The sequence below is a fragment of the Oncorhynchus keta genome, chromosome 12 (genome assembly GCF_023373465.1).
Source record: "Oncorhynchus keta strain PuntledgeMale-10-30-2019 chromosome 12, Oket_V2, whole genome shotgun sequence".
Taxonomy (NCBI): Eukaryota; Metazoa; Chordata; class Actinopteri; order Salmoniformes; family Salmonidae; genus Oncorhynchus; species Oncorhynchus keta.
In genome coordinates, this window is record NC_068432.1 from 48193257 (window position 1) to 48261671 (window position 68415).

Consider the following 68415-nt stretch of genomic DNA (forward strand, 5'->3'; position numbering starts at 1 on the left):
GTTCCTTGTTCTTCATGATGCTCTCTGCGCTTTTAACGGACCTCTGAGACTATCACAGTGCAGGTGCATTTATACGGAGACTTGATTACACACAGGTGGATTGTATTTATCATCATTAGTCATTTAGGTCAACATTGGATCATTCAGAGATCCTCACTGAACTTCTGGAGAGAGTTTGCTGCACTGAAAGTAAAGGGGCTGAATAATTTAGCACGCCCAATTTTTCAGTTTTTGATTTGTTAAAAAAGTTTGAAATATCCAATAAATGTCGTTCCACTTCCTGATTGTGTCCCACTTGTTGTTGATTCTTCACAAAAAAATACAGTTTTATATCTTTATGTTTGAAGCCTGAAATGTTGAAAAAGGTCGCAAAGTTCAAGGGGGCCGAATACTTTCGCAAGGCACTGTATCACCCTTGAGGAATATATGTATTTGTAAATAGAAGGCTTTGGATCTGTGAACAGCTATAAGAGAAATAATGTCAAATAGTCAGCCATTTTATACAAGTCAGTCGTTTTATTTGTCATTGGCTTCTGCATGAACATGTATAATTCTAACAGCACAACATAACTTTACATTTAATATACATATATTTTAGAGTAATCCAATATCCTTAACATTAGTACTCCAGTGTGTCAGTCAATGTTAATGTACAGTTTGTTTAATTATGGAATAAAGACTATATATTTTTATTTAAATGATGGATTGTGCAAAACTGCAAGTATTTATCTCTTACAGGCGTGTTTTATGCTTGTTGTTTTGGATAAACATGTGATTGTCAAAGATTTACTATTGTGTGTGTGGAGGAGGATATGCAACAGAATGCATTTTGCAATATTGTCAGTTGCAAAAAGTGTAAAAGAAGTGCCATCATTTCCTAATTAACAGATGAAACATGGAGAATAACACACATTGGGGAGAAACAATCTAAAACAGCATTCATTCACACACATACAAAAAAATACGTACTTTTACAAGTTAAACAAACAGCAAATTACAGGGAGACTTCAAAACATAAACCGATTCACACAAGAAGTTGTTTGGGAAATTAACTTCCATTTCAGCGAAAGACCTGCTACCATTGGATGTCGCCAAGCAGATTTCACAGATTTGATCATTGATAGGGGGAGATAGAGGACTCTCTTAGACCTGGGTTCAAATAGTATCTGTTTTCTTTCAGCTGAGCTTGATTGAGCTTACCTGGCGCAATTATGGAGCCAATGGAATGGTAAAAGTGCAAACCAACTCGGCCCGTCCATCTGGCACTCCCCAGACAGGCTCAATCAAAACACACAAAGGAGACTTTAAAACAGGGGTACTCAAGTACTAGTTGAGAAGGTCCGGTCAAACAAATGTTCTATGTGGCTAAGGTCCAGATGGATAATGTCATTTATCGGCATAGTAACAAACCCTACCTCACAACCCAATTGGACCCCAAACTGTTCACACCCCTCTTGTTGGCGGAGAGAAAATGTTGCAGTTTTAAAGCTAATTTCCTGCAGTTCTACACATTTTACATGGGACAGAGAATTGTGTTGCTGTTTCAAAGCTAATTTCCTGCAATTCTACACGTCTGATGTGTGTTTAAATGATACCAGGGGTCGAAGCCCGATCGAGTTCCATTTTTTTAACAATAAATAGATGTGGTCCACCAGTTGAGTATAGGAGCTTTAAAATAGATACTTATTGTAAACCCAGGTCTGCTCGGTGGAGAGTGGAGACCGTTATAGGATCGGTTTGTTTACAGTCGGTCCTAAATCACTCCCTTTCCCTCCCCCTTGTTCCCTTACACCTCTATGTTAGCATGTCTAATGGTCTTAATAAGTATAGGCAGTGTTGTGGTACAGCTTCCACCATATTTTTCCACCTTCAGATCTGCAAACATTGAAGGGTTAGGGCCAAGGGATCGAATCGGGCTAGAATTGGGACCGGCTGTTCATGAAGTGAAATCTTCCATTTTATTTTATTTTACATGACAGAGCATTTCTCCTCTGCCTTGGCTTTCATCTCCGTCACGGTGGCCGAGGCCTTCTCCTTGAGCTGGTCCATGTCCATGTTCTGGAGGTTCTGGATGCCACCCAAGATGGAGTCCTTGTCCTCCTCCTCCGTGGCATCCTCGTCCACCATCTTGAGCAGCTCCTCGGGTACGTCCACGTCGTCTCCAGCCATGGCCAGCATGTTATCGTCCTGCTCGCTCTGGAGAGAGTAGAGACCGATACAGACATTATATTTATTTTATAGCTTGTAATATTATTATTAGGTCAGGACATCAGCTAGTAAGACAGACAGAGATGATGTTCTCGTCCTGCTCGCTCTGTTAGAGAAACAATAGAGATGTTACAATAGCTAGCATCGTTAGTTACTGCTCGCTGCCCTTCTCCCACTAAAAGACCAATGCAGACATTAGATTTGCAAGTGAGACAGACAGACAGCCTGAACCTACTACTCGGCCCTTAAAGGGAGAGACCGATACAGATATAAACAACCTCCTACAGGGGCAAGAAAAAAGTATGTGAACCCTTTGGAATTACCTGGACTCCTGCATAAATTTGTCATAAAATTGTATCTGATCTTCATCTCAGTCACAACAATAGACAAACACAGTCTGCTTAAACTAATAACACACAAACAATGATATGTTTTCATGTCTTTATTGAACACACCGTGTAAACATTCACAGTGCAGGGTGGGAAAAGTATGTGAACCACTGGATTTAATAACTTCCTTTGGAAGCAATAACCTCAACCAAACGTTTTCTGTAGCTGCGGATCAGACCTGCACAACGGTCAGGAGGAATTTTGGACCATTCCTCTTTACAAAACTGTTTCAGTTTAGCAATGTTCTTGTGATGTCTGGTGTGAACTGCTCTCTTGAGGTCATGCCACAGCATCTCAATCGGGTTGAGGTCAGGACACAGCATCTCAATTGGGTTGAGGTCAGGACACTCTAGAAGGTGTATTTTCTTCTCTTGGAGCCATTCTGTTGTTGATTTACTTGTGTGTTTTGGGTCGTTGTCCTGTTGCATCACCCAACTTCTGTTGACCTATAGTTAGCGGACAGATAGCCTTACATTCTCCAGCAAAATGTCTTGATAAACATGGGAATTCATTTTTCCACCAATGATAGCAAGCTGTCCAGTCCCTGAGGCAGCAAAGCAGCCCCAAACCATGATGCTCCCTCCACTATACTTTACAGTTGGGATGAGGTTTTGATGTCGGTGTGCTGTGTCTTTTTTTCTCCACACATAGTGTTCATTCCAAATAATCTGTCAACATAATATTTTGCCAGTAGAGCTGTGGAACATCCAGGTGCTCTTTTGCAATCTTCAGACGTGCAGAAATGGGTTTTTTTGGACAGCAGTGGCTTCTTCTGTGATGTCCTCCCATGAACACCGTTCTTGTTTAGTGTTTTATGTATCGTAGACTCATCAACAGAGATGTTAGCGTGTTTAGTGTTTTATGTATCGTAGACTCGTCAACAGAGATGTTAGCGTGTTTAGTGTTTTACGTATCGTAGACTCATCAACAGAGATGTTAGCGTGTTTAGTGTTTTATGTATCGTAGACTCATCAACAGAGATGTTAGCGTGTTTAGTGTTTTACGTATCGTAGACTCATCAACAGAGATGTTAGCATGTTTAGTGTTTTATGTATCGTAGACTCGTCAACAGAGATGTTAGCATGTTTAGTGTTTTATGTATCGTAGACTCATCAACAGAGATGTTAGCATGTTTAATGTTTTACGTATCGTAGACTCGTCAACAGAGATGTTAGCATGTTTAGTGTTTTACTCATCAACAGAGATCGTGTTTAGACTCATCAACAGAGATGTTAGCGTGTTTAGTGTTTTATGTATCGTAGACTCATCAACAGAGATGTTAGCATGTTTAATGTTTTACGTATCGTAGACTCGTCAACAGAGATGTTAGCATGTTTAATGTTTTATGTATCGTAGACTCGTCAACAGAGATGTTAGCATGTTTAATGTTTTATGTATCGTAGACTCGTCAACAGAGATGTTAGCATGTTTAATGTTTTACGTATCGTAGACTCGTCAACAGAGATGTTAGCATGTTTAATGTTTTACGTATCGTAGACTCGTCAACAGAGATGTTAGCATGTTTAATGTTTTATGTATCGTAGACTCATCAACAGAGATGTTAGCATGTTTAATGTTTTACGTATCGTAGACTCGTCAACAGAGATGTTAGCGTGTTTAGTGTTTTATGTATCGTAGACTCATCAACAGAGATGTTAGCGTGTTTCGTGTTTTACGTATCGTAGACTCGTCAACAGAGATGTTAGCATGTTTAATGTTTTACGTATCGTAGACTCGTCAACAGAGATGTTAGCATGTTTAATGTTTTCCGTATCGTAGACTCGTCAACAGAGATGTTAGCATGTTTAATGTTTTACGTATTGTAGACTCGTCAACAGAGATGTTAGCGTGTTTAGTGTTTTACGTATCGTAGACTCGTCAACAGAGATGTTAGCATGTTCCAGAGATTTCTGTAAGTCTTTATAGCTGACACTCTAGGATTCTTCTTAACCTCATTGAGCATTCTGCGCTGTGCGCTTGCAGTCATCTTTGCAGGACGGCCAGTCCTAGAGAGAGGAGCAACACTGCTGAACTCTCTCCATGTATAGACTATTTGTTTTACAGTGGACTGATGAACATCAAGGCTTTTAGAGATACTTTTGTGACCTTTTCCAGCTTCATGCAAGTCAACAATTCTTAATCAGGTCTTCTGAGATCTCTTTTGTTCGAGGCATGGTTCACATCAGGCAATGCTTCTTGTGAATAGCAAACTCAAATTTGTGAGTGTTTTTTTATAGGTCAAGGCAGCTCTAACCAATATCTCCAATCTCGTCTCATTGATTGGACTCCAGGTTAGCTGACTCCCGTCTCCAGTTAGCTTTTGGAGAAGTCAGCCTAGGGGTTCACATACTTTTTCCAACCTACACTGTGAATGTCTAAACGATATATTCAATATAGACAAGAAAAATATAATAATTTGTGTGTTATTAGTTTAAACACACTGTGTTAGTCTAGTGTTGTGACTTAGATGATCAGATGAAATTTGATGACCAATTTATGCAGAAATCCAGGTAATTCAAAAGGGTTCACATACTTGTTCTTGCCATTGTACTCGTGTGTTCATGTAGAGGCCAACACAGGCGTCAGATTAACTAGTGAGACAGACAGCCTACTGCAGCTATACTCCTGCCTCATGCTGGATCTGTAGAAACAAGACATCAACAACACAGCGTCCGCGTGTGAGACAGAGATATCTTCTACAGTTCCACTCTGGTCTCTGTAGACCAGACATCAGATTAGCTAGTGTGATAGAAAGATACCATACTACAGCTAGACCAACACAGACAATCAACCAATAAATCAGTCTACATTTACATTTAGGTCATTTAGCAGACGATCTTATCCAGAGCGACTTACAAATTGGTGCATTCACCTTATGACATCCAGTAGAACAGTCAGACAATCAACTAAATAAAGGGGGGAGTCTATCAATGAAATCAATACAAATAAATCAAATTCATTCATAACTGATGTTTTTATGTCAGCAGTTGTCACAAAGTGCTTTGCAGTACATTGGATTAGCTACCGAGACAGACAGACAACCTCTATCATCCTGTCTCGCTCTGTAGAGACAGATGTTAGATTAGCTAGTAAAACATGGAGAGACATCAAATAAATGAGACGAATACAACAAGTGTAGACTTCACTGTGAAATGTTTACTTACGACCCCTTTCCCAACAATGCAGAGTTAAAAAGTAGGAACATTTACAAATAGATGTCATTTATTTGTATTTTTTATAAATAGTAACACGATAAAATAACAATGACGAGGGTATATAAAGGCTATAAAGTACCGGTACTGAGTCAGTGTACTGAGGTATGAGGGTGTTGGGGTGATTGATTGAGGTAATTTGTACATGTAGGTTTGGTTAGGTGATTGATTGAGGTAATATGTAGATATAAGTAGGGGGTGAGGTATGAGGCTGTTGGGGTGATTGATTGAGGTAATTTGTACATGTAGGTTTGGTTAGGTGATTGATTGAGGTAATATGTAGATATAAGTAGGGGGTGAGGTATGAGGCTGTTGGGGTGATTGATTGAGGTAATATGTAGATATAAGTAGGGGGTGAAAAGCAGAATGTCCGGGTAGCCATTTGATTAACTGTTCAGCAGTCTTTTAACTTTGGGGTAGAAGCTGTTCAGGAGCTTTCAGGTCCCAGGTATGGCGCTCCGGTACCGCTTGCTGTGTGGCAGCAGAGAGTACAGACAGTGGGGGGAGTCTTTGATCATTTTTAGGGTGTTCCTCTGACACAACCTGGTATCCTGCAAAACTACACACAACCACACGCAAGGCACGGGATGAGCCTCGTTTTAATACCTCACTGGTGAAAACAAATGGTCACTTAGGGATCCTTAGTTTGAGCACACTTAATGCAATAAAGAGGAAGAAGGAACAGATTGACTGAAGAAACTGCAGCAACCTCAAACCTACATTCTAGAACCGGTTGAAACCTCCATTCTAGAACCTATTGGAACCTACGTTCTAAACTAAAGGAAGGCTGATCTGAAACCTGCGTTAGCCTTTCCGTTGTAAACCATGACGACGGCCAGGTGTGAGGATTCTAAAGATGTCCGCCACAGTCTTACACAAGAGACTAATTCCATTAGTTAAACATGCCAGATTTTGCAGTTACTATATACAATCACATTATTCCACCATTCATTGTGTTCATCAGTTGTGATGACTGTCTTGTACAATGCCTTTAATCAAATTTAAAATAATCTTTATGTTGGGTTGTCTGTTATGGTGAAACTAAACTTGCTGGACTCAATAGTCGTTGTATAGGTTGTATAGCCTTTGTCATGAACATTTCTATTTAAACTAACACGCAAACAAAACAACTGAATCAGTACCTATTCATGATATATGAATATGTTGTCTAATGTTTTGAAGTGTCGTTCCACATATAGAAATGAAAATAACTAACAAGAAGATTGAATATTGACCTGAATGACTTGTGAGAGGCATTCTGCAAAAAGCAAACACAGAAGCCATTTACGTTCACCTCAGTCAGGATGATTTATTTTCAATACTTAAATAATATTAATATATATTCTGCTTTTTTGATACTGTAAGCACAGTTTTATACATGGTAGTGGTAATATAGCTATACAAATCAAATTGTTAGAACATTGAAATATCGCCATTTCTTTCAGTAATGACATGTATAAAATCAGAAATCCAACTGTACCTTATTTTCGCTCGTCATAACAACTGGTTAAAAAATATCTTCCTTATCAAGCAGCTTTCAATAGATCCAAACAGATTCAGTAGATTATTCCACAGAATCTAACCTAGATGTGGTCGTTGTGGCTGTCAACGTCGCTCAACCAACACTGTCTTCACTCCCCAGAGCCACATTAACACCTAGCAGAGCAGATGGCTTCTGGTCTTGTTTTAAGCCGCACGGCACAATATAGGACATTCACGTCAAGTCTCCAGGCCTTTTATGGAACATCTTGCCTTCACCGTAATCTGCTGGCAGTTAGCCACCTCCACCTCCCGCTGTACGGCCTAAGGTAAACTGCCCATGTACTAGGCCAAGGGATAAAACCAGCGTCTAGCCTGTAAACATCAACCACTGCACGTCAGGCTCAACCATTGAGGTGTTCACCACAGCGCTAGAGGCGTCAATACAGACACCCTGGTTCGAATCCAGGCTGTGTCACAACCGGCCGTGTTTGCGAGTCCCATAGGGCGGCACACAATTGGCCCAGTGTCGTCCGGGGTTGGCCGTCATTGTAAATAAGAATTTGTTCTTAACTGACTTTCCTAGTTAAATACATGTTAAATGTAAAATTACATAACCTCAATGTTCCATCCAAAGGTCTCTGCATCTGAGCAATGAACGTGTTTGCTATTTTAACATTTGCTCTACAGTATGTAAACATAAAACAGTGCAGAATTCAGGAAGCAAAGTAAAGTTGAAATCATCTACTCTAGAGAGTGACTAGTGACAGGGGGCTGAAAAGATTGTCATTCAGGAGAAATGTGTTCTCACAGGGGGCTGAACAGGTTGTAATTCAGGAGGAATGGGTTGTCACAGGGGGCTGAACAGGTTGTAATTCAGGAGGAATGGGTTGTCACAGGGGGCTGAACAGGTTGTAATTCAGGAGGAATGGGTTGTCACAGGGGGCTGAACAGGTTGTAATTCAGGAGGAATGGGTTGTCACAGGGGGCTGAACAGGTTGTAATTCAGGAGGAATGGGTTGTCACAGGGGGCTGAACAGGTTGTAATTCAGGAGGAATGGGTTGTCACAGGGGGCTGAACAGGTTGTAATTCAGGAGGAATGGGTTGTCACAGGGGGCTGAACAGGTTGTAATTCAGGAGGAATGGGTTGTCACCTTTGGGAGTCTGTACTTGTCTCGTAGGCACACCCGCAGAGTTGCCCTCTCAGCTTTCTTGTGTAAGAAGTCGGCATCTCTCTCCATCCTGAACAACAGAGAAAATAAATGATTGATTCATTGATTGATTAATTAATTTATATATAGTGTGACCACATAATGGATAACTTTATATGCATGCATACCGTATACTTGTTTCATTTGTATTCATACAACAATAACGGCATGAGTATGATCTTGTTTCAACCAAAGGGACAGTCAATATACCATACTAATGCAACACATGATACTGTGAAGCTAAGAGGATGCAGCTCTTACGGAGGTTGACCTTAACGACATGCTACATGTCTCATGGGTAAACCATCAGATGGGTTTAGGTAAAGAGGTAAGGAGGTTCACACTACATATTCTCACTGTTCAGTCATATGATTCTTCTGGAATTTGACAAGAGAACATGGAGGATGTCTGGGCTGGCTGCTATAATAAATAGTTACTATTTATGTCTTTATCATCTAATGTGCTGCTTGCTTTCCTCCTATTTGGAAACATCAAAGGCTGTAAAGTCTATGGCTCCAATGATAGTAATTGATTAAACCAACGTTTCAACTGCTTTCCACCTGTGTCATTATTATGGCTTTACACAACCCGTAGCATGTCATCACAACCCATAGCATGTCATCACAACCCGTAACATGTCATCACAACCTGTAGCATGTCATCACAACCTGTAGCATGTCATCACAACCCGTAGCATGTCATCACAACCCGTAGCATGTCATCACAACCCGTATCATGTCATCACAACCCGTAGCATGTTCTCACAACCCGTAGCATTTTCTCACAACCCGTAGCATTTTCTCACAACCCGTAGCATGACATCACAACCCGTAGCTGGTCATGACATGTCATCACAACCCGTAGCATGTCATCACAACCCATGTAACATGTCATCACAACCCGTAGCATGTCACACAACCCGTAGCATTCTCTCACAACCCATAGCATGTCATCACAACCCGTAGCATGACATCACAACCCATAGTCTGTGATCATGACAACCTGTAGCATTCTCTCACAACCCGTAGCATGTCATAACAACCCGTAGCATGTCATCGCAACCCGTAGCATGTCATCAACACGTAGCATTCTCTCACAACCCGTAGCATGTCCTCACAACCCGTAGCATGTCACACAACCCATAGTCTGTGATACAACCCGCAGCATGTCACACAACCTGTAGCATTCTCTCACAACCCGTAGCATGTCATCACAACCCGCAGCATGTCACACAACCTGTAGCATGTCATTCACAACCCATAGCTTGTCATTACAACCCGTAGCATGTCATCACAACCCGTGGCATGTCAACACAACCCGTAGCATGTCATCACAACCCATAGCATATCATCACAACCTGTAGCATGTCATTCACAACCCATAGCTTGTCATTACAACCCGTAGCATGTCATCACAACCCGTAGCATGTCATCACAACCCGTAGCATGTCATCACAACCCATAGCATATCATCACAGCACGTAGCATGTCATCACAACCCATAGCATGTCAACACAACCTGTAGCATGTCATACAACCCGTAGCATGTCACACAACCCATAGCATGTCATCACAACCCATAGCCTGTGATACAACCCGCAGCATGTCATCCAACCCGCAGCATGTCTTCCAACCCGTAGCATGTCAACACAACCCGTAGCCTGTGATACAACCCGCAGCATGTCATCACAACCCATAGCACGTCATCACAACCCATAGCATGTCATCACAACCCATAGCATGTCATCACAACCCGTAGCATTTTCTCACAACCCGTAGCATTTTCTCACAACCCGTAGCATGACATCACAACCCGTAGCTGGTCATGACAACCCGTAGCATTCTCTCACAACCCGTAGCATGTCATCGCAACCCGTAGCATGTCATCAACACGTAGCATTCTCTCACAACCCGTAGCATGTCATCGCAACCCGTAGCATTCTCTCACAACCCGTAGCATGTCCTCACAACCCGTAGCATGTCACACAACCCATAGTCTGTGATACAACCCGCAGCATGTCACACAACCTGTAGCATTCTCTCACAACCCGTAGCATGTCATAACAACCCGTAGCATGTCATCGCAACCCGTAGCATGTCATCAACACGTAGCATTCTCTCACAACCCGTAGCATTCCTCACAACCCGTAGCATGTCACACAACCCATAGTCTGTGATACAACCCGTAGCATGTCTCACAACCCGTAGCATTCCTCACAACCCGTAGCATGTCATCACAACCCATAGTCTGCATGTCATACAACCCATAGCATGTCACACAACCTGTAGCATGTCATCACAACCCGTGGCATGTCATCACAACCCGTAGCATGTCATCACAACCTGCATATCATCACAACCTGTCATTCACAACCCATAGCTTGTCATTACAACCCGTAGCATGTCATCACAACCCGTGGCATGTCATCACAACCTGTAGCATGTCAACACAACCCATAGCATGTCATAGCATGTCATCACAACCCATAGCATGTCAACACAACCTGCAGCATGTCATCCAACCCGCAGCATGTAACACAACCCGTAGCATGTCATCACAACCCGTAGCCTGATGCATGTCACAACCCGCAGCATGTCATCACAACCCGTAGCCTGTGATAGCAGCATGTCATCACAACCCATAGCACGTCATCACAACCCATAGCATGTCATCACAACCCATAGCATGTCAATAGGCAGATTATACAACGCATGGTCAACTCATTAGTGTATTGACTTTAGGATAATCATTATGAGAATCCTTGGCTGCGATCCAAGTGGCTCCCTATTCTCTATATAATTTACTACCCTAGCGGTTATAGCCCTATTTTCTCTATAATGCACGAGCCTGGCGGTTAGAGCCCTATTCTCTATATAATGCACTAGGTGGTTAGAGCCCAATTCTCTATATAAAATGCACTAGCCTAGCGGTTATAACCCTATTCTCTATATTATGCACTAACCTAGCGGTTAGAGCCCTATTCTCCATATAATGCACTAGCCTAGTGGTTAGAGCCCTATTTTCTAATGCACTAGCCTAGCGGTTAGAGCCCTATTCTCTCTATAATGCACTAGCCTAGTGGTTAGAGCCCTATTCTCTAATGCACTAGCCTAGCGGTTAGAGCCCTATTCTCTATATAATGTACTAGCCTAGTGGTTAGAGCCCTATTCTCTATATAATGCACTAGCCTAGCGGTTAGAGCCCTATTCTCTAATGCACTACTAGCCTAGTGGTTAGAGCCCTATTATCTAATGCATTAGCCTCGTGGTTATAGCCCTATTCTCTATATAATGCACTAGCCTAGCGGTTATAACCCTATTCTCTATATAATGCACTAGCCTAGCGGTTATAGCCCTATTCTCTATATAATACACTAGCCTAGCGGTTAGAGCCCTATTCTCTATCTAATGCACTAGCCTAGCGGTTATAGCCCTATTCTCTATATAATGCACTAGCCTAGCGGTTATAGCCCTGTTCTCTAATGCACTAGCCTAGCGGTTAGAGCCCTATTCTCTATATAATGCACTAGCCTAGTGGTTAGAGCCCTATTCTCTATATAATGCACTAGCCTAGCAGTTATAGCCCTATTCTCTAATGCACTAGCCTAGTGGTTAGAGCCAGATTCTGTTCTATGTATAATGCATTTAGCCTAGCGCTAAATGACTTAAATGTAAATGCCCTATTCTCTAATGCACTAGCCTAGCAGTTAGAGCCCTATTCTCTATATAACGCACTAGGCTAGTGGTTAGAGCCCTATTCTCTATATAATGCACTAGCCTAGCGGTTAGAGCCCTATTCTCTATATAATGCACTAGCCTAGCGGTTATAGCCCTATTCTCTAATGCACTAGCCTAGTGGTTAGAGCCCTATTCTCTATATAATGCACTAGCCTAGTGGTTAGAGCCCTATTCTCTATATAATGCACTAGCCTAGTGGTTAGAGCGTTGGGCTGATAACCATAAGAATGCTGTTTTGAATACTCGAGCAGACAAGGTGGCCCTTTCTCACCCTGAATAATAACACATTTCACTGCACTTATCGGGTGTATGTGACAATACAACATATTATTTAATTTGGCCAGAGCCCTATGGGATTCCCTAGGGCCCTGTTTAAAAGTACTGCACACTAAAGTGAATAATGTGCCATTTGTAACACAACAAATCTCTTGGCCATTTTCAAATACAATTTTATTGGTCACATACACGTGTTTAGCAGATGTTATTGCGGTTGTAGCGAAAATGCTTGTGTTTCTAGCTCCAACAGTGCAGTAATATCTAACAAATAATATCTAACAATTTCACAACATATACTCAATACACACAAATCTAAAGTAAAGGAAATAAATATTTGGACGAGTAATGTCAGAGTGGCATAGACTAAGAATATAGAATGTAATAGAATACAGTATGTGCACTGCCATTCAAAAGTTTGGGGTCACTTAGAAATGTCCTTGTTTATGGCCATTAAAATAACATCAATTTGATCAGAAATACAGTGTAGACATTGTTAATGTTGTAAATTACTATTGTAGCTGGAAACTGCAGATTTTTTAATGGAATATCTACATAGATGTACAGAGGTCCATTATCAGCAACCATCACTCCTGTTCCAATGACACGTTGTGTTAGCTAACCCAAGTTTATCATTTTAAAAGGCATTAGAAAAGAATTTTGCAATTATGTTAGCATAGCTGAAATCTGTTGTGCTAATTAAATAACCAATAAAACAGGCCTTCTTGTGGGTTCGATTACCAACAGTGAAGAGGCGACTCCGGGATGCTGGCCTTCTAGGCAGAGCTCCTCTGTCCAGTGTTTGTGTTCTTTTGCCCATCTTAATATTTTATTTTTATTGGCCAGTCTGAGATATGGCTTTTTCTTTGCAACTCTGCCTAGAAGGCCAGCATCACAGTCACCTCTTCATTGTTGATGTTGAGACGGTGTTTTCTGGGTACTATTTAATGATGCTGCCAGTTGAGGACGTGTGAGGCGTCTGTTTCTCAAACTAGACATTCTGATGTACTTGTCCTCTTGCTCAGTTGTGCACTGGGGCCTCTCACTCCTCTTTCTATTCTGGTTAGGGCCAGTTTGCGCTGTACTGTGAGGGAGTAGTATACAGCATTGTACGAGATCTTCAGTTTATTGGCAATTTCTCGCATGGAATAGAAGAAAGTATTTTGTTTCTGGCCATTTTGATCACGTAATTGAACCTACAAATGCTCATGCTCCAGATACTCAACTAGTCTAAAGAAGGCCAGTTTATTTGCTCTTAATCAGGACAACAGTTTTTAGCTGTGCTAACATATTTGCAAAAGGGTTTTCTAATGATCAATCAGCCTTTTAAAATTATAAACTTGGATTAGCTAACACAACGTGCCATTGGAACGCAGGAGTGATGGTTGCTGATAATGGGCCTCTGTACGTCTATGTAGATATTCCATTTAAAAAAATCAGCAGTTTCCAGCGACAACAGTCATTTACAACATTAATTATTTCTACACTGTATTTCTGATCACTTTGATGTTATTTTAATGGACAAAAAAATAGCTTTTCTTTAAAATACAAGGACATTTATAAGTGACCCCAAACTTTTGAATGGTGTTGTTCATATGAGATGAGTAATGCAAAATATGGAAACATAATTAAAGTGACTAGTGTTCCATTATTAAAGTGGTCAGTGATTTCAAGTCTATGTATATAGGGCAGCATGTATATATACCAACCTCATTGGTCACTGTGGAGAGGGAACTGTTTCCCCTAGCCAATTAAACGTGAGGATTATTAGTTGGCCAGATTGAGGGCTTGGGCCAGATTGAGGATTAGGACAAATTACCCAACACAGAAACAGTACACTGATTGTACAAAACATTACCATGACATAGACTGAACAAGTGAATCCAGGTGAAAGCTATGAATCCTTATTGATGTCACTTGCTAAATCCACTTCAAATCAGTGTAGAAGAAGCACTAAAATAAGGATTTTTAAGCCTTGAGACAATTGAGACATGGATTATGTATGTGTGCCATTCAGAAGGTGAATGGGCAAGACAAAATATTTAAGTGCCTTTGAACGGGGTAGGGTAGTAGGTGCCATGCGCACCAGTTTGAGTGTGCCAAGAACTGCAACGCTGCTGGGTTTTTCACGCTCAACATTTTCCTATGTGTATCAAGAATGACCCACCAAAGGACATCCAGCCAACTTCACACAACTTTAGGAAGCATTGGAGTCAACATGGGCCAATATCCCTGTGGAACGCGTTGGACGCGTTGGACACCTTGTAGTTTCCCAATGAATTGAGGCTTTTCTGAGGGCAAAAGGGGGTCAACTCAATATTAGCAAGGTGTTCCTAATGTTTTGTACACTCACTGTATAACACTAACTCCTGCTCTGCTCTGAGAGTCACAGGCCGAAGACACCCAACACAAAATGAGGAATACAAGATGGTTATACACGTTGTTATAATGCATTATAACGACAGGCTTTAAGTAAAAGTGCTTTAACATTTAGCATCAGATCTGTGTGCAGCCATTTTCCACCAGACGACAACAGAATTGTTCACTAAATCATGGGAGGAAGGGCTAATCTGGTTACATAATCTGGTTACATAATCTGGTTTGGCTGAAGCGTCCATCAGAAGATTATATTTCTGTAAAACATCAACATGTCAAATTAAATCAAGTATTATTATTGGTCACATACACATGGTTAGCAGATGTTATTGCGAGTGTAGCGAAATGCTTGTAACATGTAAGGCTATGCTATATTTTGTTGCAATATAGAAAATTATTACACACAAATAATGTAACCTTTATGGTCTCATTTGTTGATTGCTTAAATAAATGTAAAAAAAACTTCATTTTATTGAATGTTTAAACATACAATCTACCCGCAGCGAAGCAGGTCAACATTGACATTCGGTCATCTAAAAGACTCCCATCCAGAGAGACCCACAGGAGCAACTTGGGTCAAGTGCCCAGCTCAAGGGCACGTCAAAAGATCTCCCACCAAGTCAAAACGGGGACCCGAACCAGCGACCTAGCAGCCACCAGCCCAAGATCCTAACAGCCAGGCCATCAACCATCCAAGACCCCCCTCCCTCACCCCAAAAAAACTCTCCCTCTGTTGTCGCCAGTTCCAAATCCCAACCCTCAGTTTCCCTCAGCCCATCCCACCTATCTCTGCTGACCACACTCTTTGTATTTCTACACAACATACAGTATCTTTCAACTATGCTGTGATGTAACATACAATTTGAATCTAATTTAATAGAATCCAGAGATTGCGAGTTAATGTTTTGGACAGTCACTGAACATGCCCTACTCGGCAGCAGCCACATCATTTTACATAATAAAACAAAATGGCTGCCATGGCAGTGAACCCACAGTTATGGGCTCTTCCTCCTGTTTGTCAACTAGTACCTGTCTGAAATTGTGGATATGGATGAATAAACTGGACAGAGTGTTGAAATGATTCGAGATAGACATAGGCAGTAAGATTACTTTTGATCTGTGATTTTTCACTTCACCATCAAAGCTCCTCCTACAACGTCGCAGTTCAATTAAATCACCATGGGTGAAATTCAGCAGCCATTTTAAAATCCTCCTGGAGTCTTAATAGTTCAGGCTCGAAATTAGACTGAACTGAATTCACTTTTCAAAATGTAAGACTATTTTACAGACTAATTTTACAAACCATTTTAGAGACTATTTTACAGACTATTTTACAGACCATTTTACAGACTATTTTAGAGACTATTTGACTTCATTTTAGCACTGATCCTTTTGAGTGTTATTCAAATTCAATGTCAGTAAGCCAGTCTGGCTTCAAAAAGCATTGTTGATATCACAGCAGAGGGTCAATGATCAGAGATTAATTGTGTAATGGTGGTTGTGGTTGTAAAAATGGCAGTTTGACTTAAGGTGTCTGCTCTGACCTTGAGTGAGAAAACCATCAAGAAAATAAATAGTGCAAAAAGAAACAAATTGTAATCTGTAACGTCAGGATTAAATGTTGATAAATTTAAATTATGAATTTAACAACATTTCAAATTAACAAAACATTTGCAAGGTGATTTCCTGCAGAATTGCTGCATGGTGCTTGTCAAGGTCAGATAGAATAGGGGTGGTGGAGCCGACACTCTGTAGAGTTAGCCAGCCATGTTGTCTCATAGCCATTCATGATCCAACAACACCAAAACAAAATGGAGGTAACTCGGCAGTCAGGGCAGGTTACTTACTTCTCCTCCACCAACTGTTTTTGGTACTCCTCATACTCCTCGCGTGTCATCCCTGCTGCCTTGGCCGGGTCTGCAGGGGCCGCCTCCGCTTCCTCCTCTCCTCCACCCATAGGATTCAAACCAGCCAGTGGGTTAGGCATCATGGTCTTGATTAGGAACATATTGATCCCCTATGGAGTTCTGCTGTACTAGGATATATAGATATTATATTATTGTAAATAGGACTAGTTGCTTCCCTGGCTTCTACCGTTGGGTTGGGATTGCTAGCGGTTGGTTAGGTCCAATGGGATCCTGTATATTCTGTCTAGCTAACCTGTCCTGCTGCCTGGGTGTGTAATGAAGGATGCACTGACGGCTAGGGAACAGACAGCAACAACAAAAAATACGGTCAGCCGTAATCTGGATTAAACCTCACTACAGCCCCACGATGCTAAGAGGCAGATGGCCTGCTTTTCTGACTCTATTTTTAACACACAACTTTAAGGATTGATATTGATAAATGGGACAGGTTCAATCAATGACAGAATTGGTGTATAGCACAATGCAAAAGGTCACAGTCAAATTTTGGGGATTTCAAGATCCCAAGACATTCTTGTTCCCCTGTCACATTAGTTGTTGCATCCGCCCGCCCACTGCTAGTTAATCACATTACTGAACAAGGTTTGGCCCCTCCCATCTGCCAGAGATATCTGTTTATATCCTGGATGAGTTGGGAGGAGGGGGAGCTGAGGGCTGGAGGAGCTGAGGAGCTGAGGGTGGGGGGAGGAGGGGGAGCTGAGGGCTGGAAGAGCTGAGGGTGGGGGGGAGGAGGGGGAACTGAGGGCTGGAGGAGCTGAGGGTGGTGGTGGGGGGTTGTTGAGGGCTGGAGGAGCTGAGGGTGGTGGTGGGCGGGGTTGTTGAGGGCTGGAGGAACTGGGGGGCTGAGGGCTGGAGGAGCTGGAGTTGGGGGAGAGCTGAGGGGGGCTGAGGGAGCTGGGGGGGGGGCTGGAGGGCTGGGGGGAGGAGCTGGGGGAGGAGCTGGGGGGGAGGGGGGGCTGAGCTGGGGGGCTGGAGGAGCTGGGGGGGAGCTGAGCTGGGGGGCTGACTGAGGGCTGGAGCTGGGGGGAGAGCTGAGGGGGGGGGCTGGGGGCTAAGGGGAGGGAGGAGCTGGGGGGAGCTGAGGGGGGGGGGCTGGAGGAGCTGGGGGGCTGAGGGGGCTGGGAGCTGGGGGGGAGCTGAGGGAGGGGGACTGAGGGCTGGAGGAGCTGTGGGGGAACTGGGGGGCTGAGGGCTGGAGGAACTGGGGTGAGGGGGGGAACTGAGGGCTGGAGTTATATAAAGAAATCTTTATGTAACAGCATGAAGAATAACGCAACGTACATTTGTGTACACAGAGTGCAGAATGCAGGGTTGTATACTTTCATATTCTTATCATCAAACGCTGATGTTCTTCATAATTGGTATGAAAATACAGACAGACAAGCTGAATTTTATAACCATATCATTTGCCCTTTTCTATAGATACACTGTTGATTGCAGTTTGCTGTACTATACTGCGTTGTACTGTGCTACACTGTACTGTGCTACACTGTACTGTGCTGTACTGTGCTGTACTGTACTGCGTTGTACTGTACTGTACTGTGCTGTACTGTGGAGGGTGAAGGAGGCAGTTTCCTGTGAAAGAAGTGTCATTATCTCTTATTTATGACGAGTGACACTGCAACAATGCAGTCTGACAATAACAAATTAAGGTGTACATCTAACGTATACCCTATTCCATTTGAGGGAGGAGAGAAAGACAGCAAGAGAGAGAGAGAGGAAACTAATGGCAGAACGTACAGTACTTTCGGAAAGTTTTCAGACCTCTTGACTTTTTCCAAATTTTGCTACGTTACAGCCTTATTCTAAAATTGATTAAATAAATACAAATCCTCATCAATCTACACACAATGCCCCATAACGACAAAGCGAAAACATCTTTTGCAAATGTATTAAAATTGAAAAACAGAATTATCTTATTTACCTAATCATTCAGTCACTTTACTATGAGACTCTAAAATGAGCTCAGGTGTATCCTGTTTCCATTGACCATCCTTGAGATATTTCTAGAACTAACTTGATTGAATTCAATTGGACATGATTTGGAAAGGCACACAGTTGACAGTGCATGTCAGAGCAAAAACCAAGCCGTGAGGTCGAAGGAATTGTTCGTTGTGCTCCGAGACAGGATTGTGTCGAGGCACAGATCTGGGGAAGGGTACCAAAAAATGTCCACAGCATTGAATGTCCAAGAAAAGTGGCCTCCATCATTCATAAATGGAAGAAGTTTGGAGCCACCAAGACTCTTCCTAGAGCTGGCCGCCCGGCCAAACTGAGATATCGGGGAAGAAGGGCCTTGGTCAGAGAATTGAGCAAGAACCTGATTGTCACTTTGACAGAGTTCCAGAGTTCCTCTGTGGAGATGGAAGAAACTTCCAGAAGGACAACCATCTCTGCAGCACTTCACCAATCAGGCCTTCATGGTAGAGTGGCCATATGGAAACCACTCCTCAGTAAAAGCCCCGCTTGGAGTTTGCCAAAAGGCACCTAAAGGACTCTCCATGAGAAACAAGATTCTCTGGTCTGATGAAATCAAGATTGAACTCTTTGGAAAGCGTCACATCTGGAGGAAACCTGGCACCATCCCTTCGGTAAAGCATTGTGGTGGCAGCATCATGCTGTGGGGAGCTTTTTCAGTGACAGTCAGGCTAGTCAGGCTCGAGGGAAAGATAAACGGAGCAAAGTACAAAAAGATCCTTGATGAAAACCTTCTCCAGAGCGCTAAGGACCTCAGACTAGGGTGAAGGTTCACCTTCCAACAGGACAACGACCCTAAGCACACAGCCAAGACAACGCCAGAGTGAATTCGGGTGAATTCGAGTGAAGTCTCTGAATGTCCTTCAGTGGCCGAGCCAGAGCCCGGACTTGAACCCAATCAAACAACTCTGGAGAGACCTGAAAGTAGCTGTGCAGCGACTCTCCCCATTGTTATGGGATTTATATGTATAATGACTAATTTATGTATACATTTAACGTAGAAATATAACTAACCGAATACTACCCTGTCACTGTATGATTGTATGAATCATAACACTAAATCTAACGTGTGTAGTTTTAGTCAAGAATTAGAACAAGGACTTTCTGTTCCTTGTTAGAGACAAATGGAGCTATCATCAGACCGGCTGGAATACTGTGTTCCTTACAGGACATCCTGTCCCCACCCAGGGAGGGGAGAGACATTGGGCTTGTAGAAGATTGTTTAACAGGTGGCAGACAATGTGATAAGACTTGTGAACTATGTTGCTATTGTATCTGAGGAGGAGGGACATTTATGAAAAAATGTGAGGTATATAAACCAAATGTACATGGTATTATGACCAGAGCTCTCGAGAATAAACGCTATTGGCTAAGTTGACTGATCTCTGTCAGTTTTATTTAAATAAGAACCTTACAAATTCTTAGAAACAGACAGAATGTATTAATTGCATTGGTTTAATGAACACATAGGAACAAAATCCCTCTAACACCCATCCAACCTGACAGAGCTTGAGAGGATCTGCAGAGAAAAATACAGATGTGCCAAGCTTGTAGCGTCACACCCAAGAAGACTCGACGCTGTAATCGCTGCCAAAGGTGCTTAAACAAAGTACAGAGTAAAGGGTCTGAATACTTATGTAAATGTGATAGCAAATTTATTAGAAAAAAAAAATACAAAAAATATTCTAAACCTGTTTTTGCTTTGTCATTATGGGGTATTGTGTGTAGATTGATGAGGGGAAAAAAATATTTAATACATTTTAGAATAAGTCTGTAACGTAACAAAATGTAGAAAAAGTCAAAGGGGTCTGAATACTTTCCGAATGCGCTGTATGTGGATTGAGACACATTCACCACCAGTGGTGTCCATTAAAACATAAATGTTTTACGTGTTACAATATTCATTTTCACTCGCTATGTGGTCATACATTCCCTCAGAGGCTGACAAGAGAATAAAGCCGGTATTTGTACACATGCCATCAGGATTAGTGAGAGGTCACGGTGGTGATGTGACCTGGAAGTATAATGGCTAACATCATACTGTAGCTCAGGAGAAACGGCATCCACATCACAGCTGCTATAACCAGCTGAATCACAACAAGTTAAACTACATGACCAAAAGTATGCGGACACCTGCTTGTCGAACATCTCATTCCATAATCATCTGCATTCATATGGAATTGGTCCCCACCTTTGCTGCTATAACAGCCTCCAGTCTTCTGGGAAGGTTTTCCACTAGATGTTGGAACATTTGGTGCGGGGACTTCCAACATCTAGTGGAAAGCCTCTATACCAGGCGGTGTGAAAAGAATGCCCAGGAAATCGTCAGACCCCAACCACCCAAGCCATAGATCTGACACCAACAGGCTCTTCAACAGCTTTTATCCCCAAGCTATACGACTGATAAATAGCAACATGGACCGAGTTGACCTTTTTTTAAAGTCTCTATGCACACTAACACACTGTCACTCCATCTGATCACACACACATAATATTAACATACATTTATACTGACTCACATGCAAGCTCCAGCTACTCTGTTTATCTTATATCCTGTTGCCTCGTCACCTTATCTCTATACATATCTATCGTCATCACTCAAGTATTCCAGCACATGTAAATATAGTAATTGGAAAGGACTTAAATATTTCCTGCATATAGTATGCTTATTTACGTGCATTTCATTTCTTATTTCTTGTTTTTTTTTCTAGTAATACATTATTGATTATCGAATGGTTCGGGTTTTGAGTTTGCAAGAAAGGCATTTCACTGTGACATAAAAACTTGAAATTTACTTCCACTCGGCCACAAGAGCATTAGTGAGGAACATTGATGTTGGGTGATTAGGCCTGGCTCGCAGTCTGCGTTCCAATTCATCCCTAAGGTGGCCGATGGGGTTGACATCAGGGCTCTGTGTAGGCCAGTCATGTTCTTCCACACTGATCTCGACAAACCATTTCTGTATGGACCTCACTTTGTGCACTGGGGCATTGTCATGCTGAAACAGGAAAGGGCCTAACCCAAACTGTGGCCACAAAGTTGGAAGCACAGAATCGTATGTTGTAGCAGTCCATTATTTCTCCGCCACCAAACTTTACAGTTGGCACTATACATTGGGGCAAGTAGCTTCTCCTGGCATCTGCCAAACCCCGATTTGTCTGTCGGACTGCCAGATGGTGAAGCGTGATTCCAGAGAACGCGTTTCCACTGCTCCAGAGTTTAATGGCAATGAGCTTTACACCACTCCAACTGACGCTTGGCATTGCGCATGTTGATCTTAGGCTTGTGTGCGGCTGCTCGACTGTGGAAACCCATTTCATGAAGCTCCCGACGAACACTTCTTGTGCTGACCTTGCTGTTTGGAACTTGGTAGTGAGTGTTGGAACTGAGGACAGATCATTTTTACGTGCTACGCACTTCAGCTCTTGGCGGGCCTGTTCTGTGAGCTTGTGTGGCCAACCACTTAGCGGCTGAGCCGTTGTTGCTCCTAGATGTTTCCACGTCACAATAACAGCACTTACAGTTGACCGGGGCAGCTCTAGCAGGGCAGATATTTGACAAACTGACTTGTTGAAAAGGTGGCATCCTATGAAAGTCACTGAGCTCTTTAGTAAAGCAATTCTACTGTCAATGTTCGTCTATGGAGATTGCATGGTTTGTGCTCGATTTTAGCAAACGGGTGTGACTGAAATAGCCGAATCCACTAATTTGAAGGGGTGTCCACATACGCTATATAAACAAAAAGTATCTCCGCAGGACATGACGTCATATACCAATGGCCCATAGTCCGTACTCATGCTAACTGATCAAATATGAACTAACATTTTATTTAGGACACCGTGCCATTCATTTGTTATATATATATATATATATATACACCTGCTGCTGAGGCACTCACGGGTTTCCATTTGTTGCTGTTGGTAATAGTGGTATGCAAACATTTGTTTGGAGAGACCCATATGCAATCAGACAGTTATTTCTAATATACACTGAACAAAACATATAACCGCGACATCCAACAATTTAAAATATTTTAGAGTTACAGTTCATATAAGGAAATCAGTCAATTGAAATAATTGAATTTGGCCCTAATCTATGGATTTCATATGACTGATAATACAGATATGCATCTCTTGGTCACAGATACCTTAAAAAGAGGTAGGGGTGTGGATCAGAAAACCAGTCAGTATCTGGTGTGACCACCATTTGCCTTATGCAGCGTGACACATCTCCTTCACATAGAGTTGATCAGGCTGTTGATTGTGGCCTGTGGAATGTTGTCCCCACTCCTCTTCAATGGCTGTGAGAAGTTGCTGGATATTGGCGGGAACTGGAACACGCTGTCATACACGATCCAGAGCATCCCAAACATGCTCAATGGATGACATGTCTGGTGTGTATGCAGGCCATGGAAGAACTGGGACATTTTCAGTTTCCAGGAATTGTGTACAGATCCTTGCGACATGGGGCCTTGCGTTATCATGCTGCAACATGAGGTGACGGCGGTGGATGAATGGCACGACAACGGGCCTCAGGATCTCGTCACGGCATCTCTGTCACTTCAAATTGCCATTGATAAATTGCAAATTGTGTTCGTTGTCCGTAGCTTATACCTGCCTATACCATAACCCTACCACCACCACCACCCGGCACTCTGTTCACATCAGCAAACCGCTCGCCCACACAATGCCATCTGCCCCGTACAGTTGAAACCTGGATTCATCCATGAAGAACACACTTCTCCAGCGTGCCAGTGGCCATCACAAGGTGAGCAGTTACCCACTGATGTAAGTTACAACATGCAGTATATGAAAAAAATATATATATATTTAAAAAAAAAAGGTTATTCAAGTATTAATTACCAAAATTAGGAAGATTCCGTAACTGTGTTAAATTACAGGTAGCTTTGCAACCCTACCTAAACCTCACCACCGGCACACAGCGTTGTTCTCTCTCACATAAGGCCCAGCATAATGTCCACTGATCTGTCAGAGGCCATTATTGCTGGACACCAGTCTACCGTGCCAGAGTCACCAGTCTACCGTGCCAGAGTCACCAGTCTACCGTGCCAGAGTCACCAGTCTACCGTGCCAGAGTCACCAGTCTACCGTGCCAGAGTCACCAGTCTACCGTGCCAGAGTCACCAGTCTACCGTGCCAGAGTCACCAGTCTACCGTGCCAGAGTCACCAGTCTACCGTGCCAGAGTCACCAGTCTACCGTGCCAGAGTCACCAGTCTACCGTGCCAGAGACACCAGTCTACCGTGCCAGAGACACCAGTCTACCGTGCCTCCCTTAGACCAAACCGTGACCAGACTAAGCACTAAGCCATGCATTAAGCTAATGTCTTTAAAAAGGGATCCTGAACTTTAGCGACAGGACGATAGTGCAAACAGATCTGGGACCAGGCTAGTAGGTCAAATTTAACAACAATTAAGGCAACTTTTTTTAATACCTGAAAACCAAAAATGTAAACAATAGGATGGCATACAGGAACAAAGACAAAAATGTTGGTTTGTTTTTTGTTTATGTAAATTTGCTTGAGAAGAAAAAAGAAAAATGCCAGATTGGCATGTTTCAACCATTCAAGAAGACACACATATTGGACATCCACTGTGGCTTTTCTTCAACACAGTTCAGAATTCATACAAAATTGCACATTTATTAAATCCACAGTTTTCTAAGCTATGTGAACGGGCATTCGGTGTTTTTGTTTTCTGAGAGTGGGAACTTATCAAAAATCAGTCGAAAGATCAGAATATCACCCAACGACTTGTCAAAATACTGTATAGAATATATTACATCATATTTGGAATCTTTTAACAAAATGTCCCACACGAGCATTCATTCACATACCCTATACATAACATCAGATCAAATTAAAACTAAGCAATTAAAAAAGAAACTTCTCAAACAACCTAATTTTCAAGTACAATAATTTACAATTTTGAAAAACAAAACCAAAATAACCAGAAAAATGAACAGTCTCTCATTTACATATTGGCATGATATTGATGAGTGTTTCATCAAAAGAATTTCTTTGCTGCTGCTTCTTGTTGACTTCTGTAGAGGGAGAAGAAAGAGAAAGAGATGAGAGAGGAGAGAGTTGACATTGAGAAGAGAGGAGAGAGTTGACATTGAGAAGAGAGGAGAGAGTTGACATTGAGAAGAGAGGAGAGAGTTGACATTGAGAAGAGAGGAGAGAGTTGAAATTGAGAAGAGAGGAGAGAGTTGAAATTGAGAAGAGAGGAGAGAGTTGAAATTGAGAAGAGAGGAGAGAGTTGAAATTGAGAAGAGAGGAGAGAGTTGAAATTGAGAAGAGAGGAGAGAGTTGAAATTGAGAAGAGAGGAGAGAGTTGAAATTGAGAAGAGAGGAGAGAGTTGAAATTGAGAAGAGAGGAGAGAGTTGAAATTGAGAAGAGAGGAGAGAGTTGAAATTGAGAAGAGAGGAGAGAGTTGAAATTGAGAAGAGAGGAGAGAGTTGAAATTGAGAAGAGAGGAGAGAGTTGAAATTGAGAAGAGAGGAGAGAGTTGAAATTGAGAAGAGAGGAGAGAGTTGAAATTGAGAAGAGAGGAGAGAGTTGAAATTGAGAAGAGAGGAGAGAGTTGAAATTGAGAAGAGAGGAGAGAGTTGAAATTGAGAAGAGAGGAGAGAGTTGAAATTGAGAAGAGAGGAGAGAGTTGAAATTGAAAAGAGAGGAGAGAGTTGAAATTGAGGAGAGAGAAAGAGATGAGTTATGACAAACATAAGATTTTAAAATGTATTAGTTATACTATTTATTTATTATTGCTCTTACTTGTACATAATGTAGGTGAAGAACAGGACTGATTGGATGACCACAAAGACCAGGAAGTGTGTGGTACCCAAACAGGAAGGCATTGGAGGGGGATCAGGGCAGTTCATCACCTGCTTTTCACTGGGGTTCTACACGCAGCATAAGACACAAAAATATACAGTAAACATCTAGATTCCTCATGTCCTCGTTCTTCCCCGTCTTCTCAAAACACATTGGAGGAGAAGGTCTGAGGAAGAAGGACCATGGATCTTCTCTTCCAATGTGGTTGGCGAAGGAGGCGAAGTTCGAGGAATCAGGAAAAGACTTGAGAAAGACATGTGGATAACGCCTGAGATTTACGGTCAAATAAGTTGTTGACAAACCCCAGTGCGTGTGATGAGGTGTTCGATGTTCTTCTTGACCACGTGTAGATGTTCCTTGATGTCGTTGAAGTGTTGCACCGTCTCATACGTTCCCATGCCAACTGCGTTGCCCTGATGCTGGCTGGCACCAATCTGCTTCAGAGACTCATAGAACGAGTTTCTGAGGAGAAAAAAAACAAAACCAGAAGAGTCACATCCCTCTCACTGTAGAACACAGCCCAAGCTGCAGTAGAAACATGTCACATCCCTCTCACTGTAGAACACAACCCAAGCTGCAGTAGAAACATGTCACATCCCTCTCAAGAACACAGCCCAAGCTGCAGTAGAAACATGTCACATCCCTCTCACTCTGAACACAGCCCACTGTAGAAACATGTCAGATCCCTCTCACTGTAGAACACAACCCAAGCTGCAGTAGAAACATGTCACATCCCTCTCACTGTAGAACACAGCCCAAGCTGCAGTAGAAACATGTCAGATCCCTCTCACAGAACACAACCCAAGCTGCAGTAGAAACATGTCAGATCCCTCTCACTGTTGAACACAGCCCAAGCTGCAGTAGAAACATGTCACATCCCTCTCACTGTAGAACACAGCCCAAGCTGCAGTAGAAACATGTCACATCCCTCTCACTGTAGAACACAGCCCAAGCTGCAGTAGAAACACATCCCTCTCACTGTAGAACACAGCCCAAGCTGCAGTAGAAACATGTGCACATCCCTCTCACTGTAGAACACAGCCCAAGCTGCAGTAGAAACATGTCACAGAACAGCCCAAGCTGCAGTAGAAACATGTCACATCCCTCTCACTGTAGAACACAGCCCAAGCTGCAGTAGAAACATGTCACATCCCTCTCACTGTAGAACACAGCCCAAGCTGCAGTAGAAACATGTCACATCCCTCTCACTGTAGAACACAGCCCAAGCTGCAGTAGAAACATGTCACATCCCTCTCACTGTAGAACACAGCCCAAGCTGCAGTAGAAACATGTCACATCCCTCTCACTGTAGAACACAGCCCAAGCTGCAGTAGAAACATGTCACATCCCTCTCACTGTAGAACACAGCCCAAGCTGCAGTAGAAACATGTCACATCCCTCTCACTGTAGAACACAACCCAAGCTGCAGTAGAAACATGTCACATCCCTCTCACTGTAGAACACAGCCCAAGCTGCAGTAGAAACATGTCACATCCCTCTCACTGTAGAACACAGCCCAAGCTGCAGTAGAAACATGTCACATCCCTCTCACTGTAGAACACAGCCCAAGCTGCAGTAGAAACATGTCACATCCCTCTCACTGTAGAACACAGCCCAAGCTGCAGTAGAAACATGTCAGATCCCTCTCACTTGAACACAGCCCAAGCTGCAGTAGAAACATGTCACATCCCTCTCACTGTTGAACACAGCCCAAGCTGCAGTAGAAACATGTCACATCCCTCTCACTGTTGAACACACCCAAGCTGCAGTAGAAACATGTCACATCCCTCTCACTGCTGAACATGTCAGATCCCTCTCCAAGCTGCAGTAGAAACATGTCAGATCCCTCTCACTGTTGAACACAGCCCAAGCTGCAGTAGAAACATGTCACATCCCTCTCACTGTTGAACACAGCCCAAGCTGCAGTAGAAACATGTCAGATCCCTCTCACTGTTGAACACAGCCCAAGCTGCAGTAGAAACATGTCACATCCCTCTCACTGTAGAACACAGCCCAAGCTGCAGTAGAAACATGTCACATCCCTCTCACTGTAGAACACAGCCCAAGCTGCAGTAGAAACATGTCACATCCCTCTCACTGTTGAACACAGCCCAAGCTGCAGTAGAAACATGTCACATCCCTCTCACTGTTGAACACAGCCCAAGCTGCAGTAGAAACATGTCACATCCCTCTCACTGTAGAACACAGCCCAAGCTGCAGTAGAAACATGTCACATCCCTCTCACTGTAGAACACAGCCCAAGCTGCAGTAGAAACATGTCACATCCCTCTCACTGTAGAACACAGCCCAAGCTGCAAGAAACATGTCACATCCCTCTCACTGTAGAACACAGCCCAAGCTGTAGAAACATGTCACATCCCTCTCACTGTAGAACACAGCCCAAGCTGCAGTAGAAACATGTCACATCTCACTAGAACACTCACTGTAGAAACAATCCCTCTCACTGTTGAACACAACCCAAGCTGCAGTAGAAACATGTCACATCCCTCTCACTGTAGAACACAGCCCAAGCTGCAGTAGAAACATGTCAGATCCCTCTCACTTGAACACAGCCCAAGCTGCAGTAGAAACATGTCACATCCCTCTCACTGTTGAACACAGCCCAAGCTGCAGTAGAAACATGTCACATCCCTCTCACTGTTGAACACAGCCCAAGCTGCAGTAGAAACATACGATAGGAAAGATTCAGACATTTTCTCCATCAGCCCACCAGAAAGGTTAGCGGAGAAAAACATCAGCCCATGGTAAACAACATCTGAAGTAGGCGACAACATTAAACCAGGAATGAATTCAGGCTAATAAAGAGGATTAATTGAATGTCTTCCTAACCCTAAATAAGGTATGTGAACTTGAAGTCTAGGTATTTGGAAGATGATCGAATTAAAGTTGGAGGACATGTTCTCCCTATGATAGTGTGTCAAATCAAAAGTGTATTGATTGCGTACACAGATGTTAAATCGCTTCTAGCTCTAACAGTGCAGTAATGCCTAGCAATAAAAACAGCACACACAATCTAGATACAAAGCAATCTGTTATATAGGATGAGCCATGACTACAATACAGCATATAGGTCTAAAGTAGGTAAAACAGTATGTAAACATTATTAAAGTTACCAGTGTTCCATGACTATGTACATAGGGCAGCAGCCTCTAAGGTTCAGGGCAGGGTACCGGGTAGTAACAGCGACTGAGGTTCAGGGCAGGGTACCGGGTAGTAACAGCGACTGAGGTTCAGGGCAGGGTACCGGGTAGTAACAGCGACTGAGGTGCAGGGCACCGGGTAGTAACAGTGTCTGAGGTTCAGAGCAGGGTACCGGGTAGTAACAGTGACTGAGGTTCAGAGCAGGGTAGTAACAGTGACTGAGGTTCAGGGCAGGGTAGTAACAGTGACTGAGGTTCAGGGCAGGGTAGTAACAGTGACTGAGGTTCAGGGCAGGGTAGTAACAGTGACTGAGGTTCAGGGCAGGGTAGTAACAGTGACTGAGGTTCAGGGCAGGGTAGTAACAGTGACTGAGGTTCAGGGCAGGGTAGTAACAGTGACTGAGGTTCAGGGCAGGGTAGTAACAGTGACTGAGGTTCAGGGCAGGGTACTGAGTAGTAGTGACTGTTTAACAGTCTGATGGCTTGGAGATAGATCAAAGCTGTTTTTCTCTCAGTCCCAGCTTTGATGCACCTGTACTGTCCTACTCCCTCTTGATGAAGTGAGGGTGTGAATGTGTGACTCAGACTGACAGACAGGTTTATCCATGTGGTAAAGCTATTGGACAGTTCTCTGGGAACAACATCCAGACCACTAATCCTGATTGAAAAGAAGGAGATGAGGCAGAGAAAGTGGGCCAGCACAGGTGATCACAACACACAGACTGATACACTACACACACAGCGTCCTTTAAAAATGGTGCATACGTTATATTATATATTTTGTTATACAAATCGTATACTTTTTTTTAATTATCCAAAATAATAATAATAAATATATATATATATATATATACATACACCACAAGTCTAAAGTTAGGACACACCTAGACATTCAAGGGTTTTTCTTTATTTTTTATTATTTTCTACACTGTAGGATAAAACTATGAAATAACACATGAAATCATGTAGTAAACAAAAAAGTGTTAAATCAAAATATATTTTATATTTCAGATTCTTCAAAGTAGCCAAGCTAAGCCTTGACAGCTTTTCACACTCTTGGTATTCTCTCAACCAGATTCATGAGGTAGTCACCTGGAATGCATGTCAATTAACAGGTGTGCCTTGTTAAAAGTTAATTTGTGGAATTTCTTTCTTTCTTAATGCATTTGAGCCAATCAGTTGTGTTGTGACAAGGTAGTGGTGGAATACAGAAGATAGCCCTGTTTGGTAAAATACCAAAGTGCATATTAGGGCGAGAACAGTTCAAATAAGCAAAGAGAAACGACATACATAACTAAGATATGAGATATGATAAGATATGAATGATAAGATGATAAGATATGAAGATCAGTCAATCTGGAAAATTTCAAGAACTTTGAACGTTTCTTCAAGTGCAGTAGCAAAAACCATCAAGCTCTGTTATGAAACAGGCTCTCATGAGGACCGCCACAGGAAAGGAAGACCCAGAGTTACCTCTGCTGCAGAGGATGAGTTCATTAGAGTTACCAGCCTCAGAAATTGCAGCCCAAATAAATGCTTCACAGAGTTCAAGTAACAGATGCATCTCAACATCAATTATTCAGAGTAGACTGCATGAATCAGGCCTTAATGGTTGAGTTGCTGCAACAACAAAAAAAACAATACTAAAGGACACCAATAAGAAGAAGAGACTTGCTTGGGGCAAGAAACACAAGCAATGAACATTAGACAGGGGGAAATCTGTCCTTAAATCTGATGAGAGGTTCTAACCGCTGTCTTTGTGAGATGCAGAGTCGGTGAACGGATGATCTCCGCAGTTCCGGTTCCAACTGTGAAACATGTAGAAGGTGTGATGGTGCGTCGCTGATGACACTGTCAGTGATTTGTTTAGAATTCAAGGCACACTTAACCAGCATGGTTACCACAGCATTCTTCAGCAATACGCCATCCCATCTAGTTTGAGCTTAGTGCGACTATCAATTGTTTTTCAACAGGAAGGGCTATTTGACCGAGAAGGAGAGTGATGGAGTGCCGCATCAGATGACCTGGCCTCCACAATCACCTGACCTCAACCCAATTGAGATGGTTGGGATGAGTTGGACCGCAGAGTGAAGGAAAAGCAGCCAACAAGTGCTCAGCATATGTGGGAACTCCGTCAAGACTGTTGGAAAAGCATTCCAGGTGAAGCTGGTTGAGAGAATGCCAAGAGTGTGCAAAGCTGTTTTTAAGGCAAAGGGTGGCTACTTTTGAAGAATCTAAAATATATTTTGATGAACACTTTTTTGGATACTACATGATTCCATATGTTTTATTTCATATATGATGTATTTTATATTATTCTACAATGTAGAAAAAAGTTTAAATAAAAATGAGTAGGTGTGTCCAAATGTTTGACTTGTACCGTGTGGTATATCCCTCTAGAGCTCTCTCTCAAATATACATATACACACACACATCCATATCTATGCATCTCTCTATCTACAGTTGAAGTCGGATGTTTACATACACATAGGTTGGAGTCAATGAAACTCATTTTTCAACCACTCCACAAATTTCTTGCTAACAAACTATAGTTTTGGCAGTCAGTTAGGACATTTACTTCGTGCATGACACAAGTAATTCTTCCAACAATTGTTTACAGACAGATTATTTCACTTATAAGTCACTATCACAATTCCAGTGGGTCAGAAGTTTACATACACTAAGTTGACTGTTCCTTTAAACAGCTTGGAAAATTTCTGAAAATTATGTCATGGCTTTAGAAACTTCTGATATGATAATTGACATAATTTGAGTTAATTGGAGGTGTATGGGCCAAAATTCACCTAACTTATTGTGGGAAGCTTGTGGAAGGCTACCTGAAACGTTTGACCCAAGTTAAACAATATAAAGGCAATGCTACCAAATACTAATTGAGTGTATGTAAACTCATGACCCACTGGGAATGTGATGAAAGAAATAAAAGCTGAAATAAATCACTCTACTATTATTCTGACATTTCACATTCTTAATTAAGAGGTGATCCTAACTGACCTAAAACAGGGAATTTTTACGAGGATTAAATGTCAGGAATTGTGAAAAACTGATTTTAAATGTATTTGGCTATATCCAGTATCTATGAATATCCAGTATCTATATCCATCTATCAGCTATCTATTTTGTACCACCTATCCACCTCTAGACAATGTTGTGCATAGCAAAACAATATAGTTTGTGAGAATGGCTGATCACAGCTCCACCAATCCAAAAGTTTGAAGAGAAATGACTGTAAACATACTGTAATTAACAATTTAGGTTAATATGAATGACTCTTAATATTAGTGAATAGTCCAAATTCATCCTTAATTCTCCTTTGCTTTCAAAATACCATTCATCCTCCAACCCAAAAAGATCATGAATAAAGATTACTTTAGCAATCTCCTCTAAAAACACACTGTTAACCCAGATATACCATATCATAATATACTGTATTCGCAATCGAGCAAAGTTACATTATAGACATAATGTACTGACCCTACTTATAACTAAGACCATAAGTATTCGTTTTAGCCAAAGGCAAATTTAGGATATGTAATCTCTTAAATGGGTAGTGATGCATTTGTCAGTTTAATGAGTTTACAATATTCCTGGACGGGGCTGGATTAAGAAATCATACGGGCTTAAAAAAATATATATATATATAATAATAATATATATATATATATATATATAATTGTTAACAGTAGTGTTGAGCGATTAACCAAAATGTATGTTATTTGTTCGTTTTTAAACAACTAATTGACCTATATCGGTTAAATGATTTGAATTCCATTTAGTTTTTTTTTTTTTTCTTCCTCAACGAGCACATTAACACAGTTTCTCTAGAGATCAGATCCAGCCTGAACTGTGTAATGTAGTAGGGAGTTGTTTAAAAACCGCTTTAAAATGTGTACATGACACTGCAACAAAATTTCCCCATGGGGACAATAAAGTCAGTAAAGTAAAGTAGTTGTAGTTTCCAACAGGCAAATATTCTACATAGTGTAGTGCATAAAACGTGGTAATTACCTATAATTCATTGCGCATCTACTTGTCCAGTCAGAGTTTTACCACTGCCACAGAAGAATCCAATCGTGAGAGCAGCAGGTATCTACCTGAAAATACATGATCAGGTATTCCCAAACTGGGGGGTACACGCAATGCCGTCGGGGGTACACCTGCACATGTCGAAGACACAAGTTGTTCTGCTTCCACGAGCACGTCCATTGCCAGCATCAGTAATTCTACATGTTGTTGTTAGCCCAGCTAGCATCAATAATTCTACATGTTGTTGTTAGCCCAGCTAGCATCAGTAATTCTACATGTTGTTGTTAGCCCAGCCAGCATCAATAATTCTACATGTTGTTGTTAGCCCAGCCAGCATCAGTAATTCTACATGTTGTTGTTAGCCCAGCTAGCATCAGTAATTCTACATGTTGTTGTTAGCCCAGCTAGCATCAGTAATTCTACATGTTGTTGTTAGCCCAGCTAGCATCAGTAATTCTACATGTTGTTGTTAGCCCAGCCAGCATCAGTAATTCTACATGTTGTTGTTAGCCCAGCCAGCATCAGTAATTCTACATGTTGTTGTTAGCCCAGCCAGCATCAGTAATTCTACATGTTGTTGTTAGCCCAGCTAGCATCAGTAATTCTACATGTTGTTGTTAGCCCAGCTAGCATCAGTAATTCTACATGTTGTTAGCCCAGCTAGCATCAGTAATTCTACATGTTGTTGTTAGCCCAGCTAGCATCAGTAATTCTACATGTTGTTGTTAGCCCAGCTAGCATCAGTAATTCTACATGTTGTTGTTAGCCCAGCTAGCATCAGTAATTCTACATGTTGTTGTTAGCCCAGCTAGCATCAGTAATTCTACATGTTGTTGTTAGCCCAGCTAGCATCAGTAATTCTACATGTTGTTGTTAGCCCAGCTAGCATCAGTAATTCTACATGTTGTTGTTAGCCCAGCCAGCATCAGTAATTCTACATGTTGTTGTTAGCCCAGCTAGCATCAGTAATTCTACATGTTGTTGTTAGCCCAGCTAGCATCAGTAATTCTACATGTTGTTGTTAGCCCAGCTAGCATCAATAATTCTACATGTTGTTGTTAGCCCAGCTAGCATCAGTAATTCTACATGTTGTTGTTAGCCCAGCTAGCATCAGTAATTCTACATGTTGTTGTTAGCCCAGCTAGCATCAGTAATTCTACATGTTGTTGTTAGCCCAGCTAGCATCAGTAATTCTACATGTTGTTGTTAGCCCAGCTAGCATCAGTAATTCTACATGTTGTTGTTAGCCCAGCTAGCATGGATACTGACAGTTGTGAGTCAGATGCAGCCAAAGAATTACGGCACCCTTACCTGGAAAGGCACCGAACAACAGACAGGGACGTTGGACCATCGAAGAGGTGCAAATATGATAACTACATTGATTTGGGGTTCACTTATATTGAGAATAGCACCTTTCCTCAGCCACAGTGTTATATGTGCAAAAATACTTATTTTCCACCATAATTTGCAAATAAATTAATAAAAAAATCCCACAATGTGATTTTCAGGATTTTTTTCTTTCTCATTTTGTCTGTCATAGTTGAAGTGTACCTATGATGAAAATTACAGGCCTCTCATCTTTTTAAGTGGGATAACTTGCACAATTGGTGGCTGACTAAATACCGTTTTGCCCCACTGTATGTATGTATGTATGTATGTATGTATGTATGTATGTATGTATGTATGTATGTATGTATGTATGTATGTATGTATGTATGTATGTATGTATGTACACATACATATATACACACACACTTTCAATTTATTTTTGCTGCTTCTTGGGCCCCCACGGACCTGGTGAATTCAACCCTAGGAAGCCCCTGCATTAATCCAGCCTTGCTCCTGGACAGAGAGTGAGAGGGGTAGGAGAGAGAGTATGACGGAATGGTCTGGATTCTAACCCACGCCAACACAGGCATAGGTGCTCTGAAGGCATTGGCACAAATCGGTAGAACACCCAAAGCAACCCAGAAACAATTTGAATGATAGTGCGAGTTTCCTACAGTTTGGGGTTTTGTTTCCTACAGTTTGGGGTTTTGTTTCCTACAGTTTGGGGTTTTGTTTCCTACAGTTTGGGGTTTTGTTTCCTACAGTTTAGGGTTTTGTTTCCTACAGTTTAGGGTTTTGTTTCCTACAGTTTAGGGTTTGTTTCCTACAGTTTAGGTTTTGTTTCCTACAGTTTAGGGTTTTGTTTCCTACAGTTTAGGGTTTTGTTTCCTACAGTTTGGGGTTTTGTTTCCTACAGTTTGGGGTTTTGTTTCCTACAGTTTGGGGTTTTGTTTCCTACAGTTTGGGGTTTTGTTTCCTACAGTTTGGGGTTTTGTTTCCTACAGTTTGGGGTTTTGTTTCCTACAGTTTGGGGTTTTGTTTCCTACAGTTTGGGGTTTTGTTTCCTACAGTTTGGGGTTTTGTTTCCTACAGTTTGGGGTTTTGTTTCCTACAGTTTGGGGTTTTGTTTCCTACAGTTTGGGGTTTTGTTTCCTACAGTTTAGGGTTTGTTTCCTACAGTTTGGGTTTTGTTTCCTACAGTTTGGGGTTTTGTTTCCTACAGTTTGGGGTTTTGTTTCCTACAGTTTGGGGTTTTGTTTCCTACAGTTTGGGGTTTTGTTTCCTACAGTTTGGGGTTTTGTTTCCTACAGTTTGGGTTTTGTTTCCTACAGTTTGGGTTTTGTTTCCTACAGTTTGGGTTTTGTTTCCTACAGTTTGGGTTTTGTTTCCTACAGTTTAGGGTTTTGTTTCCTACAGTTTAGGGTTTTGTTTCCTACAGTTTAGGGTTTTGTTTCCTACAGTTTAGGGTTTTGTTTCCTACAGTTTAGGGTTTTGTTTCCTACAGTTTAGGGTTTTGTTTCCTACAGTTTAGGGTTTTGTTTCCTACAGTTTAGGGTTTTGTTTCCTACAGTTTAGGGTTTTGTTTCCTACAGTTTAGGGTTTTGTTTCCTACAGTTTGGGGTTTTGTTTCCTACAGTTTGGGGTTTTGTTTCCTACAGTTTGGGGTTTTGTTTCCTACAGTTTGGGGTTTTGTTTCCTACAGTTTGGGGTTTTGTTTCCTACAGTTTGGGGTTTTGTTTCCTACAGTTTGGGGTTTTGTTTCCTACAGTTTGGGGTTTTGTTTCCTACAGTTTGGGGTTTTGTTTCCTACAGTTTGGGTTTTGTTTCCTACAGTTTGGGTTTTGTTTCCTACAGTTTGGGGTTTTGTTTCCTACAGTTTGGGTTTTGTTTCCTACAGTTTGGGGTTTGTTAAGTCCAGACAAAATTCCACTCCAGAGCTAAGAAAAGACAACAAACATACTGTAATGAACAATATATAATCTTAATGTCACAGTGAACGGTCCAAAGTCAATCTCTAAATCCTCTTTAGGATCTTCCCAAAAGGCCATTTATCCTTAACATCAGAAACAAAATCTACCATTAACAAAAAAAAGGCATGATTGCTGAATTAATCCCATGTTCTTAACCCAGATGCACAGTATCTTAATAAAAACAACTTAGTGAAATATTATAGATCATATTCAATTTACCAAGGTTTAAAACAGAAAAAAAATGTATTCACACTATTTATAAATAATAACAAAAAGTATTGACCTTAGCTGGGGGCAAATTTCGGATTGGGACTCAAATTTGTTGTGATGGTGGCCAAGCCGTGTAAACCACAGCCTCCAGCACACATCTATGGTGTCGGCATGGGTCTGAATCCTGCCTACTGCCCTTTGACACAAAGTTATCTTTCCCCACTGTCATCATCTCTGTTCAATAAAAGTCAGGATTTTTTTTTTGAATAAAAAACATCTACACAGTGCATTCGGAAAGTATTCATACCCCTAGACTTTTTCCACTTCGTTACGTTACAGCCCTATTCTAAAATTGATTCATTCACCTTCCAACAGGACAACGACCCTAAGCACACAGCCAAGAAAATGCAGGAGTGGCTTCGGGACAAGTCTCTGAATGTCCTTGAGTGGCCCAGCCAGAGCCCTGACTTGAACCCAATCTAACATCTCTGGAGAGACCTGAAAAATAGCGACACTCCCCATCCAACCTGACAGAGCTTGAGAGGATCTGCAGAGAAGAATGGGAGAAAATCCCCAAATACAGGTGTGGCAAGCTTGTAGCATCACACCCAAGAAGACTTGAGGCTGTAATCACTACCAAAAGGTGCTTCAACAAAGTACTGAGTTAAGGGTCTGAATACTTATGTAAATGTAATATTTAAAGTTTTCCATTTGGAACAAATCTGCAAGAAACATTTGATTTTTTAACTGTTTTTGCTTTGTCATTATGGGGTATTGTATTTGAATAACTCTGTAACGTAATAAAATGAGGATAAAGTCCAGGGGTCTTGAAGCATCCCGAATGCACTGTACATGGGTTGTGATGGAAGTCAGTTCACAACACTCCTTTCTCTGAAATTATTTACTGGTTAGGGGTTAACCTTAACGAGTATAATACATGACATTGTCTATTGAAACCATAATATATATATATTTTTTTATTACATTGTGGCGTCTGTTAAAATGTGCAAATCAAAAGTGCCCATGTTAAGGAAAATGTGCAAATCAAAAGTGCCCATGTTAAGGAAAATGTGCAAAATACAGAAGTTATAGTGGTGTGTATCAAAAGAGCAGAATTAGACTCAGTTGACATTTTAATAAAGTGAACAAGATCACGTTTCTGATTAAATTACATTTTCTTATAATGTATTATTACTAACAGGAGGGGTACGTCTTTTCCCATTAGTATCGTCTTAAGATTTAAGATGATTACACGCTAAAAACACTTGACAAATAAAAGCAATTGGAAGGTTGTAAGTATATAGGTCTAGGGGGGAACTGCGACATCAAGAAAGCAATCAGAAGGATCCCATGTTTTGTATCTGTGTTTGAAGGATGTATTTAAAAGACTGAGGTCAAATCCTCCAAGGGCAAATGGTGCCCGAGATGCATCCTTTTCTTTCAGCCAGCCCAGGGCCACATGGCACAGAGCACACAGCTGAGGGACGGTCAGACAGTAGAAGACATTTGTATAAACAAAATCCAATTTGTTTCTCAAAATTAAGAAGCAGGCAAATCTCCCTCGAGAAAGTAAGTGAACATTTATTAAAACTGAGTCTAATCTTTATCTTGTCCAAGTGACCCATTTATGAGAAAGCCCTTCTCAGATCAGAGAACATCATTTACCAGAGACTAACAGTAAGACGAGGTCAATCACATAATCATAATTCACATCTCTATAGACGGGGTCAAGATCTTAACGAGGGCATAATAATCTACTAGATTATAATCCCATACAGACCAATCACGTTACTGCATTAGAGTCAGATGTACAGTATGTCTGTACTGTGTTTGTATAGTCTTAATGTTGTGCCGGTCGGCTCGACTATAGTATGCATTCTTTGAAGTTCAATGTTAACTTCAAAATCTCCCTACCATCATATCTAAGCCAATGTCAACACACTCCCCGTCTCTCGTCATGATCCGCGTAGCCATTCCAGAGAATCAGTATATCGGATTTTTGACGGGTCGTTAGCACTAGGGTCATCAGACAATTATTTTGCCAAAACCTAGCTCAAATTCTTGACGTCAGATTAAAACAAATCTACAGTGTGCATAAAGTGACCAATAGACTCAGATCCATTTGGACTGATTAAGTTTGTAGGTGCAACAGTTTTTTTTAAATCCGAATTTACCACTCTCACATGCACAAATCTGCCCAATGAAAACCAACGATGTGCTACTTTTTGGTAGCATTTCTGACAATGCTAACATCTTTTGAGTCGAATCTCAGAGTTCTAAAACAGTCGAGCAACTCGGGTTGCTGCACAACAGTAGCAGCTTGCTAGTAGAAGGCTACTTAGCTGTAGCTAGCACCAGTTGGATGAGAAGCAAAAGGAAGGTAGCTAGCTAGCTCTGTATATTTTGCTACGGAAGGTTTTTCCTATGGCTGAAGACAGTCACCTGGGTAAAACGCTGACCTGGACACTTGCGTGTAAATCGGAGCACAGATATGCTAGCGGACCTCTTTGGCTGCTATTATAGCCTGTTAGATGCACAATAGCGTGGGAACTCTGGGAAAACTGCCACGCTGCTAATTAATATATAATACATGCACACACCAGACAGACACATTGCTGTTAGAAGATCCAGGAGTATATTCTATCTCTTACCACATGTATTCATTCAGTACACACCCTCCCTCCTCTGTCAATTACATTTTCTTCACATCGTTATCAATCTAAATTTTGCGCTGACTGATCAACACAGTGTCAAGTTACTTTTTAAAGTGTTCCTGAAAACCTGAAGTCGCCAACCACAAGTAAAGAAGAAGAAGTGCGTGTTGCACACAAAGCATCAACATCATAATCATCTTTTCTTGCGCCGACCTGTGACCAGTCAAAAGACAAAAAACACCATGCTTTGATAACTTGGTCAGCTATGTGATAAAATGAAACTGTTTACTACAACTTTTTGACTTTTTATCTGAGAAATACATTTACATTTAAGTCATTTAGCAGACGCTCTTATCCAGAGCGACTTACAAATAAAGTTTCATCTGTACTGAGTGAATGCCGTTCTGCATATGACTGTTGTACTGCGCCGTTACTAGTCTGCTTGTGGTCCGCTTGTTAGCTTGCATGATTCTTGCCATTCTCCTTCGACCTCTCTCTCATCAACAAGCAGTTTTTTCTCTCACATAGAACTGCCGATGACTGGATGATTTTTTGTTTGGTCACACCATTCTCGGTAAACCCGAGACACTGTCGTGCGTGTAAAGCTCAGGAGGGTGGACATTTCTGATACACTGGATCTGGCGCGCCTGGTAACCGACGATCACACCACGCTCAAAGTCGCTGACGTCACTCGTTTTGCCCATTCTAACATTCAATAGAAAAGTAACGGAATGCCTCGATGCCTCGCGGTCTGTAGAAGCGATACATTTTCATGAACGGGGTGGTGTACCTAATAAACGGGCCACATTTGACTTTAGTGCCTTATTGCAAACAGGATACATGTTTTGGAATATTTGTATTCTGTACAGGCTTCCTTTTCACTGTCAATTAGTTTAGTATTGTGGAGTAGCTACAACGTTGTTGATCCATCCTCAGTTGTCATATCATAACCATTCAACTCTTAACTGTTTTAAAGTCCCCATTGGCCTCATGGTAAAATCCCTGAATGGTTTCCTTCCTCTCTGGCAACTGAATTAGGAAGGATGCCTGTATCTTTGTGGTGACTGGGAGTATTGATACATCCAAAGTGTAATTAATAACTTCATGCTCAAAGTCTGTTTGAAAAAAAAAAAAAATGGGAAACAGTGTTTCAAACCTCTTTGGGCTAGGGGGCAGTACTTTGACGTCTGGATGACGTGCCCAAAGTAAACTGCCTGTTACTCAGGCCCAGAAGCTAGGATATGCATACAATTTGTAGATTTGGATAGAAAACTCTGAAATTTCTAAAACTGTTGAAAATAATGTGAGTATAACAGAGCTGATATGGCAAACCATCCAGGAAAAAAAATAAAAATATCAGCCCACCACTGATTCCAATGGCTGTCATTTTTTAAATGGAGGGAAAACCTCCTAGATTGCTGTTCCTAGGGTTCCCACTAGATGTCAACAGTCTTTAGAAAGAGTTTGAAAGAGTTTTTGGAAAAATGAGCTAGAATTAGTCGTTTTTCTAAGTGGCTCCCATTTGGCTGTAGTGTTTTCACGTGCGTGGATGAGAGTGGGTACTTTGTTTATCTCCGGTAAAGACAATAACGATTCTCCGTCTTAAATTTGATTGTTTATTTACGTATTAGGGTAGCTGAGGTTTGATTTTAAACGTTGTTTGACTTGTTTGGAGAGGTTTATTGGTAACGTTTGGGATTCATTTTGTATGCAGTTTGAAGAAGGAAACCGGTGGATTATTGAATGAAGCGCGCCAGCTAAACAGAGTTTTTGGGGATATAAAGAAGGACTTTATCGAACAAAAAGGACCATTTGTGATGTAGCTGGGACCTGTTGGAGTGCCAACAGAAGAAGATTTTCAAAGGTAAGGCATTTATTTTATCGCTATTTCGGACTTTATTGGCGCACCTGCCTGGTTGGAAAATATTTGTAATGCTTGTGTGTGCTGGGCGCTGTCCTCATATAATCGCATGGTGCGCTTTCACAGTAAAGGTTTTGAAATCTGACACAGCGGCTGGATTAACAAGAAGTTATGCTTTGTATGACACTTGTATTTTCATTAATGTTAAATATTACTATTTCTGTAATTTGAATTTCACGCTCTGCAATTTCACCGGGTATTGTCGAGGTGGGTCGCTAGTGCCACGTCTAGCCCAAATAGGTTTTAAACCCTTTACAATGAAGATCTGTGAAGTTATTTGGATTTTTACAAATCATCTTTGAAGGACAGGGTCCTATACATATAAACTCAGCAAAAAAAAAAAAAGAAACGTCCCTTTTTCAGGACCCTGTCTGTCAAAGATAATTTGTAAAATCCAAATAACTTCACAGATCTTCATTGTAAAGGGTTTAAACAGGGTTTCCCATGCTTGTTCAATGAACCATAAACAATTAATGAACATGCACCCACGGAATGGTCGTTAAGACACTAACAGTTTACAGACGGTAGGCAATTAAGGTCACAGTTATGAAAACTTAGGACACTAAAGAGGCCTTTCTACTGACTCTGAAAAACATCAAAAGAAAGATGCCCAGGATCCCTGCTCATGTGTGAACATGCCTTAGGCATGCTGCAAGGAGGCATGAGGACTGCAGATGTGGCCAGGGCAATAAATTGCAATGTCCGTACTGTGAGACGCCTAAGACTGCGCTACAGGGAGACAGGACATAGAGCTGATCGTCCTCGCAGTGACAGACCACGTGTAACACCACCTGCACAGGATCAGTACATTCGAACATCACAGCTGCAGGACAGGTACAGAATGACAACAACTGCCCGAGTAACACCAAGAACGCACAAACCCGCAGGTCCTCACCAGACATCACCGGCAACAACGTCACCTATGGGCACAAACCCACCGTCGCTGGACCAGACAGGACTGGCAAAAAGTGCTCTTTCTCTGACGAGTCGCGGTTTTGTCTCACCAGGGTGATGGTTGGTTTCTTTTTTTGCTGAGTTATATATAAATAAATACACACACACACACAAAAATAGGTCCCACTTCTTTGTGAGGCATCGGAAACCCTCCCTGGTCTTTGTGGCAGAATCTGTGTTTAAAATTCACTGTCCCACCTTACAGATAATTGTATGTGTGGGGTACAGAGATGAGGCAGTCAGTAAAAAAATCATGTTCAACACTTACTGCACACAGAGTGAGTCTGTGCTTCTTATTATGTGTGACTTGTTACTACTGAACTTATTTAGGTTTGCCATAACAAAAGGGGTTGAATATTTATGGCTTTTCATTTTTTTAATTCATTTGTTAAAATGTCTAAAACCATAATTCCACTTTGACATTATGGGGTATTGTGTGTAGTAGGCCAGTGACACAACATTCAGGCTTTAACTAGGGTTGTTATGGTGACCGTATTACCGACACACCGGCGGTCACAAGTCATGACACCAGTCGAATTCCATGTGACCATTTAGTCACAGTAATTAGTCTTCTCCAAGCTCTGATGCTGCTGATGGTCATTAGTAGTCTACCAAACTTACTGCCTGGTACTCAGCACTCTATTGTCCCTCTAATCACACTGACATCAATGCAAATGTAATCAGAAATCTAATCAAACACTTCATGAGATCCCATGAGCTCAATATTGCTATAGGCTAAAAAGAGGATCCAATCAGCTTTCTATAGACTAGGCCTACTATATTTATTTCTCAACTTTCCTAATGTTTAAGCACATTGCTTCTCTTTACAACAGGAGTATAGCCTACCTGGCGGGCATGAAAATGAACCATGGGAAAAGCGTCCTTCATCCGCTATTTAAGTGCAGAGATGACATGTATTTTCCCCCTGTCCCGAGACAGGCGCCTGATAAATGGTCCATTCTCAATCCAAACTAATTTGACAGATATATTATTTAGCATATGTAAAGAGTAATAGTTCATCAACATTTTAAGCTAAACGTTCTGATCGGTTGTGTCAGCCTCATTGCTTTTATAGAAAAGGTTTTTTTCGAATGCTAGTGGTCGGGACTTGGGATCTATCACATCCCACAACTGTCCCAGACTACGTAATATTTTCCTCGCACAGAATAGGTCAACCTTTGTACTGTGGGGGAAAAGTAGGACTGCCATAGGCTAGTGCTTTTGCTCGTGTAGCCTGCGCATTAAACAAAGCAGAGCTCATGACTTCTTTCAAATCATAAGTCGCATCACGCAGCCTTAGAATGTATTAAAAAAAAAATCTAAACATATATCCCAACATTTGTATCACAACTCAAGTTGCATAAATAACTCTACATGAAGCAAACGGGAGGATCCGTTTCTTTGTTAACCACTAACACAATAGCATGTGAGCACTCCCTCAATTTGGAGAAAATATCCTTTCTATTTTATTCAGCTATGTTCATTTGTATTCTTCATTCATACTACTAACATATAAATAATGTCACGGATTTCTAAGCAAAGCTTGTCTGCTAAATGAACGAGTGTAGCCCACAGCCATATGGCAAAGCCAGATCAGGACCTAACATGAGGACAACTCAGCGTCTGCTATTCTGTTCTTCTGAAATATATGAAGAAAATGTCATCTGTTTCTTTAGACGTCTAAAAAAAAAAAATGTAGGTGTTTCTAAGGTTGTGTGTGGAAGCCAGGAGATGTTAAATGTGTTAATGTTAATTAACAGTCAATTGCGGTGAGACCGGCAGTTATTTGCTTGACAATCACCAGCTGACAAAATGTTCTATATGACTGACAAAGCCCTGGAACACAACATGTTCTATATGACTGACAAAGCCCTGTAACACAACATGTTCTATATGACTGACAAAGCCCTGTAACACAACATGTTCTATATGACTGACAAAGCCCTGTAACACAACATGTTCTATATGACTGACAAAGCCCTGGAACACAACATGTTCTATATGACTGACAAAGCCCTGGAACACAATATGTTCTATATGACTGACAAAGCCCTGGAACACAACATGTTCTATATGACTGACAAAGCCCTGTAACACAACATGTTCTATATGACTGACAAAGCCCTGTAACACAACATGTTCTATATGACTGACAAAGCCCTGTAACACAACATGTTCTATATGACTGACAAAGCCCTGTAACACAACATGTTCTATATGACTGACAAAGCCCTGGAACACAACATGTTCTATATGACTGACAAAGCCCTGGAACACAACATGTTCTATATGACTGACAAAGCCCTGGAACACAACATGTTCTATATGACTGACAAAGCCCTGGAACACAACATGTTCTATATGACTGACAAAGCCCTGGAACACAACATGTTCTATATGACTGACAAAGCCCTGGAACACAACATGTTCTATATGACTGACAAAGCCCTGGAACACAACATGTTCTATATGACTGACAAAGCCCTGGAACACAACATGTTCTATATGACTGACAAAGCCCTGGAACACAACATGTTCTATATGACTGACAAAGCCCTGGAACACAACATGTTCTATATGACTGACAAAGCCCTGTAACACAACATGTTCTATATGACTGACAAAGCCCTGGAACACAACATGTTCTATATGACTGACAAAGCCCTGGAACACAACATGTTCTATATGACTGACAAAGCCCTGGAACACAACATGTTCTATATGACTGACAAAGCCCTGGAACACAACATGTTCTATATGACTGACAAAGCCCTGGAACACAACATGTTCTATATGACTGACAAAGCCCTGGAACACAACATGTTCTATATGACTGACAAAGCCCTGGAACACAACATGTTCTATATGACTGACAAAGCCCTGGAACACAACATGTTCTATATGACTGACAAAGCCCTGGAACACAACATGTTCTATATGACTGACAAAGCCCTGGAACACAACATGTTCTATATGACTGACAAAGCCCTGGAACACAATATGTTCTATATGACTGACAAAGCCCTGGAACACAACATGTTCTATATGACTGACAAAGCCCTGTAACACAACATGTTCTATATGACTGACAAAGCCCTGGAACACAACATGTTCTATATGACTGACAAAGCCCTGGAACACAACATGTTCTATATGACTGACAAAGCCCTGTAACAAAGCCCTGGAACACAACATGTTCTATATGACTGACAAAGCCCTGGAACACAACATGTTCTATATGACTGACAAAGCCCTGTAACACAACATGTTCTATATGACTGACAAAGCCCTGTAACACAACATGTTCTATATGACTGACAAAGCCCTGGAACACAACATGTTCTATATGACTGACAAAGCCCTGGAACACAACATGTTCTATATGACTGACAAAGCCCTGTAACACAACATGTTCTATATGACTGACAAAGCCCTGTAACACAACATGTTCTATATGACTGACAAAGCCCTGGAACACAACATGTTCTATATGACTGACAAAGCCCTGGAACACAACATGTTCTATATGACTGACAAAGCCCTGTAACACAACATGTTCTATATGACTGACAAAGCCCTGTAACACAACATGTTCTATATGACTGACAAAGCCCTGGAACACAACATGTTCTATATGACTGACAAAGCCCTGTAACACAACATGTTCTATATGACTGACAAAGCCCTGTAACACAACATGTTCTATATGACTGACAAAGCCCTGTAACACAACATGTTCTATATGACTGACAAAGCCCTGGAACACAACATGTTCTATATGACTGACAAAGCCCTGTAACACAACATGTTCTATATGACTGACAAAGCCCTGTAACACAACATGTTCTATATGACTGACAAAGCCCTGGAACACAACATGTTCTATATGACCGACAAAGCCCTGGAACACAACATGTTCTATATGACCGACAAAGCCCTGTAACACAACATGTTCTATATGACCGACAAAGCCCTGGAACACAACATGTTCTATATGACCGACAAAGCCCTGGAACACAACATGTTCTATATGACCGACAAAGCCCTGGAACACAACATGTTCTATATGACTGACAAAGCCCTGGAACACAACATGTTCTATATGACTGACAAAGCCCTGGAACACAACATGATATGACTGACCGACAAAGCCCTGGAACACAACATGTTCTATATGACTGACAAAGCCCTGGAACACAACATGTTCTATATGACTGACAAAGCCCTGTAACACAACATGTTCTATATGACTGACAAAGCCCTGTAACACAACATGTTCTATATGACTGACAAAGCCCTGTAACACAACATGTTCTATATGACTGACAAAGCCCTGGAACACAACATGTTCTATATGACTGACAAAGCCCTGTAACACAACATGTTCTATATGACTGACAAAGCCCTGTAACACAACATGTTCTATATGACTGACAAAGCCCTGGAACACAACATGTTCTATATGACTGACAAAGCCCTGGAACACAACATGTTCTATATGACTGACAAAGCCCTGGAACACAACATGTTCTATATGACTGACAAAGCCCTGTAACACAACATGTTCTATATGACTGACAAAGCCCTGTAACACAATATGTTCTATATGACTGACAAAGCCCTGGAACACAATATGTTCTATATGACTGACAAAGCCCTGGAACACAACATGTTCTATATGACTGACAAAGCCCTGTAACACAATATGTTCTATATGACTGACAAAGCCCTGGAACACAATATGTTCTATATGACTGACAAAGCCCTGGAACACAACATGTTCTATATGACTGACAAAGCCCTGGAACACAACATGTTCTATATGACTGACAAAGCCCTGGAACACAACATGACCGACAAAGCCCTGGAACACAACATGTTCTATATGACTGACAAAGCCCTGGAACACAACATGTTCTATATGACTGACAAAGCCCTGTAACACAACATGTTCTATATGACTGACAAAGCCCTGGAACACAACATGTTCTATATGACTGACAAAGCCCTGGAACACAACATGTTCTATATGACCGACAAAGCCCTGTAACACAACATGTTCTATATGACCGACAAAGCCCTGTAACACAACATGTTCTATATGACCGACAAAGCCCTGTAACACAACATGTTCTATATGACTGACAAAGCCCTGTAACACAACATGTTCTATATGACTGACAAAGCCCTGGAACACAACATGTTCTATATGACTGACAAAGCCCTGTAACACAACATGTTCTATATGACTGACAAAGCCCTGTAACACAATATGTTCTATATGACTGACAAAGCCCTGTAACACAATATGTTCTATATGACTGACAAAGCCCTGGAACACAACATGTTCTATATGACTGACAAAGCCCTGGAACACAATATGTTCTATATGACTGACAAAGCCCTGGAACACAACATGTTCTATATGACTGACAAAGCCCTGGAACACAACATGTTCTATATGACTGACAAAGCCCTGTAACACAATATGTTCTATATGACTGACAAAGCCCTGTAACACAATATGTTCTATATGACTGACAAAGCCCTGGAACACAACATGTTCTATATGACTGACAAAGCCCTGGAACACAACATGTTCTATATGACTGACAAAGCCCTGTAACACAACATGTTCTATATGACTGACAAAGCCCTGTAACACAATATGTTCTATATGACTGACAAAGCCCTGTAACACAATATGTTCTATATGACTGACAAAGCCCTGGAACACAACATGTTCTATATGACTGACAAAGCCCTGGAACACAATATGTTCTATATGACTGACAAAGCCCTGGAACACAACATGTTCTATATGACTGACAAAGCCCTGGAACACAACATGTTCTATATGACTGACAAAGCCCTGTAACACAATATGTTCTATATGACTGACAAAGCCCTGTAACACAATATGTTCTATATGACTGACAAAGCCCTGGAACACAACATGTTCTATATGACTGACAAAGCCCTGTAACACAATATGTTCTATATGACCGACAAAGCCCTGTAACACAACATGTTCTATATGACCGACAAAGCCCTGTAACACAACATGTTCTATATGACTGACAAAGCCCTGGAACACAACATGTTCTATATGACTGACAAAGCCCTGGAACACAACATGTTCTATATGACTGACAAAGCCCTGTAACACAACATGTTCTATATGACTGACAAAGCCCTGTAACACAACATGTTCTATATGACTGACAAAGCCCTGTAACACAATATGTTCTATATGACTGACAAAGCCCTGGAACACAACATGTTCTATATGACTGACAAAGCCCTGGAACACAACATGTTCTATATGACTGACAAAGCCCTGGAACACAATATGTTCTATATGACTGACAAAGCCCTGTAACACAATATGTTCTATATGACTGACAAAGCCCTGGAACACAACATGTTCTATATGACTGACAAAGCCCTGGAACACAATATGTTCTATATGACTGACAAAGCCCTGGAACACAACATGTTCTATATGACCGACAAAGCCCTGGAACACAACATGTTCTATATGACTGACAAAGCCCTGGAACACAACATGTTCTATATGACTGACAAAGCCCTGGAACACAACATGTTCTATATGACTGACAAAGCCCTGGAACACAACATGTTCTATATGACTGACAAAGCCCTGGAACACAACATGTTCTATATGACTGACAAAGCCCTGGAACACAATCAAATGTAGAAAAGTAAAGAGGTGTGAATACTTTGAAGGGTTTGTATATACTTTAACCGCATAATTCTACAGTTATGGAAAACTAGTCAAATAATAATAAATGAACACTAGTTAGCCTTAGTGATGACATTCATCAATATTGATATTGATCATGTCAAATTATCATCTTGATAAGACTATTTGGATAGTCTGAGCTCAATTTTTAATTTCATAGCAAAGGATCTGAATACTTACGTAAAATGTGATTTTTTATTTTATAAATGAGCAACATTTTCGAAACCTGTTATAACTAAAGATGGACTATCAGTAACCTTAACCTTAGCAAGCAGTTGCTTATCAACAGACGGTCAATACTATAAACAAACTATCTGTAGAGCATTTACTGATGGAAAATCTGAACTATACAAAGTAAAGCGTCATCATTATTTTCAAATACCAAGAGACTTGGAATATGGCTCTCTCACCATTATCGTTGAATATTTTGTTTGTGTGATCTGATCTGTCTGTCTACACCTTCGATATCATAATACTTAAGAACAAAATATATGTTATTGTTATTCGTCAAATGGAAAAGAAAAACAATTGATGCAACTGATGTTTTTGGAAAAAAAGAATGGAGATTCTCATCTTTCATCAGGATTAAGTTACACCATCAAACCTTTATTTGAATCGACAGCCTCTAACAAAAGACTAATACAAGAGTCTTAATCTGCATTATCCTAAGATCATATGACAAGCCTGGGAGGCCGGCAGAAGTATCTAAAGAATAGGGACATTTACATGTACAGAGAATTCGGAAAGTATTCAGACCCCTTTCGACTTTTTCCACATTTTGTTACATGTATATATAATTTGATATACAGAAGAATATACATAACTGTCTTATGATTTATATTATCTGGTTTGATATTGTATTGTAAACTTATTCTAAAATAGATTAATTAGCTTTTTTCCCTGCTCATCATTCTACACAAAATCCCCAATAACGACAAAGTGATAACAGGTTTAGAAAATGTTGCACATTTCTTAAAAATATCACATTTTACTTAAGTATTCAGACCCTTTGCTATGAGACTGTAAATTGAGCTCAGGTGCATCCTGTTTCCATTGATCATCCTTGAGATGTTTCTACAACTTGGAGTCCACCTGTGGTAAATTCAATTGATTGGACATGATTTGGAAAGGCACACACCTGTCTGTATAAAAGGTACCACAGTAGACAGTGCATGTCAGAGCAAAAACCAAGCCATGATGTCAAAGGAATTGTCCGTAGAGCATCGAACCAGGTTTGTGTTGAGGCACAGATCTGAGGAAGGGTACTAAAACATTTCTGCAGCATTGAAGGTCCTCAATAACATAATTCTTAAATGGAAGAAGTTTGGAACAACCAAGACTCTTCCTAGAGTTGGCCACCTGTCCAAACTGAGCAATCGGGGGAGAAGGGCCTTGGTCAGGGAGGTGACCAAGAACCTGATGATCACTCTGATAGAGCTCCAGAGTTCCTCTGTGGAGATGGGAGAACAATCCAGAAGGACAACAATCTCTGCAGTACTCCACCAATCAGGCCTTTATGGTAGCGACCAGACGGAAAGGCACATGACAGCCCACTTGGAGTTTGCCAAAAGGCACATAAAGGACTCTCAGACCATGAGAAACTAGATTCTCAGGTCTGATGAAACCAAGATTGAACTCTTTGGCCTGAATGTCAAGCACATCTTTAGGAAACCTGGTACCATCCCTACAGTGAAGCATGGTGGTGGCATCATGCTGTGGAGATGTTTTTCAGAGGCAGGGACTTTGGAGACTAGTCAGGATCGAGGGAAAGATGAACGGAGCCAAGTACAGAGAAATCCTTGATGAAATCCTGATCGCTCTGGAGCAGGTTCTCAGACTGGGGTGAAGGTTCACCTTCCAACAGGACAACGACCCTAAGCACACAGCCACAGGATGTCCTTGAGTGGCCCAGCCAGAGGCCGGACCTGAACCCGATCAAACATCTCTGGAGAGAAGAATGGGAGAAACTCCACAAATACAGGTGTGCCAAGCTGGTAACGTCAAGAAGACCCGAGGCTGTAACCGCTGCCAAAGGTGCTTCAACAAAGTACTGAGTAAAGGGTCTGAATACTTTTGTAAAATGTGATATTTCCCAGGGGGGTTATTGATTTTATAAATTTGTAAAACATTTTTTTTTTTGCTTTGTCATTTTGGGGCATTGCGTGTAGACCTTTCGGTTACTAGTCCAACGCTCTAACCACTAGGCTCCCCTGCCGCCTCTACACTCTAACCACTAGGCTACCTTGCCGCCCCAAATGCAATTTATTATAATTTTCCTGCTTAATTTCCAAGTGATCTATAAGTAAAAAAAAGTAAGCATTTGGAAACAGTAGCCAGGTAATCAAACCAAAGAATGGAATGCTGTCAATTGACTGCTTAAAAGGGTAAGGAAACCAATATGCAATTGTTCATTTGGGTGAACTATTGCTTTAATCTATTAGAACCTGAAAATATCGACATATTTAGGAAACAATGGTTACGTCAAGTAACGGAAATATATAAACGGATAGGCTATATCGTCTCAAAGCACTGACAAGGTCCATGTTAGAAAACAGTCATGATGTTATCAGGAAAAAATATATTTTTTTTATGTATTTACTTGTCCTCTAGTCTAGAATGCAGTTTGGATGCTCTATAAAGTAAAGAAGCGCCCACCAGACTCCCCAGCTCATATCCTCATGCACAAAACACAGTGAAAGTCAGCAAACAAAAGCTGAAGGTAAATATGGATTAGGGATGAGCTCCTGGGGAGACACGGTGTCTATCCCACTGGGGGGGTGTAGTGGAGGAGGTTTAAGGTATCATAGTCTTGGGGGCTTGTAGTTAAGGTATCATAGTAAATCCTACAGACAAGCCAGGGAGGGGGGATTTCAGACTGGGAAGCAAGAGACAAACAAAATGTGCAGATTATTGGGTCTAGGCTGAGACACCTGCGGCAGCGGAGTATTGTGTTGTGAGATTAAATATGAGATTTAAAAAGGATTTATTTATGGCCTGGATTGAAAAACAATAGCTTGTTTGTCTGGAATATCAGATCTTACGTACAGTACTGTGTGTGATAAATACAGTTAAGGAATAATAACAAAACAATTGCTGTTACAGTACCCACCTCAACTCGTTCAGGTTCCTCAGTACTTCCTGTTGTGTTGCAACCACTGCACCCATCTCTTGACCCGGAGCCTGAAGAATTCAATAAACATAAAAACATGTCATGATCCTTTTTTTAGTAAAATTATAAAACTTCAGTATGTGTGTGTGTGTGTGTGGCTCTATTGATATGAACAATATACTTACTGTATGTGTGTGTGTGCGCTCTTTTACGAGTGTGTTTGTATGCATGTGCGCTCGTGGTCTTCCTAGACTTCCTACCTGTCCCACCTGTCCTCCAGACTCCCCTTGGCGCTTGGAGATCTCGTCGGTAGCCACGGATACGTAGCGCCGCTGTTCGTCCAGGATCACGGCCAGCTGATGGTGAAGCTGCTTGATCTCCAGGTGGATCCGGTTCTGGCCCTCAAACACTTGGCGGATCTCTCTGTCGTTCACACTCTCATACATGTCCTCAACTACACAGATCAGACAGAAGAACGTCTTATTGGCATCTGTGATTAGCATCTGTTATTAGCATCTGTTATTAGCATCTGTTATTAGCATCTGGACATATCCAACCCCCCCCCACACTTTTCCCGCTAATTTTCTGTAATTAGACAAACTTTTCTATAGGAGGGAGGTAAATGTCTGCAGTTAACACAACTGATTATCAAAAACAGGTCCTACCCCAGTCGGTAATTCGACCATGATTACTTCGAGTTCAAATAGCTGTCCGCTAGACTAACTTAAATCTAAAAATAGCTGACATGAAATGATTGAGTGACTGCTGATGCACGACTAATGTCCAAATCATACCTTGTGTATTCTATGATTCTAACAGTAAGCTGAAACCTCGACTGATCTCTTAATGTTTAGAGTTTTATAGAGGGCATTCGGAAAGTATTCAGACCTGTTGAATTAATCAGGTTTACAGCCTTATTCGAAAATTGATTAAATTGCCCCCCCCCCCCCTCATTAATTTACACACAATATCCCTTAATGTAATGCAAAAACAGGTTTGTACTAATGTATAAAAAAATAGAAATATCATATTTACATAAGTGAATCTAGATGGCCAGGCTCCGATATATATAAGACTAAGGCTATAGATTTATATGTCTATCTACAAGGGTTTTTATTTTTTACTATGTTCTACCTTGTAGAATCATAGTGAAGATAAGCTACAACTATGAAATAACACGTGGAATCATGAAGTAACAAAAAAAAAAAGTGTTAAACAAATCCAAATATATTTTACATTTCAGATTATTCAAAGTAACCCTTTGCCTTGATGACAGCTTTGCACACTCTTGGCATTCTCTCAACCAGCTTCACCTGGAATGCTTTTCCAACAGTCTTTACAGAGTTCCAACATATGCTGAGCACTTGTTGGCTGCTTTTTCTTCACTCTGCGGTCCAACTCATCCCAAACCATCTCAATTGGGTTGAGGTTGGGTGATAGTGGAGGCCAGGTAATCTGATGCAACACTCCGTCACTCTCCTTCTTGGTCAAATAGCCCTTATACAGCCTGGAGGTGTCTTGGGTCATTGTCCTGTTGACAAATACAAACAATAGTCCCACTAAGCGCAAACCAGATGGAATTGATTACCGCTGCAGAATGCTGTGGTTGCCATGCTGGTTAAGTATGCCTTGAATTCTAAATAAAACCACTGACAGTGTCACCAGCACTGTCCTCCTCCATGCTTCACGGTGGGACCCTATTCTGCGTCTCACAAAGACACAGCTGTTGGAACCAAAAATCTCACATTTGGACCCATCAGACCGAGGGACCAATTTCCACCGGTCTAATGTCTGCGGCTCCTGTTTCTTGGCCCAAGCAAACCTCTTCTTCTTATTGGTGTCCTTTGGTCGTGGTTTCTTTGCAGTAATTTGACCATAGTCCATCTGTAAATAGCCCACCCAATCTACCTACCTCATCCCCATACTGTTTTTATTTACTTTTCTGCTCTTTTGCACACCAGTATCTCTACTTGCACATCATCATCTGCTCATTTATCACTCCAGTGTTAATCTGGTAAATTGTAATTCTTTGCTACTATGGCCCATTATTGCCTACCTCCTCAAGCCTTTTGCACACACTGTATATAGACTTTATTTTTTTCTACTGTGTCATTGACTTGTTTATTGTGTTATTGGCTTGTTTATCGTTTATCCCATGTTATTCCATGTGTCACACTGCTTTGATTTATCTTGGCCAGGTCGCAGTTGTAAATGAGAACTTGTTCTCAACTAGCCTACCTGGTTAAATAAAAGTTTAAATAAAAACCATTTTAAATGAAGGCCTGATTCACTGAGTCTCCTCTGAATAAATGAGGTTGAGATGGGTCTGTTACTTGAACTCTGAAGCATTTATTTTGGCTGCAATTTCTGAGGCTGGTAACTCTAATGAACTTATCCTCTGCAGCAGAGGTAACTCTGGGTCTTCCTTTCCTGTGGCGGTCCTCATGAGAGCCAGTTTCATCATAGCTCTTGATGGTTTTGCTACTGCACTTGAAGAAACGTTCAAAGTCCTTGAAATGTTCCACATTGACTGACCTTCATGTCTTAATGATAGACTGTCATTTCTCTTTGCTTATTTGAGCTGTTCTTGACTAAATATGGACTTGGTATTTTACCAAATAGGGGTGGTATACAGAATACAGCCCTACCTTGTCAAAACACAACTGATTGGCTCAAACGCATTAAGAAGGAAATAAATTCCACAAATTAACATGGCACACCTGCTAATTGACATGCATTCCAAGGGTACTACCTCAAAGCTGGTTGAGAGAATGCCAAGATTGTGCAAAGCTGTCATCAAGGCAAAGGGTGGCTACTTTGAAGAATCTCAAATAGAAAATATATTTGGATTTGTTAAACCCTTTTTTTGCTTACCTCATGATTCCATGAGTTATTTCATAGTTTTGATGTATTCACTATTATTCTACAATGTATAAAAAATAGTTTAAAAAATAAAGGAAAAACCCTTGAATGAGTTGGTGTCAACTTTTGACTGGTACAGTATGTAATTTTTGAATGGGCCCGCAGCCTATTAAAGAGAATGCCCATCCCTGATCTAGAATGTACAAAACGTAGCATAATAACATGTAGAGCAAAGACAGGATGAATTCTGGGGGATATTATGGAGTGAAACTAACTGGGTTGTCCCTGAAAGTCCGGATGCTCCTTCTGGTAGTCCTCTTTCTTTTTGTCCAGATCCTGCTGAAAGTTCTCAAATTCCTCCTGGTACTTGTCCTTGTCCTGCTTGGGCATCTCCGCTTCAGGTGGGGGCTTCAAATGGGACAAAACAACCCCTGTGAACCAACGCTGAAGAGACTGATGCCCTGCACTCCCCTTACTTACATAATGCTTTCTCATACCTCTATGGAAGAAATAGGGCAGACGATTCACTCTGATGCTCTTCCATTTAAAATTGTACTGAGTGGTACTGTAAGTGGTTTAACTTGTGTTAAGTGGAAACTGTACCAGTAAAAGTTATGACTATGAGTAGTTTAACTAAGAAAATCTAGTTACCAGTTCTTGGCCAGGCTCTGATAGTCTGAACGTCAAGAAGGACAGGACATCATGATCGTCTGGAAGGCAAAAGTTACATTCAAAACGAAACACATTCAAAACAAAATTATTTGTTTCATGATTGACCATTATAAACCTAAATATCCACATTATACATTTCAAGCAGTTTAATCTAAATAAATTAGGAATAGTAAACATTTCCTTTGAAAGAGATTACATGTAAAAAGTTTTTTTTTTTTTTACATGCTTATGGCAAGTTTAATAATGCATTACAACCACATCATAATGCATTATACCTGCAGGCCTCAATTAAACTGTTACCAAGATAACCACCTGCTAGACCCCCAGTGGCAGCTGAGATGCCGAAGTAGCCCTCCTGTGGAATGACCATGTTGTCCACTTTTGTACAGAACTCATAGTCATCCTTATCTGGCGTGAAACCATTGTTGATCAGCACCTGACAGGACAGACAATGTTATTAGCACATTAACCAAGTGCAATCAATTAAAATGCATTAGAATTGTGTAGTGTTTAACCCCTTTTCCTCCCCAATTTCTTAATATCCAAATTGTGAGTTACAGTTTTGGCCCATCGCTGTGGCTCACGTACGTACGGACTCGGGAGAGGCATGCGTCCTCCGAAACACAACCATGCCAAGCCGCACTGCTTCTTGACACACTGCTCGCTTAACCCGGAAGCCAGCCACACCAATAAGTTGGAGGAAACACCATACAACTGGCGACCGTGTCAGCGTGCATGCACCCGGCACACCACAGGGGTCGCTAGAGCGCAATGGGACAAGGACATCCCAGCCGGCCAACCCCTCCCCTAACCCGGACGACGCTGTGCCAATTGTGCGCCGCCTCATGGGTCTCTACAAATCCAAGATCGAACCCGGATCTGTAGTGATGTAGTGCTTTATACCGCTGCGCCAATCGTGTTCTCAATAAATGGCCAATATAAAAACACCAGTCAAATTTGTTTTTGATTTTTGATTGGAGGGGATTGATAATTTACTTACTGTTAGTGTTCTTTTATAGTATGTTATTTTGGCTCTGACAGGATAGGGTTTGTTACGGAAGTCTCTTAAGCATGTCCCCAGGGCCTGAGTCGTGCCATCACTGAAAAGAAAACACCATTTTAAAAAAAAAGACACATTACATAGTAATATTAGAAGTAGTATTAGGAGTAGTAGTACTACTTTATATATAACAAGAAGGGAAATTCATTCATCCTCACAAGCATCGACAATACAAAGTACAAAAGACCTGGATTTATAACAAGTATAAAAGGAGACACACACCACAGCAGCAGCGGGAGAAACAAGTACAGAGAATATAGATGGCCATACAAACAGAAAATACATGGGTTTGGAGATCTCAGAAATGAAGGAAAACAGTTCCAATTAATGTGTAAACAACACAGAGTAGTGACGACACAGAAGACCGCGGTGTAAACTCCAACACATAGATGGCACAGAAAAGTGATTTCCAGCATTCACTGCCCAGGGAGATTAGGAGGAGAGAGAGGATTATAATCTCCAACCACAAATAAATAATTATATTTTCTAATCTTCTTTTAAGTTGTAAAATGTTCAGTTGGTGATGTCAGTAAGGCGAAGGAAATGTTGACTTACTTTGGGTGATCATAAACAAGTTTGCCATTGTTTCCCACTACCAGCACAGCAGGGTTATTTTTCTAAAACAAACAGTAAAACAAACAACGATTTGTAATCTACCTAATCTAGGTTTTAAAAAGGTTATTGCTTCTTTCACTACATCCAATACATGCTATCAGACCTAGGCTACAACTTGAAAATATGAATAAAACATTTATATCAAGATTAGAAAGTGTGTACAGTATTTACCCACATGTCCTATTATTTGCATTGTAGTATTTGAATTTTAAAATATTAATGACATTATGAAAAAAACAAACAGTTAATTGACATTTTACCCGAATTAATTTGCAATATCCTTTTGCCTTTTTTGCTTTACCCATAATTAAATAAATACATTTATTGTAAATTGATTAAATGAATGTAATAAAATCATAAAATCTGACCACCAACCTTCCCATCGTTGTCGAAGGAATCGAAGAAGATGCCGATACCGTTCCAGTTGTCAGCGGCTCCATAGACAGGACCATCCAGGCCTTGTGCAGTAGTGAACCATATCGCCTGTAAGAGGGATGAGGACATGGAGACTGAATGTCCAAAGGTACTTATTTTAACTGTCTGAATAACTATAGGTAACAGTAGAGCAGCAGAGGGAAAGAGAGATAAATATAGGGACAGTAGATACAGTCAAATGTACAGTACAGTGAACGCATAATGTAGGACTTGAACCCACGACCTTGGCGTTACTAGTGCCACGCTTTTACCCCTCTGAGCCACACAGGGACAGGACAGGCATGGAGAGATAAGGGGATTTAACCTGTAGTCTGAGCCGAAAGGTCAGCACAACCCCACACTCACTACCAGCAGACTATAGCTGCAGGGATATAGGCGTAGGTAACTCAATGGACATTAATAGGCATACCTATCACACAAAACATACTGTACTGGCTCTAATATTTCATTTTCACATTTTTTCAGCACGGCTCCAGCAACTATGGTGGATGTGTGTGTGACCAGGCCAGTACAGCTTGGCTCAGCAGGCTGACTAGGGCTTGAGCATAGAGAATGATAGAGGACTCTAGTGTCCAAAATTAAGAAAAAAAAAATCACCTTGTCCAAAAGAAATTGACATGGTTATCAAAAAGTCATGCCAGGGTAAGCCTACACAAAACACAGCCCTTATTTTAAGTATTTCTAAAATCACCTATGGGAAAAATGAATGGTGGAAAAACAACTGGAACCATTTCCTTGTTCGACCACAAGGTTTCATGGGTATTATGACTCATACTGTGGTACTCTATTCTGAAGTAGTCAACTGGGTGGGACTCCCTTCCTATGGTTAAGGAAGGTTCACATAATTCCATCCAGGTCATCAGCCAATTAATTATACTTGTGCGCAAACACAGTAGCAGAAGAAGATAACTGACTACTTCAAAATAGAGATGGCCTCAACGGAGCTGCCTGTGGGCTCACAGACGCCATAATGGGACAGATACACAGAAGAATCCTCTCATTCTCTATGGGCTAGAGTCAGAGTATATGGAAGCCATAGGAAGGAAGGTATTACTTCTCTCTTGGCTAGCTTCACAATAACAAGACGCATACATATGCTGAGGCCAGTGTTTTTAAAGCACACTGCAGTTAGCCCAGGGTTAAGTAATGCTTGTGTGAAAGGAGGGTAGGATAGCCCTGGGCTAAATTTAACCCATGTTTAAGGATAGCACTGTGCTAAGAAAATGTTGTGTGAAAAAGCCTAGTGTGAAGCTAGACATGAGTAAATTTCCCAATCTTTATATAATAAAGGAAAATTGACTTGGCAAGGTGGTGTTCCTCTTACCAGGCCGTCCGCTCCCATCCTCCCTCGTCCAGACACACGGAATGTCACCTCTGCTTCCCAGTTGTCAAAGTTGACCGTGGACTTGGTCCAGACCGAGCCCTTCTGACTCCTGAGAGAGGGGGTGATACGGACCTGATCGGCACTGGGGATGGCATCTGGAATAGACACGAGACGTTTGGGGTAAAGTCATACTGTGCAAACCCTTACTGACAGAAGGCTAAGACAGCTCAGTTACCAGAAGTGGTCCGTTATGACTGTAACAGACTGTACGGTACAGAAGCTTTGTGACTGACTGTGAATGTCCATAAATACTTGTTTAACTGTTTGCATAGCGTAACCAAGTAAAGTAAGTGAGCCTTGCCAGAGCAATAATGGCCCATAGTGCAACTATGTATTAGTCCGGGGTAAACAATTGGCCAGAAGTTATTTTCTTTACAAGCCTTGGGGTTAGTAACATCATTGTGTCTTATGCCTATGTACACGTGTTACTGAGCTGTATTATTATTTCAAGGTTCTTTGTGGACAACATTTACATGGATTAATTACATTCTGAAACCTTAAGTAAAGACAATAGGTAGGCCCAATATTGTTGGCATTGCAGTCAAGGGTTTGGCAGACACCCAAGGTCCACAATAGTTTGTATATTTTGAGCCTAAATTAAAAATGTCACTGTAGTTCAATCGTGTGTGTGTAAAACATGCCATGTTCTGTACCCTGATAAGAAATGGACAACATGATCAAATTGACTCCTAAATCAGGGTGAGTTGACACCAGTCTGGGACCTTTGCACTGCTTCTAAAGATACTGATTTGTTAACCCTTTACATTACACAAACCCATGCTAGTAGAAGGACTGATCAATTCAATAGGAAAGAGATAAAAACCCATACAATGCCCACTAACCTTTAAAAGGCAACGCGTTTTCTCTGATAATATTATGAAACCCAATGCTGGCTATTGCATGTGTGCAATGCTGCGGTAATGTTTTCCAAGGATTCAAAAAACCTGGAATGATCTGTATGTCCATATTTATTTTCTATAGGCTGCAACGTTGTTAACAAGAACCCCCTCAACTATTATACCGTGTCGGTTCAAATTAAATGTAAGCTTGGCAACAGCAGATGGTATACTTTGAGGTAGGGTGATTTAGACAGCTGGCAAGCATTAACGTGACAAGGTAGTACTCAATGTAGCTAACGTTAGCTAGCTACTTGGTAACTTTACTGATGTCTGCATATTGTGTATTTCTCCTCTTCTCCTGCTTCTCTCCCCGTCTGATGCGCTGCTCATTTCACTGCCATGACATGTTGAAACGAGTTTGATATCAGGCCCACTGCCCCTCAGTGGGCTACAGGCAGTAGCCGACTGGCTACAACAAACGTGTCATAAATGTTCCCCCACATGCAACATGGCTAAGTTACAATCGCTGGCTAGAATGGCAAGATATCCATCGCAGCGGATTCACCTTATTATAATGATTTATAACGGTCAGCAATTAGCCTCGCCACCGGCACCAGTCACAAACTGAAACTTACTTCCACTGTGTACCCAAAAGGGAATACTCCCGTCGGCTTGAGACAGGTGCGGTCCCTTGAAACTGTACTTGTATTCAAACCTGCGGTTTGGGGCTTCTGCAGTCGAAGCAGCGGCGGCGATATTGTTGGCATTACTGTGTTGAAATATTAAAGTAAATATTAATAAACACGCTTCAGCAGCCAGGCGGTTTACCATGGACACTGCCATCTTTTGGTACCACTGCTGACGTAGCATTGAATCAGAGAGGATGATGGGAATGGCTGTAGGGCCAACAGGGCGCTTTCTTATTGGTCGAATCCCTAGACGTTGTAGGCTGAAATTACACGTTGTAGGCTGACACATGCCTGCATTTCTTTCACAACGTAAACAACGACCGCAACCTTTTGTTTTCACAATGTAGCCCAACCAGTCTTACTTCGTTGTATTTTCGTAAATTTTCGCCATATTTAACCAACATATTTTATCGAGTCCTGTGATGTGGCCACATCTTTCACCTCAAGTGACCTATAGGCTGCGTGACCACATCATACAGACATGATTAATGATTTATAATGATTTGCTATTTGGTGGAGGTATATACCTACTCTGTTGTTATGAAGGATATATACATGTTTCTTTACCATAACAGCCATAACATAATGATCCTGAATATCAACAACAATACAAAGTAGTGATGATAAGAAGGGGGCTGGAGGGGATGGCTGCGATTTTAACGGCTTTTTAACCAACTTCTATTTTGTGTGTGTTTTTTATTACATTGTAACTTATTTTGTACATACGGTTGATTCTAGCATCTCTTGTGACTGAAAATAACTTATATATATCAGAACAGAGATTACTCACCTCGAACTGGACAAAGATTTTTTTCTATAATGAGACTGAAGTGAAAGATATAATGCTGCTCCCAGACAAGGCCCAAAACCCCATCACTCGCATGAAGAAACAAAGGAAATACATGGGGCGGAGATCAGGGTGCCTTGTGAGAATTTGTCGGCGAGTGTGTAACCCACCTCCAGCATCCATTATATTGGCCAACGTGCGATCACTGGAGAATAAACTGGATGAGCTCCATTCGAGACTATCCTACCAACGGGACATTATAAACAGTAATATCTTATGTTTCGCCGAGTCGTGGCTGAACTACGACATGGATAATATACAGTTGGCTGGGTTTTCTGTGCATCGGCAGGACAGAACAGCTACGTCCAGTAAGACGAGGCGGTGGGGCTCAAGGTATTGCTCGCCTGAGGTAGAGTACCTCATGATAAGCTTTAGACCAACCCGGACGCTTATAAGAAATCCTGCTATGCCCTCAGATGAACCATCAAACAGGCAAAGCGTCAATACAGGACCAAGATTGAATCCTACTACATTGGCTCTGACCTTCGTAGTATGTGTCATGGCTTGCAAACTATTACGGACTACAAAGGGAAACACGGCCGCGAGCTGCCCAGTGACGCGAGCCTACCAGACGGGCTAAATGCCTTTATGCACCAGCTGTTCCAGACGACTGTGTGATCACGCTCTCCGTAGCCGATGTGAGTAAGACCTTTAAACAGGTCAACATTCACAAGGCCGTGGTGCCAGATGGATTACCAGGATGCGTACTCGGAGCATGCGCGGACCAACTGGCAAGTGTCTTCATTTACATTTTCCAACTTTCCCTGACATAGTCTGTAATACCTACATGTTTCAAGCAGACCACCATAGTCCCTGTGCCCAAGAATGCGAAGGTAACCTGCCTAAATGACTACCGCCCTGTAGCACACACATCGGTAGCCATGAAGTGCTTTGAAAGGCTGGTCATGGCTCACATCAACATCCTCATCCCAGAAACCCTAGACCCACTACAATTTGCATACCGCCCCAACAGATCCACAGATGACGCAATCTCAATTACACTCTACACTGCCCTTTCCCACCTGTACAAAATAAACACCTATGTGAGAATACTGTTCATTGACTACAGCTCAGCGTTCAACACCATAATGCCCACAAAGCTAAGAACCCTGGGACTAAACAACTCCCTCTGCAACTGGACCCTGAACTTCCTGACTGGCCGACCCAAGGTGGTAAGGGTAGGCAACAACACATCTGCCACGCTGATCCTCAACACGGGGCCCCTCAGGGGTGCGTGCTTAGTCCCCTCCTGTACTCCCTGTTCACCCACAACTGCGTGGCCAACCACAAACCCAACACCATCATTAAGTTTGCTGACAACACAACGGAGGTAGACCTGACCACCAACAGTGATGAGACTATAGGATGGAGATCAGAGACACAGGACAACAACCTCTCCCTCAACTTGAGCGAGACAAAGGAGATGATCGTGGACTATAGGAAAAGACTCCCCCTGCAAACACGCCCCCATTCACATTGACGTGGCTGTAGTGGAGTGGGTCAAGAGTTTCAAGTTCCTTGGTTTTCACAGCACCAACAAACTATCATGATCCAAACACACCAAGACTGTTGTGAAGAAGGCATTACAACGCCTTTTCCTCCTCAGGAGAGTGAAAAGATTTGGCATGGGTCCCCAGATCCTCAAAAGACTCTACAGCTACACCATCGAGAGCATCCTGACTGTTTACATCACTGCCTGGTATGGAAACTGCTCGGCATCTAACCATAAGGCACTACAGAGTGTAGTGTACATACTACCTTAATAAGCCTGACTAACAGGTGTCTGTATATAGCCTTGCTACTCTTTTTTCAAATGTCTTTTTACTGTTGTTTTATTTCTTTACTTACCTACACACACACACATACCTTTTTCCCGCACCATTGGTTAGCATTTCACTGTAAGGTCTACACCTGTTGTATTCGGCGCACGTGACCAATAAACTTTTATTTGATTTTAGCGCTTGGCAACACAGACGGTCGTTGATGAGTGTAAGCAGTGGATGTGCAATAATTGAATAACATACATGTTTAAATGTATTTTGCGCATGCGACACAAGCGATGCCGTCAGCATGTAATTGAACACAAACAATTATATGTTTTCATGTCTTTATTGAACACACCGTGTAAACATTCACAGTGCAGGGTGGGAAGAGAATGTGAACCCTTGGATTTAATAACTGGTTGACCCTCCTTTGTCAGCAATAACCTCAACCAAATGTTTTCTGTAGTTGCGGATCAGACCTGCACAACGACCAGGAGGAATTTTGGACCATTCCTCTTTACAAAACTGTTTCAGTTCAGCAATATTCTTGGGATGTCTGGTTTGAACCGCTCTCTTGAGGTCCTGCCACAGCATCTCAATCGGGTTGAGGTCAAGACACTCTAGAAGGTGTATTTTCTTCTCTTGAAGCCATTCTGTTGTTGATTTACTTCTGTGTTTAGCGTCGCTGTCCTGTTGCATCACCCAACTTCTGTTGACCTTCAATTGGTGGACAGATAGCTTCCTGCAAAAATTCTTGATGAACTTGGAAGTTCATTTTTCCATCAATGATAGCAAGCTGTCCAGTCTCTGAGGCAGCAAAGCAGCCCAAACCATGATGCTCCCTCCACTATACTTTACATTTGGGATGAGGTTTTGATGTTGGTGTGCTGTACCTTTTTTTCTCCACACATTTTTGTCCACACGTGTTCCTTCCAAACAACTCAATTTTAGTTTAATCTGTCCAAATAATATTTTGCCAGTAGCGCTGTGGAACATCCAGGTGCTCTTTTGCAAACTTCAGAAGTGCAGCAATGTTTTCTTTTGGACAGCAGTGGCTTCTTCCGTGGTTTCCTCCCATGAACACCGTTGTTGTTTAGTGTTTTACGTATCGTAGACTCGTCAACAGAGATGTTAGCATGTTTAGTGTTTTACGTATCGTAGACTCATCAACAGAGATGTTAGCGTGTTTAGTGTTTTACGTATCGTAGACTCATCAACAGAGATGTTAGCATGTTTAGTGTTTTATGTATCGTAGACTCATCAACAGAGATGTTAGTGTGTTTAATGTTTTACGTATCGTAGACTCGTCAACAGAGATGTTAGCGTGTTTAGTGTTTTACGTATCGTAGACTCGTCAACAGAGATGTTAGCATGTTTAATGTTTTAAGTATCGTAGACTCATCAACAGAGATGTTAGCGTGTTTAGTGTTTTACGTATCGTAGACTCGTCAACAGAGATGATAGCGTGTTTAGTGTTTTATGTATCGTAGACTCGTCAACAGAGATGTTAGCGTGTTTAGTGTTTTATGTATCGTAGACTCGTCAACAGAGATGATAGCGTGTTTAGTGTTTTATGTATCGTAGACTCGTCATCAGAGATGATAGCGTGTTTAGTGTTTTATGTATCGTAGACTCGTCAACAGAGATGATAGCGTGTTTAGTGTTTTATGTATCGTAGACTCGTCAACAGAGATGATAGCGTGTTTAGTGTTTTATGTATCGTAGACTCGTCAACAGAGATGATAGCGTGTTTAGTGTTTTACGTATCGTAGACTCGTCAACAGAGATGTTAGCATGTTTAGTGTTTTATGTATCGTAGACTCGTCAACAGAGATGATAGCGTGTTTAGTGTTTTACGTATCGTAGACTCGTCAACAGAGATGTTAGCATGTTTAGTGTTTTATGTATCGTAGACTCGTCAACAGAGATGTTAGCGTGTTTAGTGTTTTATGTATCGTAGACTCGTCAACAGAGATGTTAGCATGTTTAGTGTCAACAGAGATGTTATGTTTAGTGTTTTCGTAGACTCATCAACAGAGATGTTAGTCAACAGAGATGTTAGCGTGTTTAGTGTTTTATAGACTATCAACAGTAGACTCATCAACAGATGATGTTTTAGTATCGTGTCAACAGAGATGTTAGCATGTGTTTGTTTTATGTATCGTAGACTCATCAACAGCGTGTTTAGATAGACTCATCAACAGAGATGTTAGCGTGTTTAGTGTTTTATGTATCAGAGATGTTAGACTCATCAACAGAGATGTTAGCGTGTTTAGTGTTTTATGTATCGTAGACTCGTCAACAGAGATGTTAGCGTGTTTAGTGTTTTACGTATCGTAGACTCGTCAACAGAGATGTTAGCATGTTTAATGTTTTAAGTATCGTAGACTCATCAACAGAGATGTTAGCATGTTCCAGAGATTTCTGTAAGTCTTTATAGCTGACACTCTAGGATTCTTCTTAACCTCATTGAGCATTCTGCGCTGTGCGCTTGCAGTCATCTTTGCAGGACGGCCAGTCCTAGAGAGAGGAGCAACACTGCTGAACTCTCTCCATGTATAGACTATTTGTTTTACAGTGGACTGATGAACATCAAGGCTTTTAGAGATACTTTTGTAACCTGTTGTTTTTGGTGCATGTGAAATCAAATTTGATTTGATACATGTGTTTTTACAGCTGTGAGTCTTTCTGGGTAAGTCTCTAAGAGCTTTCCACGCCTGGATTGTACAACATTTGCCAATTATTATTTTCAGATATCTTCAAGCTCTGTCAAATTGGATGTTGATGATTGCTAGACAACCATGTGTTGTCATGTGTTGCTGCCATGCTATGTTGTTGTCTTAGGTCTCTCTTTATGTTGTCGTGATGTGTGTTTTGTCTTATATTTTTTAATCCCAGCCCCCTTCCCTGCATGAAGCCTTTTGCCTTTTGGCAGGCCGTCATTGTAAATAAGAATTTGTTCTTAACTGACTTGCCTAGTTAAATAATGGTTAAATAAAAATAAAAATGTTCAGGTTTTGCCATAGATTTTCAAGCAGATTTACGTCAAAACTGTATCTCGGCCACTCAGCAACATTCACTGTCTTTTTGGTAAACAACTCCAGTGTAGATTTGGCCTTCAGACGTTTTTAGGTTGTTGTCCTGTTGAAAGGTGAATTCATCTCCCAGTGCCTGGTGGAAAGCAGACTGAACCAGGTTTCCCCCTAGCATTTTGCCTGTGTTTATCTCCATTCCATTTATTTTATCATTCTGAAAAACTCCCCAGTCCTTAACGATTACAAGCATACCCATAACATGATGCGGCCACCACCGTGCTTGAAAAAAAATGGAGAGTGGTACTCAGAAATGTGTTGTGTTGGATTTGCCCCAAACATAACACTTTATTTTTATGTGACAAATAACATTTGATTTGAAGAAGGTAATTGCTTTGCCACATGTTCTGCAGTATTACTTTAGTGCCTTGTTGCAAACAGGATGCATGTTTTGGAATATGTTTATTGTGTACAAGCTTCCTTCTTTTCACTGTCATTTAGGGTAATACTGTGGAGTAACTACAACGTTGTTGATCCATCCTCACTTTTCTCCTATCACAGACATTCAACTCTTAACTGTTTTAAAGTCCCCATTGGCCTCATGGTAAAATCCCTGAGTGGTTTCCTTCCTCTCTGGCAACTGAATTAGGAAGGATGCCTGTATCTTTGTAGTGACTGGGTGTATTGATACACCATCCAGGGTGTAATTAATAACTTCACCATGCTCAAAGTCTGCTTTTGTTATTTTTATTTTTTATCCCATCTACCAATAGGTTCCCTTCTTTGCGAGGCATTGGAAACCCTCCCTGGTTGAATCTGTGTTTGAAATTCACTGCTCGACTGAGGGACCTTACAGATAATTGTTTGTGTCGGGTATAGAGATGAGGTAGTCATTAACAAATATAATGTTAAAAACTATTATGAGGCCATGCAATCTATTATGTGAGCTATTAAGCACATTTTTCCTCATGTACTTATTTGGGCATAACATAACAAAGGGGTTGAATACATATTGACTGAATACATTTCAGCTTTTCCTTTATTATTAATTAGTCAACATTTCCAAACATCTAATTCCACTTTGACCTTATGGGGTATTGTGTGTAGGCCAGTAACACATCTCAAAATGATGCATTCTAAATTCAAGCTGTAACAACCAAATGTGCAATAATTCAAGAGGTGTGTATACAAACTGAAGGCATAGCTGGACTTGTTTATGCTGTCGTTAAGTTGTGCACTAATACTACGTGTATCTGTAGCAAGTGAACAAGAAATCATTTGACACAGCTCTGTAATTGGGAGGAGAACACAACACTTGCTGTGTCCTTCTCCAACCCCCTGTATGCATCCATTATGAAGGTTTAAACGAAGCAGCCAAGCGGATATTCTCTTGGAAAAGTGTTAAAAATGAAATTACTGACGTTTTAATTTTCACCAGGCCTTGGCCTAAGACCAGAGTCATTAAAAAAGCTCAAGCAACGCTAAGTAATTGATGGATAGTCAGACGGGATGTTTAGTGTCCACTTTGCTTTTCTCTCTATGAACGTCTGGGGAACTTGGCTGCTTTCGCATAAATCCATTGAGAGATTCTGGCTTAGCTTCTGTACTGTGTAGGCAAACCGGAAAAATCACTCCAACAAATTCACATGCAAAAGCCCAACACCTTCCCTTACGCTTCTCTTTTAAAAGTGATTCTGATTCTGAATGATGACTGCATCCAGCCAACTCAAAGACTGTGAATCCAGCCCAAAAAATAATCAAGATTGTCCACGTAACAGGACAATATGTAACAACAATGATCAAGGTGGATGCATTTGTAATGTAAATTAAAGTCAGTAAGTAACATATTGTACAATGCAAAATAATTATCAACAACAATGACATAGAATATATACGTGCAAGTTGGTCAGACACTGTCCCTCGTCTTGCAAACCCACAGCTCTGCACCTTTCCTCAACAGGATGGGTAGCTTTTTCTCATCGGAGAGGTCTTGGAAACACACAGCTCTGCACCTTTCCTGAACAGGACCGGTAGCTTTTTCTCATCGGAGAGGTCTTGCAAACCATTATTGCAGATTTTAAATTTGGGGAAATAAAACTCTCTAATTGCTTTATATTTTTTGACATTGGCAACCCTGTCTAAGGTTCTGTGATGGTACAGTGACAACACAGCCTTTCCTCTACAAGGAGCCAGGTTTTCCTGTTTCTACCCTTCTGTACTTTGTCAAGGTTTTTCTAAGGTTTTGATCATGGTCAAATAGTTCACCACGGTCAAATAGTTCACTGTGGTGTACTGGTGATTTAGGGCCAGATCGCTCTGCATTTTGCTTTGTGCTTCTTGTGTTTGTGTTTACCAATAGGTGATGTAGTTCTGTTTTGATTGTGTTGTCATTTGTTTCAGATTTTAACAGGTTTTTCAGGGACCAGCTGGATAAAAGGCTTCAGTGCGTTAAGGT

General features: G+C 41.3%; 2 protein-coding genes across 2 annotated transcripts; both read right to left on the minus strand.

Annotated features, from left to right (window-relative positions):
* Nucleotides 1-502: 502 nt before the first annotated feature.
* On the minus strand, nucleotides 503-17188 carry cplx4a (complexin 4a). The gene is made up of 3 exons (XM_035761636.2): nucleotides 16734-17188; nucleotides 8444-8531; nucleotides 503-2196 (listed from the first exon to the last, which is right to left on the minus strand). Exons 1-3 carry the CDS (start codon nucleotides 16892-16894, stop codon nucleotides 1969-1971), a joined length of 477 nt encoding a protein of 158 aa, XP_035617529.1. The 5' UTR covers nucleotides 16895-17188; the 3' UTR covers nucleotides 503-1968.
* A 7109-nt stretch (nucleotides 17189-24297) lies between these two features.
* Nucleotides 24298-60512, minus strand: lman1 (lectin, mannose-binding, 1). The gene is made up of 13 exons (XM_052458538.1): nucleotides 60265-60512; nucleotides 58731-58885; nucleotides 57347-57454; nucleotides 56912-56973; nucleotides 56297-56396; nucleotides 55609-55732; nucleotides 55276-55334; nucleotides 54900-55032; nucleotides 52023-52216; nucleotides 51763-51833; nucleotides 25947-26106; nucleotides 25585-25712; nucleotides 24298-24850 (listed from the first exon to the last, which is right to left on the minus strand). Exons 1-13 carry the CDS (start codon nucleotides 60497-60499, stop codon nucleotides 24814-24816), a joined length of 1566 nt encoding a protein of 521 aa, XP_052314498.1. The 5' UTR covers nucleotides 60500-60512; the 3' UTR covers nucleotides 24298-24813.
* Nucleotides 60513-68415: the final 7903 nt, after the last annotated feature.

Excerpts from the sequence above, each read along its gene's own strand:
- cplx4a (XM_035761636.2), bottom strand. The coding sequence starts at position 16,894 with ATGTTCCTAATCAAGACCATGATGCCTAACCCACTGGCTGGTTTGAAT. Across the intron at positions 8,532-16,733 it reads AAACAGTTGGTGGAGGAGAA|GATGGAGAGAGATGCCGACT; the intron begins GTAAGTAACCTG and ends TCTGTTGTTCAG. Across the intron at positions 2,197-8,443 it reads ACAAGTACAGACTCCCAAAG|AGCGAGCAGGACGATAACAT; the intron begins GTGACAACCCAT and ends TACTCTCTCCAG.
- lman1 (XM_052458538.1), bottom strand. The coding sequence starts at position 60,499 with ATGCTACGTCAGCAGTGGTACCAAAAGATGGCAGTGTCCATGGTAAAC. Across the intron at positions 57,455-58,730 it reads GGATGGGAGCGGACGGCCTG|GCGATATGGTTCACTACTGC; the intron begins GTAAGAGGAACA and ends TCCCTCTTACAG. Across the intron at positions 55,733-56,296 it reads ACTATAAAAGAACACTAACA|GTGCTGATCAACAATGGTTT; the intron begins GTAAGTAAATTA and ends CTGTCCTGTCAG.